This window comes from Homo sapiens, chromosome 6, assembly GCF_000001405.40.
Source record: "Homo sapiens chromosome 6, GRCh38.p14 Primary Assembly".
NCBI lineage: Eukaryota > Metazoa > Chordata > Mammalia > Primates > Hominidae > Homo > Homo sapiens.
The window spans coordinates 169,867,000-169,931,019 of record NC_000006.12 but is presented as its reverse complement, the minus strand read 5'-3'; the positions used below and the strand labels follow the sequence as shown (position 1 = coordinate 169,931,019).

At 48.3% G+C, this 64,020-nt stretch overlaps 1 non-coding gene across 2 annotated transcripts; it reads right to left on the bottom strand.

Annotated features, from left to right (window-relative positions):
* Nucleotides 1–26,284: 26,284 nt before the first annotated feature.
* LOC105378149 (zinc finger protein 227-like) lies at nt 26,285–62,280 on the bottom strand. 2 transcript variants are annotated; one of them, XR_007059895.1, is made up of 4 exons: nt 62,147–62,280; nt 49,431–49,598; nt 40,712–40,919; nt 26,285–26,992 (listed from the first exon to the last, which is right to left on the bottom strand). It is a non-coding gene; the product is annotated as a zinc finger protein 227-like (transcript). The 2 variants fall into 2 exon arrangements; XR_001744480.1 differs by lacking the exon at nt 26,285–26,992 and having other exon boundaries at nt 39,674–40,919.
* Nucleotides 62,281–64,020: the final 1,740 nt, after the last annotated feature.

The window sequence follows — 64,020 nt, the reverse complement described above, 5'->3', positions numbered from 1 at the left end:
CTTTGGCCAGACACCAGGAGGCACTAGAGGGTTTAAGAATTTGCAAGACAGTTGACTCCCTTGGTCACACTGGGGTTCAGCCAGGCCTAGAATCCTGTGGGGGATCTCCCCCAGCAAGGCCTTTTACTTTCAGCACTGACTCTGATGGTTGTAGATAATTAAATCTTGCTACTTCAGGGAGGTAACTGGTGCCAGAATATTCCCTTGCTATAACGCAGTTCACCTGCAATGCTGAACCCAACATCTTTCAAAATTTCAATTCACATTTGCAGAATTAAAATCTTCAAAAGAAATATAAAATGTGAAGATACATAAAGTATTATCCAAAAAGAGAGAGAGAGTCATTGCTGCTATTCAGATATCAAGGTGTAATAAGCCTTTCAGCATTTCACAAAAGATAGGAACAGATGCCATTGTAATTCTTGTTCAGGAGGGCACAAGGACCAGCGCCCAGCTCTGTGACCAGAAGTGGGTTAAATTTCCACCCACTCTACAATAAGCACACAATAAGTATTTATTATATGTCTAATACATGTAATGGATATTAGGGATTTTTAGTAAATCCCTAATTAAGTTAAGTATTTATGAAGGGTAATGATTTCAGAGCAACAGTGATAGAAGAGTGTTTCCCAATCATTATCTCCCTGAAGAAAGGAAAACTCTTTATGGTCCTTGTAATGGACACCAGGGGTGAGAAAAGTGAAGAGGGGATCAGAAGAGAGAGGAGAATCCATCATAGTTAATGTTAATGAGGACCAGGACAGAGGGGGCCACAGACCTGGAAAGGAGGTGGCTTCCATGTGTTACTGCTTCCCTATCAGCCGTGATTTCTCACCCATATTAGTCTAGACTTCACCTCCAGAACAATCCTCCAACCCCCATTTCACCAAAACATGCTGGAAAAAGTAACTCCATATTCAAAGAATTGATACAGACTTTTAAGTCCTTAGCTTTTTTTGCTTGTCTGCTATATTAGCCACAGTTGACAACTCCATCCTCACTGTTGACCTCCACATCCTCACTGTTGACCTCCCACCCTCACTGTTGACTCCCCACCCTCCCTGTGGGCTTCATCATCCTCACTGTTGACCTCCATCTTCTCACTGTTGACCACCCTGTCCTCCCTGTTGACATTCCCATCCTCACTGTTGACCTCCCCATCCTCACTGTTGACCTCCCCATCCTCACTGTTGACTCCTCATCCTCCCTGTTGGCTTCATCATCCTCATTGTTGACCTCCCCATCCTCACTGTTGACTCCCCATCCTCACTGTTGACTCCTCATCCTCCCTGTTGGCTTCATCATCCTCACTGTTGACCTCCCCATCCTCACTGTTGACTCCCCATTCTCACTGTTGACCTCCCCATCCACACTGTTAACCTCCCCATCCTCACTGTTGACTCCCCATCCTCCCTGTTGGCTTCATCATCCTCACTGTTGACCTCCACATTCTCACTGTTGGCCAACCTGTCCTCCCTGTTGACCTCACTATCCTCACCTCCTCACCGTCGACCTCACCATTCTCACTGTTGTCCTCCCCATCCTCACTGTTGACTCCCCATCCTCCCTTTTAACCTCACCATTCTCACTGGACCTCTCATCCTCACCGTTGACCTCCCCATCCTCACTGTTGGACTTCCCCATCCTCACTGTTGACCTCCCCATCCTCACTATTGACCTCCTATCCTCTCTGTTGACCTCCTCATCCTCACTGTTGATTCCCCATCCTCCCTGTTGGCCTTGTCGTCCTCACTGCTGAACATCTCTTTCTCACTATTGACCTCCCATCTTCACTGCTGACCACCCCATCCTCACTGTTGACCATTTGCTTCTCACTGCTGACTGGCCCAGTCTCCTGGAACCACTCATTATCACTGAGGCCCAGTGAGGATGGGTTCTGCTTCTGAGCCTTTTCATTCCTTTCATCTTCACGTCCTTCACATCCACCCCTTTGCTTTACCCATGCTTGACACTTCCCACCTCAATGGCCACCGCTGCAAAAATGAACTAACCACCTTTCACTCTAAATTTGCTCTCATTCTGATTTCATTCTGTCAATCAGTGGCAATAACCACCAGGTACCCCATCTCCAGGTAGGAACCTGGGAATTATCCTCAACCCATGCTTCTCATTTGATCTCATACCCTGTTCATTTGACACAGCTGATGGGAGCAGATGGAGCTGAAGCAATGAATTGTATTGAGAAGAGTAGGGTTTGAGGGATGCGATGCAGTGTCACTAGCCGTAAAGAACAAGTGGGCAGAAAGAATATAGTGATATGTTTGAGCCTTTGTAAGACCCACCTCACCTTCCTGAAATACAGGAAGTACACCGTAAATAAAGCTGAACATTTTTTTCTGTTTTATAGTGTTGCTGTGGCCCCTCCATTGTCATGTATATATAAATTATTGTTCTTATCAGTGCTAAATGTAGAATGGACCCATCAAGTTACATTTGCCCCTTTTGGATCTAAGACTGACAGCTCATTAGGCTGGACACAAATGAGTGTGTCCCTTCACTCTAGGAACAATACCAACACCTTAGGAGAAAAGGCAATGCATGGACTTAGATAAAATATTATGTAAGCCTTTTACTTACTCTAGGGTTGAAAATCACTTCTCTCTACCTCCATATTCCTCAAGTTAAAAAACCTACGTGCAATGTCCAGTTAACCTCTGAACAGTTAATTATTTCAATTCCTATACTACTGAAACAATATTAACTAATACACATATATGATGATCAGTATCTGTGCATAAAGTTGTCAATCTGGGAAAGCTTTCTCTAAGAAAAGGGGAAAAAGTTAAGCCTGGAAATTCACCTCTGAGAGACGTTGTCTGTTGTTTCTCTCTTCCCTTCCCTTGGGCTCCTCCACCATGTTTCTGTCGACCAACAGGACGTGCTGAACACGGACTTTACAAGGAACACCCACTGTGCATTTCACTTCTTCCTCCTGTTAAACTACAGTGGATCCACTCTTGACCAGGGGCCACTTGGCTGGTAAATGAGATATCGCAGCTCACTCATAAGTGATGTTATGTATTAACACTCTGGTTTTCCAGGAAAACATTTAGGATATATGTGGAACCTTAGAAGGAAGAAGCCTGGGAGTTTCCAGTCTATGTTGTTGCTATTAACCATCATTAACAAGCATTTGTTAATCATCAACAAAAGGTTGATGGCGGTAACAAAAGGAGACTAGGTGGTAATGTAACTACTTCATGAGTTTTTGAGGGAGGTTTTGATAAATTGAGTCCCAAGAGAATGAGCCCAAATCATGAGTCAGAACATGGCGTTTCTGTACGTTGTGGGTACAGCCAGTGATCCCACCTCCTGATGGCACAAAGCCTGGTAGGAGACAAGGGCTGTGCTACCTGCAGCTTTTCCCTTCTGCCTTCCTTTGCAGTTGATGGAAATCTCTGATTTTTCTTCCAACACCCAGAAGAATCACCCATTGTGGGGTGAGTGGAAAGCTCGTCATTGCCACATGTTTGGCACAGCACCCAAGTTCACACCACCTGCCTCTGTCACCCACCAGCTTCCTGGGCCACCCACACTCACTCCATGCCCCATCCTATTGCTTCCTAGGATGCCCTGGCATCTGTGATCTTTCATACACAACAATCATCTTTGAATGTGGCATTCACCTGTGACTTGCTTCCAACTAATAGAACATGTCAAAAGGGATGGGATGTCCTTTGTATGACTTAAGTTATGTAAAATTGCAACATCGGTCTTGCTACAACATTCTCTGCCTTGATGGTTTTAATGAAAACAGCCAAGAAAGAGGCCCACATGGGAAAGAACTGGAAGCAGCCTTCAGACAACCAGCCAGAAACCCAGGTCCTCAGCCCGGCCCCTGCCAGGGCCGGAACACTGCCAAGGCAATGAGCTCGGAAGCAAGACCCCTTCCAGTTGAGCTGCCAGATGGGAGCACATTCCTGGAAGGCACCTTGATGGCAGCCCTGCAGAGGATCCAGTGAGCTGTGCCCAGATTCCTGTCCCACAGAGCCTATGCAATAACAAATGTGCATTTTAAGGCCCTAGATTTGTGACAACATTGTTACATAGCGATGGATAACCAGTACCATGTGTAATAATCACGCCCTGCACAGAGCTTGCCTTGGAGGCTGCACACCAGTTTCAGACACGTCGCCAGCTCCTCCTCTGACACTGGCTCTGGGTGCACAGCATGCCTCTCTCACATCATCCTCTGTCCTTTTGGCACATGTTTTGTTTTCCTAAACATCCTTTCATCACTGAGAACCAAATATCATGAACAAGAGTCATGGGCTCTGTGAAGGGACAAGACCCCATGGACCACACTGAGCTGCTCGTCTCAGAAGGTGATGGGGCAGAGTCATGCTGCCCCGTGAGTGAGACAGGATTCCTATCTCCGACATGACCTCCAAGCATCCTAGCAACTTGGAGACTTGGGATTCTAAAGCCAAATTTGACCTTGACCTAGGCAAGATGTGACAATAAAATGAAGAAGAAGGTTTTGTCTTTAACTTCATACTTTGGTCCTAAAGAACATGAGGTCCTGGGACAGGCAGAGTCATACTGACCATCTGTGAACACCTGGCACTTAATTCAATTCCTTGAGCATAGCAGATGCCCCAAATTGCCATCTTATTGAATAATTGAACTTCAAAAGTTTGTTGGCCATCATTCGATCAAACATAAGACTTTCCAAAAACAGCATTTTGAAAGACAATACTCATTTGAACACTTGCCTTTATCTTTATTTGAAATAAATAACCTCATTACTTAGTCACTTCAGCTAAACAATGATGTATTTGGGCACCTTCCATATGCCTGGAACTGGGCCTGTCACTGGGGGCAGAAGAGGAACAAGTTATGTTGTTCTCTTCAGGAGGGCATGGGCTACAGGGAAAGTGTGAGTGTGTGAGTGTAAGTGTGTGAATGTGTGTGCATGTATTGTATGGTGTAATTGTGTGTACATGTGGAAATGAGTGTGTGTGGTTGTGAATGAATGTGTGACTGTTTATCCTGTGAGAATGTGTACGTGTGTTAATGTATGTGAGTATATGAGTGTAATGTATGTGAGGAGATGCATGTGAGCTATTGTGTGTGACTATGTGTGTGCATGCACACATATATGTGTGTGAAAGCACAAAGAAGCCAGTACCGGGTGGGGTAGGGTGCTGAGGAGTGTGAGCGGAGTGCCCCATGTGGCTAGGTCAGGTGTGGTCCCAGCAGGCTGCTGGGGAAGTTCTGTGTAGCTGATGGGTAGGCAGTCGGAGAAGTGATTAGTGGCGAGTGCTTGGTGTGTGAGGCAGTGACACAAAGTCTATTGCTCTGTTGTCTCTTTACCAAATGCCAGACAGCAGCAGCTGAAGGGTAAGAGAAGCAGGACCCAGCTTCGAGGGGAATGGGTAGGGCGTCAGTTTCCAGCAAGCATCTTAGAGCCCAGGGTGGGCTCAGGCTTCACACTCAGATCTCAGATTCTGGGTTGGACAAATGAGATACAAAATGTTCTGTGCCAACTGAGCTAACATGGTGGGTATGAGAAATGCCCTGATGCCTGGGGAAGAAGTGATACCTTCACACTGGGAGATCAGCATCACGATTCAAACCCTCTCCCTCCCTTCCATGAGGGTCTTCCCATGCAGGAGACCTGGACCTCTTGGAGGAACCAATGGTGGCTCCTGCTCTGGAGTTAGAAAGGCAGAACCATCAGCTGAGACCACAGGCATTGGAATCAGATAGGTCTGGGTTTGCATCCCAACTCTGCTATGGGATGGATTTTCTTTCCACTTTCTCACTTGTGAAATTAAAATCAACCTCAAGGGAATGGAAGTTTGGGGAATGATATATGTAAACATCTTGATAAAGAGCCAGGGTCATAGTTAGCTCTAACAATAGTTGTCACCAACATCATCACCACGATTCCTTTCATAGAGCCCTTGTGTCACCCAAAGCACTTCTGCTGCCTGGGCTGTGATCCTCTTCGGTCTGAAGCAAAGCAAATGAAGGGTTGAGTTTATGAGGGCCTCTAAGATGCAAGACAGAGTCTTTGGGGCAATGGGAACTCAGAGCCTAGGAATTTTTCCAATGAGGGACAGCTGCATGAGAAAGGAAGACTGAGCAGAAAGACTGTGGGCAGGGGTCAGATAAAACTGCCCTCCAGTTCCAGCTCCCACACCTTAGAGCTGTGTGGTCTAGGCTAGCAAGGTGCCTGACTTTCTTATGATTCTGTTCCTCAAACTAGACAACTGTGGCAGTAACACTTTGGGAGGAAGACTATCACATGGTAGAACAGCTTGGCTTCAATCCTGCTTCTCACCTGGTGATGACAGTGATGACAAAGATATTGATGACAGTGAATGTGATGAGAATGATGATGATGGTGATGATAATGGTGGTGATGACAACTATGGAAAAGTCACTTGGCTTCTCTAGATTTTGGCTTCATCATCTATGAAATGGAAACAATAAACAAGATCTTTGGCATCTTCTAGAGTTTCAGAAGAATTAAAATACTCCATGTAATGTGTTTAACACAGAACCTAATGTAAATGCTCAAAACTGTTATTAGCATTGGTAATGTTGATGATGGTAGTGGTGATGGTGGTAATGGTGGTGGTGATGATGACAAAGATAGTGATGACAGTGAATGTGGTGATGATGGTGATGGTGATGACAAAGACAGTGATGAATGTGATGATGGTGACAGTGATGACAAAGATACTGATGACAGTGAATGTGATGATGATGATGACGGTGATGGTGAAGGTGATGATGGTGATGGTGATGCCAAAGACAGTGATGAATGTGGTGATGATGGTGATGGTGGTGGTGATGGTAATGACAGTGAATGTGATGATGGTGATGGTGATAATGATAGTGTTAATGGTGGTGACAAAGATAGTGATGACAGTGAATGTGGTGATGACGATGATGGTGATGGTGATGACAAAGACAGTGATGAATGGGATGATGATGGTGATGACAGTGAATGTGATGATGGTGATGGTGATAATGATAGTGATGACAGTGAATGTGATGAGGATGATGGTGATGGTGATGATGGTGATGACAAAGACAGTGATGAATGGGATGATGATGGTGATGGTGATGACAAAGATACTGATGACAGTAAATGTGGTGATCATGATGACGGTGATGGTGATGGTGATGATGGTGATGGTGATGACAAAGATAGTGATGACAGTGAATGTGGTGATGATGGTGATGGTGGTGGTGATGGCGATAACAGCAAATGTGATGATGATGATGAGTGATGGTGATAATGATGGTGATGGCAATGGTGATGACAAAGATAGTGATGACAGTGAATGTGGTGATGATGGTGATGGCGGTGGTGATGGTGATGACAGTGAATGTGATGATGATGATGGTGATGGTGATAATGATGGTGATGGTGATAATGATGGGGATGGCAATGGTGATGACAAAGATAGTGATGACAGTGAATGTGATGATGACGATGGTGATGGTGGTGACATGTAAAGCTCTCTTACTTGGCCTCTCCTTACCCAGTTTTCTTCATTACATGTTCTCTTTGGTTCCTCTGTGATCCAAGGACCTGGTGTCAATGGTATTCTGGAATCTTCACCACTTAGGGGCGTTCCTCTAGTGTCCATGTACCCCTGCTCCCCTCAGTAAGGCTGTGTGCTGACCAAGACTCATGTCCCAGACGGTCTATGCCTGTTGCAATTATGTAAATCAATCATTACCAGTTAGACCCATAGAAAGCACCAAGTACTTTCTTTGTGTAAAACATTGCTATATGAGTACGTGAAGGAAAAGTAGTTGTTTCTATGACAGCTAATATCATTGTCCTGGAATGACTCTTTTAAAGTGAGTGCATAAAAAACGTTGTGTGATGAGGTGTTGGGGAGGCACCCGCAAGCCCCTGGGCCTGCACACTGAGGACACGGAAGGCTCCGCACTCAGGCTGTTCTGTGAGCACCCCGTGTTGAGTCCACTTCACAGGGAAACTGGAGAACCCAGTCATGCACCATTGCAGCGGTTTGTGCAGAGAGAATGGTGCGAAACATCAATAACAACAGAGTCAGTACTGGCTCTCTCTTAAAACATTTGAAAGCAAGTGTCCATGTTTTCAGAGAAATTAAGATATCGTAAAACTTGTGTCAGAGTTGTCTTAAAACTTAAACTGACTCTGAGCAATCAGAGGCCTCTAGTTGTTAGACGAATGACTTCCTGCCTCCGGGTTAACTGAGCAGGATCAAATCCCGGCCAACAAAGGGGCTGTGCCGTGTCTGGGACCCCCCTCTCTCTGGAGGAGCCAGGCCCGTGATGCGGCTTCCTGAGCAGAGGACTGCCCTGGGATGAGACTAATTTCCGGACCTCCGGAGCAGCGCTGCGGGTGAGCGCCCGTGTCCTGGGAGCGGACCCGGCCACGCTCCTGCACCCGAGGGCTCCTGTCCATGGCACTCCTCTCTCTGAGTCCCTGGAGGCTGCCTTCCTCCTCCTCCCAGGCAGCCCGTCGCTGGGAACATGGACTCCGAGAGCAGCCTGACCAATGACCCTGGGTGACAGATTAAACAAATGTGTAAAAGTTAGCCACAAAACAAACTTCCTGGGCCCTGATCCGAGCCTTTCCCTCCCCCCACAGCCCCTGTGGCATCAGTATCACTCTCCCTGAGGGACCCACTCGTGCCTCTGCCAGGCCAGGACTCAGAGTGGATCAGAGGACCCCGCCTGGGCCCGTCCTGCTTCCAGGGGGGCATGGGGAAGCCTCTGTGGGGCTCTTCTCTTGGGGCCCATCCACCTCCCTGAAGGCTGCCACTCCCACCTCCTAAGCCGGACACCAGCCCACAGGGCGTGAGCTCCTCAACCTCAGTCTCCCCACCAGCAGCCTGGCACTGTGGGCCTTCCTCCTTCACAGGGCTCTCCTGAGACGGTGCCCGGGAGGTGCTCAGAGCGTGCCTGGGGCCCAGCAGCATGTGTGCCAGCCTCGCTCTGCCACCAAGAATGGCTTGGAAAGCCACAAAGGCCTCCGGGGTTCCGGGGCTTGCAAGAGCCCCTCCTCTCAGGGCTGCTCCTGCAGTGGTGGTTTCAGCGGAGAAAGCCACCGCCAGCCCCTCCTCCACCCTGTCTGTCACTCACCAGATGCTTGGCCACACACTTCATATTCATTTCCCGGTTTGACTCTCTTACCAAGCCTCGGAGGGAAACTCTAAAATCCTTATTTTATCATAGCTCAACCAAAATCACACAGCCAGAACGTGGTGGCTTCTTCAGAGCCGTCAGGACTGAAATAATGAACTAATAAGACCCGCCTGTGAGCTGCAGATGAATTCACCATCAATTGCCCATCGGCAAATGGCAGCGTCCTCGCTGGCTTTCCCCACACTTTCATGGGATGCTTAATTTCGTAGGAAGTGCCGGCTGCACAGGGCCTAACCCTGGGGTCAAGGGAGCCCACGCGAGAAGCCTCTCAGCAAACAGCCATGTCATCACTGCCGCTCACAGCCACGTCATCACTGCTGCTCACAGCCACATCATCACTGCTGCTGACGGCCACGTCATCACTGCCACTCACAGCCGTGTCATCACTGCCACTCACAGCCATGTTATTGCTGCCGCTGACGGCCACGTTGTCACTGCCGCTCACAGCCATGTTCTCACTGCCACTAATGGCCACGTTATCACTGACACTTATGGCCACATTATCACTGTTGCTGACGGCCACGTTGTCACTGCCGCTGACGGCCACGTTGTCACTGCCACTGACGGCCATGTTGTCACTGCCACTCACGGCCAGCAGCATCCCTGCGCTTCCAGGTGCTTTCTGGGCACAAACGGTTTACTCGTTCCCTTTTCTCTCAGATTGAGGAAGTTCCCAGGAGAAGGGGTCTTTAGCAGGGCTATAAATTTGACATTGCAATAGAAAGTCCTAGCTAGGGGACCTGTGACTCATGAAATTAGATGCTCTTATCTGTGAGTCTGTCCAGGGTCAGGAGGAAAGGTAAGCCCCACACACCAGACACTACCACCCGATGCCTCCCTGCTTGGGACAGTTGTAAATGCTGAAGCCACACCCCATGTCTGCATTTCTAAAGTACGTGTATGGCGGGGGCAGGGGGCAGGTAGTGCAGGCCTGGAGCGGGTCTACATGCACACACATGCTCTGAACACATGTTCATCAAATCCCCAAAGCCACAGGAGCTGTAAGTGTTCGTATGATGCAAACAGTTCCCCTCCCCACATTACGTGGCCCTCCCAAAGCGCACACACATTTATCTGTCACCTGCCATGTGCAGAGTATGCAGAGATGAGAAAGACGTGGCCTTGTCTGGCATTGCTGACAATCTGAAGACCACTCAGGCTGACAGGCTCCAGCCACACAACCTCTATTCATGTGCAAAGGACAATTTACAACGTGGAATTGATCTCCTCTTTGACCAGGTTTGACAGACCTTGGTACAGGTTCATGTCCTTCTGAAAATACTGGACAGAGCTACCTGCCAACAAATTCCTGCAAAAGTCCATCGATTCAAAGGCAGGACACGTGATCACAAACCTTTGCATATAGCATTTGCCTTCATGGGTTATGTGGATAGAACCTCCCAGGGCTTGGTAGAGTTTTCAATGTTCATCCACATGCACATCCTGGTGTCAACCAGGATGAAGGTTTTGATGACAGCCACCAACTCTGGTAGCAAAAGCTGGGAAAAGAGTAGCTGATAGAAAAAAAAATAAGAGTTTCATTCAATCCACACTGGATTAAGTTATCTTAAGAGGGATCTAGCTTCAGGTTGGTCCACATATTGTGACATTCTAGCTTGACTTTATGTCAAAATAGTTCCATCCTAAATCTTGTGTAAAAATAAAAAGTCAACGATTTTTAAAGCTACTTTGTTGGCACCATTCTCATCTTGGTCATCGAGGAATTCCGATAGTAACAACAAAATGCTTCCCTGTGTTCAGTGTTTAATGACCAAAGCCAAACTTAGAGATTTAAAATACGAAATTCATTCTCTTCTTACACCAGGAAATGATGCAGTTCAGTTCAAAACAAATACAGAATGCTGGCATTGCCCTCTCTTCCAGGCACTGCTGCCTTGGGCGGAAGGAGATTCAGAGAGGTAAGAAACCATTTCTTTTTTTTTTCTTGTTTTTTTGAGACAGAATCCTGCTCTGTCCCCCAGGCTGGAGTGCAGTGGCACGATCTCGGCTCGCTGCAAGCTCCGCCTCCCGGGTTCACGCCATTCTCCTGCCTCAGCCCCCCGAGTAGCTGGGACTACAGGCACCTGCCACCACGCGCGGTTAATTTTTTGTATTTTTTGGTAGAGACGGAGTTTCACCGTGTTAGCCAGGATGGTCTCGATCTCCTGACCTCATGATCAGCTGGCCTCGGCCTCCCAAAGTGCTGGGATTACAGCCGTGAGCCATGGTGCCCGGCCGAAACGATTTCTTAAGATGAAGAGCCCACGATTAGAAAGGAGGACAAAAATAGAGCCCATCTATTCAATATGGCATCACACGCGGCACGTGTGACAGACGCATGAGAAAGGAGCTGAGCAGCCCAAGTGAGAGAGGCCCCATCAGCACACCCTGGTCCCGCGGCCCTCTGGGCTGTTCCAAAGGCGAGTCCATGAAACGGTGGGTGCGGAGGGAAGTGGTGCCTTAGAATCGTCTGCTCAGGGAGGACTCCCGGCTGCTGTGGAATGCATACGCACTGTGTGTACGCACAAACACATGTCGGACAGCCACAATGTGATGAGCACCAGAGGCAGCAGACACAGAAAGAGCCCTTGTCTTACAGCCGTTTACTCCCTAGGCCTGGTCAATATTTCTACTTGCGCAAGATATCTACTCATGGACTACAGATTGCTATACACACACACTTACACACACGCCTGCACACACGTATACACATACATGCCTGCACACATGCACACACATGCACACATGCACACGTACACACACGTGCCTGCACACACGCACACACACACACGTGCCTGCACACATATATACACATACACATGCCTGCACACATATATACACATACACGTGCCTGCACACACGCAAACACACGCACACGTGCCTGCACACATGTATACACACATGTGACTGCACACACACACACACACCTGCCTGCACACACGTACACACACGCACACACACGTGCCTGCACACATGTATACACATGTGACTGCACACACACGTACACACACCTGCCTGCACACATGTACACACATGCACACACACGTGCCTGCACACACCTACACACACGCACACACACATGCCTGCACACACGCTTCGTCATTGGCTGCCACGTGGCTTCCCTAACAGGCTATGACCTCATACTCTCACGCCACACACCCCATTGTGAGTCTAGAAGCCCTCCAACCCACCTAGACCTCAACATTTCTCTGGCTGTTAACTCCACTTTTTCCTAAAATCTCGGAACGAGAATGCTCTCCTCTGGGATTCCAGCCCTGACCTCCTCACTTTGACTGACTCAGACCCTCCTGTGTCTTGGGCTAGCAGGCACAGCTGTGTGTTTCAATGACACACGCTATGATCTGCATCAGCGTTCCTGTCTCTGCCTCCTGGCCACCGTCCAGGACACAGACTGCGCTTTCTCCCCTCTGTGCCCCTGGCCTGTCCCGGTCTATGTTTCCATTAAACATCCAAGAGCACGCATGGGTGTCTGCACCATCGCTCCGTCACCTGCCAGCCGGAACAGGGAGCTGCAGTCTTCAAGGTCAGGGTTCTTCTGGAACCCTCTGGACAGCCTGGTCAGGCAGATGACACCCCACAGACCACAGGGCTCAGAGAGCCTGGTCAGGCAGATGTTACCCCATAGACCACAGGGCTCGGGTCACTGGTCACACAGAGGTCACACCAGGTCAGCTTCCTGCAGGAGGACAGGTTGTTTCCTTGGGGTCCTTGGTCTCTCTCGAGTGATTTGAGCCTCCTGCTTCATGGAGCTCTACTCCCAGTCTGATTGGGACAACAGAGGAGACCTGTGAAATTACCTTGTAAATGGCAAACTGGAATCAAATGTCAGATAAATTGCTCACCGTTACCAGGCACAGAACATTTATTTTGTAATTTCTGACGATTTAGGTTATTTAAGTGCTGCTTGCCTATAATACCAACCTGCAACTGAACACAGATTGGCATCATGAGCTCTGGGTTTAATCTGTTCTGGCCCTGGCAGGGGAGGGGCAGCTTGTGGTCATCAAAGCTGTTTGACTTGCCCTGGCCCAGAAGCCAGGATAACCTCTACTGGCCTATGTAAGAGCAGCTTGAATATAGTCCACTTTCAGGGACACATGTGCATGCACATACATGTACATATGCACCCACCATGCACACATGCAAATACACTTGCACACATGAACATGCAAATACATAACACACAGATGCACATGGGCACAGGCAAACCTGTGCACACATGTACACACAAATATATGCACATATGTGCACACAGGCATGCACATATGTGCACATGCAAACACTCGTGCCCATAGGCACATAGTCATGTGCACAATGCACATATGCCCACACATGCACACAAAACACATGTGCACCTAAATACAAACATGCACATATGTGCACACAGGCATGCAAAACACATGCACATAAAACACACGTTGTCACACCTGCACAGGCAAACACATGTCCCCATAAGCACAGTCACATGCACACAGGCACTCATACAGGCACACATGTGTGCAGGCATGTGTATGCATGCCCTTATGCATGTGTGTGCATGCATGCAAACATACATACACATGCACACCAAATGCCCATGCAAACACACATGTACCCATGCACACACACAGGCACACACGTATGCAGGCACATGCACACAAATACCCATGCAAACACACATGTACCCATGCACACACACAGGCACACAAGTGTGCAGCCACATGCACACAAATACCCATGGAAACACACATGTACACATGCATACACACAGGCGCACACACGAGCAAACACATGCATACATGTGTATATGCAAAGGCACACACACATGCCTATACACAGGCACATGTACGGCTCCTGATCCACATTGGGTTTTGCCTCTTTTGCTGTAACCTCAGGGACTTCTCTAAATGTCCTCACCAGTGATTGTGATTTGGAATCTAAAATACCACACTATGAATTCCTAAGCACAGAGAGTATGTCAGGTTGTCAGGCTAAGTAGGATCCCCACCATATCACCAGCAATGAAATGTGGGCTACCCATGGAGGGTGGGCACCTTTCACTTCTTCCTTTGCTGTTTCTGTCTCAGAAGAGGTAGTTTAAAACCTGAGTTTTGTGCTTATCATTTGTTTTTATAAAATTTTTCTTTCCTCTATTTTGAAGAGTAAGTAAAAGGAGGTGATTTTTGGTGAGTTAAGAGTTGATTAATTTAACTTCAGGTAGTCTGCACTCTGAGCTTTGAAGTGTGGTGATGAACGAGTGATGTTGCCAATTCCTGGACTTGCTCCAGTCCTTGGATCTTGTTATGATTCACAGGCCCAGTGTCAGGCAAACCCATTATCTTTCCGAGGGCTGTTTGTCTCCAGCCCTCCATGCGCCAGGCAAACGGCTTTATCTGGGCCTCCCAGAGATTGACCTGGCTGACTCCTGCTGGAACAAATGGCAGCTCCTTTCCAAACTCAGCATAAATGCGCACATGTAAGGCAAGGAAGGAGCATGTGATAGCGCCAGGATTTCATGACAGACGGTGCAAGGTGAGCGTGCGTGTTACACAGCGCCAGCGTGACCAGCAAGCCCGTTGCAGGACGACACCTATAAATGCTGCCGCTGACCGCTGGCGATGTGCCATCTTGGCCTTGCTTTTAAGACAAGGCTGTTCATGGCCGGCACTTGGAGAACAAAATTTAGTTGCAATTAACAGAATTCGGCCACAGCAGGAGGGGCCAGGAAGGAAGGTGGGGCTAACTGAATTCCACAACATCCATTTTCCATACAGTTCACAGCCATTAAGATGGGCTCAAACCAAGGCCATTTGGTTGATTAAGTGAAAAGCCACCCATTCCTGTGGGGAAAGCACCGGATATTTACTTAAAACAGTTAACCCTGATTTCAGCTCAGTTCTTTGTTGACTGTTCATCTTTAGAGGTGTCATTTAATCTCTCTGAACTTCAACTCTTTAACCAACAGGGTTGCTGAGGGCACCAGATGGAACCACGCGCACGACTGATGGGGTGTTTCACAAACGTGTTCATTTTGGAAAACTGATCAAGATGTAGCACTGCACACTATTGAGAACACAGCAGTGGCACTCGTTGTGGCTTGGAAATAAATACTAACACCTCAGAAAGATTCACATTTCTCCTTATTCCACTGAGCTCAGTGGTGATCAAAGTGGGCATTTTTTAATCATCTGCATTAAATAATCATCAATTTTATTATGTGCACAGTGGTTGTTTTCATTACTCATAAGTTAATCTATGGAAATGGGATTTTAAAAACCTGGACCACCTGGAAAGCCCTAATAAAGCACGGTAGCAGCTTCCCTTTCTTTTTGCACAAGAAGCATTAATACAAGAATTACGTGACGGTAAAGGAAGGCAGTAATTTAAAAGTTCCCCAGCACGCCGCCAAATAAAGCCTAGGAAAACACTTCCCACTGAAGAGTAGTTTTTCTCAAAGGCCGAGAAGACAGGAAAACCTGACAATGCTCTGCCCTCTTCCTAAGCCAGGCAGGCGAGATGCCAGAGGAACAGGGATCTGGGTCCTCCCTGGGAAGGGCAAAGAATGTCCAGACACCAGCAAGAGCGGGCATTGTCCCAGGCTGGTCCTGGCACACAGTTGCTCTTATATAACTTGAGACACCGTTTCTGAAACATTTTGGCCTGAGCCCTGCTAACCAAGCCGCACCAATGCCTGAAGCTCTCCATCGTGACCCCCCACAGAGCAGAGCTGGGGCCACAGTACCTCATGTCACTGCCTACCTGCCCCTGATTCCCTGCTACGAGGCGTGTCCAGGACAGGCCGGCCGAGCAGCCCGCAGACCTCATCTCATTGCAGGTCTTGTTTTTCCCCACAGTAAAATAGCCGTATTGCTCTTTTCCTAATAAGTAATTTTTAAAGCACATTTTTGGTATAAAAATTCCAACCGCCCAGCCAGGCACAGTGGCTCATGCCTGTAATCCCAGCACTTTGGGAGGCTGAGGCGGGTGGATCACGAAGGAGTTCAAGACCAGCCTGGCCAAGATAGTGAAACTCCATCTCTACGAAAAATACAAAAAAATCAGCAGGGCATGGTGGTGAGTGCCTGTAATCCCAGTTACTCAGGAGGCTAAGGCAGAGAATTGCTTGAACCTGGGAGGTGGAGGTTGCAGTGAGCAGAGATCACACCACAGCACTCCAGCCTGCGCGACAGAGCAAGACTCCATCTCAAAAAAAAAAAAATTCCAACCTTCCTTTAAAGAAAGAAAAATCACTAAAAACCCAGAACCCTGCAGTGCCCACAGTTAAAATGTTGGTGACTGTCATTTTATACATCTGCACACACCAATTATTACATCAATGGGATGGGATCACATGTGAAGTTTTTCTCAGGGCCAGTCTTTTCTAAAAGCCTTTTTGAGTGGGCAAAGGACATGAACAGACTCTTCTTTAAAAAATATACATGCAGCCAACAAACATATGAAGAAAAGCTCAACATCATTGATCATTACAGAAATGCAAATCAGAACCACAATGAGATAACATCTCATGCCAGTCAGAATGGCTATTACTAAAAAGTCAAAACATAACATACTGGCAAGGTTGGGGAGAAAAAGGAACACTTTTACACTGTTGGTGGGAGTGTACACTAGTTCAACCATTGTGGAAGACAGTGCGGCAATTCCTCAAAAACCTAAAGACAGAAATGCCATTCGACCCAGCAACCTCATTACTGGGTATATATCCAAAGGAATATAAATCATTCTATTATAGAGATACATGCGTGCTATGTTCATTGCAGCACTATTTACAATAGCAAAGACACGGAATCAACCTAAATGCCCTTCAATGATAGACTAGATAAAGAAAACATGCTACACGTACACCATGGAATACTATGCAGCCATAAAAAGGAAGGAGATCCTGTCCTTTGCAGGGACATGGATGGAGCTGGAAGTCATCATCCTCAGCAAACTAACACAGGAACAGAAAACCAAATACTGCATGTTCTCACTTATAAGGGGGAGCTGAATGATGAGAACACAGGGTCACATGGCAGGGAACAACACACACTGGAGACTGTGGGGGGTGGGGGAGGGGAAAGGAGAGCATCAGGAAGAATCGCTAATGGATGCTGGGCTTGATACCTAGGTGATGAGATGATCTATGCAGCAACCCATCATGGCACATGTTTACCTATGTAACAAGCCTGCACATCCTGCACATGTACCCCCAAACTTAAAATTTTTAAAAAAGAAAATGCCTGTTAACCCACAAAAAAAAACAAAAAATAAAAAATAATACAATATAAAAGGCTTTTTTGGCCAGCTGCTTCCTGCCCCTCCCTTCCCCTCCTCTCCCCCACCCCAGATATAAACCACAAGGCATGTGTCCTTCCGAGCGTCTCCCACTCCAGTGAATCCTGTGCAATTATCTGTGCTCATACATGAGGCAATCATGTCACTGTTTCAGATACAGGATCTCACCACCACATAATTTTTACTGCCTCTTTTCCTTTCCTCACTCAAGAAAATGGTTCCAAGGAGCTGGTACAGATGCATGGTGTCTGAAACAGCCACAGAACCATCCACAGATGAGCCACAACCAGTCAGCCACCACTTGGCTTAGTCTCTGAGGGGAGGGCAGATAGTGCGGTAAACACCCATCTGTCTGCCAGGCCACGTGCATCTTTCCTCATGCACCCATGTTCTCCCCTGCAGAATGCAGTGCAGTGCAGACTCCTGGAGAGAAGCTGCTGAAGTGACGAGTGTGTTTTCAATTTCAGTCGATTCTACCGGATTCCTTCCCCAAAAGCCTGCATCGACTCACACAACCACACAGCGACAAACTCAAGTGACTTCAGAACATAGAAATTACCCAGTGGAACATGCATAGCATAAGATCAAGAAGAGGTGAAAAACCCTTAACCTGCTGTGGGAATCACATTGTTGGTTCTGGTGTTTTATTCTAGGACGATTGCACACATAAGGGAAGAGAGAGCATGAGTAATTATGTTGCGTCATGGGGAAGCAGCATTTTGGGCACGGAAAGAAGAAACAGAAGATACAGTATGTTAAGTCTTGAATTTGAAAATGCATTTCTCAGGTCTATCTGTTGAAAGAAGCTAGAAATAAGGCCACCCTATTAAGAACACACATTCCTAGAGCCTGCGTTGGAACCTAAACTTCCTTTCCACGAAAAGAAGCCAGGACTCCAGAAAGTGGCTAATTCCAGGTCCAGGGTAGAAAATGCTCCACATGAGCCTGGAACATCCTGTCAGGTCAAAGATTCCCAATGAAACGGGAAAGGTTCCCTCGTCCCCTTCACAGATGTGCGATGGGGGAGTGGCTCGCTTCTTCAGTGTCCCACTGCGCAAACCTCAAGGGGAGCAGACAGATGGGCAGGCTTGGGGCTCCGACTCCACGGCAGTGTCCAGGGGGGAATGTTCACAGGGGTAGCCCCAGTGGGCGTGTGTTCCAGGGTGCTCTGTTAGCTTTCTGTCTATGGGCGGCTTGTGTTAACGACCTCAATTAGACCCTGGCCTTATCACAAGGACAGAGGGCTTTCCGTATCCTGGAGTTTCTTGCCCTGGTGTACCAGAAGAATCGGATCACACGTGGGCTTGGAGAATGAGTGTAGGGTTTTATTGAGTAGACGTAGCTCTCAGCAGATGGGGGAGCCAGAAGGGAGGTGGTTTTCCCTGGAGTCCGGCCGCTGACGCTCCTCCGACCTCTCAGGCCGAACTCCGCGTCATTCCACAGTCGATGGCCTGCTGGTGCCTGGCAGCGTGCTCTTCTGCCCGCGTGCTCTCGACGACCCACCGCTTGTGTCTTCTTCCACCGACGGGTTCCTCACGACGTCCAGCTGCTTCTCTGTGTCTGCCCACTAGGGTCTTGGTTTTCACAGGCTCAGGATGGGGGTGTAGGGGGCCAGGGTGGTCTTGGAAAGTGCAACATTTGAGCAGGAAGGCCAGAGTGCCTGTCCTCACCTAGGTCCGTGGGGGTGGCCAGGGGCCACTCCCTCCTCTGCCCAGCACTCCCATATCACCAAGACGGTTGCAGGAATAGCAAACCTGCAGAGCCCCCCGCCCAGGCCTACAAATGTGTTCAAATCTGTGAGTCTGCAGTGAGTTCTCACGGGAAGAAACCTGACGGCACTGTGGCCACAGCAAGCCCCGCTGAGACCGGCCCATCTCCAGATGCCAGCACCCTGCTCGTGCCACCTGGCCTGGGCTGCACCTCAGCAGCCGTGTGCTGCCCACATCAGCAGCGTCGGGAACTTAGGACCCCCAGGCCAGTGTCCCTGCGGCCAGTGTTTGGGTGGACAAGAGCGTGGAGATCTCCCTCCCCTAGCGAGCCTGACCAGCTGACTCTGGGGCCAGGCTGAGGGGGGCTGTGCCTGAAACTTTCCTGCCGCCAAGAGCCTCTTGTCCCACCCTGCTTCTCCACAGCCTTGCCGGCCTCTTGGGAGCCCTTTCCAAGCTCCTCACTTGTCCACAAACTTCTCGGCATCAACTAAGGAAGTGACCAACTACGGAATGTTCCAGAGAAGCAGTGCCTACGATTTTCTCCCGCCCTTCTGTTTCTTTTGCCCTAAAATGGAGGAAATTTCTGAAATTGATCAGGAAACCAACTCAAGTGAGAGCATGGGACCTCCTTCTCCCTGCCCAGCAAAAGGCAGGCCCGGAACGAACCAACCTGAGTGACCTCCCCTTAATTCCGTCTCCCCTCTGCCCTTCCCCAGCATTTAGGAGATCCTAGACATCCTTCAAGCGTCTGAACACAGGAATGGATCTCAAAGTCAATCGGTGTTGTGCAGAATTTAAAAGCATCTGCTTTGGAGTCAGGAAAAAGACAAGGATTTCTACTATCACCATTTGTATTCAAAATCACCCAGCACGCACATTATGTTTAAGATACAAGCCTTAAGAATCGAAAAGGAAGAAGCAAACATTCATTGCTTGCAGACAATATGATTGCCTATGTAAAACTAAAGACCTCAGAAAAGTTATTATAAATACATAGTCTACAAGGTGCCTGCTCTAAGATCAATGTATAAAAATAAATTGCACACATACAGCAGCAACAAGACTTAGAAAACATGACTTTAAAAAAAATACAATTTATGGCTGGGTGTGGTGGCTCACGCTTGTAATCCCAGCCCTTTGGGAGGCCAAGGCGGGTGGATCACCTGAGGTCAGGAGTTCAAGACCAGGCTGGCCAACATGGTGAAAGCCCATCTATGTTGAAAATTAGCCAGGCGTGGTGGCACACACCTGTAATCCCAGCTACTCGGGAGGCTGAGGCAGGAGAATCCCTTGAACCTGAGAAGCTGAGGTTGCAGTGAGCCAAGATCACGCCATTGCACTTCAGCCTAGGCGACAGAGCAAGACTCCTTCTCAAACAAACACACAAACAAAAATTTATAACGGCAACAAAAACTATGTGACCCAGAAATAAATCCTTAGAAAGTTGCATAAGACCTAACGCAGAAAATTATAAAATTTTGTCAAAAGACATAACAGGAAACCTAAGCAAATGGAGAGAGAGCTCGTGTTTATAGCCAGAGACACAGAGAAGCTCAACCTGATGCAGGTGACTGTTTTCCTTAAATTGGCCTCTGGATTTGGTGCAGTTGTAATCATAATCCTAACAGGGGTTTTCATGAAATTAGAAAAAATAATTCTACAATCTGTATGGAAGAACAACGTGCCAGACATATCTAAGAAACTCCCAAAAAGTGTAATTCCTGTCAAAACTTATTATGAAGGTAAGGCAGCATGACATCGGCCCAGCAATGAGCAAACTGACCAGGGGAACAAGGCAGAGTCCAAAAGCAGCCCCGCGTGTGCGTGCACAGACCCTTTGCCAGTGGAAGTGTGATGCTGCCGGCTGGGGAGGGCTCATGTGAAAAGGTCCAATGAGATCACATCCTTACGCCTTACACATTAATCAACTCCACGTAAGTCACGACTTAAATGTGAAAAACCTTTTGAATTTTAGAATGAGAAAAACATCTGAGTTTAGGAAGGGAAATTATTTCTTAAACACACACAAAAAATGCTAATCATCAAAAAGATGGATAAGTGGAACGACATTAAAATTGAGAACTCCTGTGCGGCAAAAGATGAAAAGGATTAGACATGAACTAGCTGCTGTTTGCAACCACATAACAAAATATTAACATCCAGAATATATTAAAAATTCATTGGTTCAAAATAATCCCGGCAGGAGGGGTAAGTGGACAGAGGAACAGACAAAACAAGGGTCCACATGCAGGTGATTGCGCAGCCAGCTCTGGTCCAGGGATTCACTGTGATGTTTTCTTTCCTTTTGAATATGTATAAATATGCCCATCATAAAAGTATTAAAAATTTTAAAAAAAAAAACAAAATAAGAAAAAGACAGATGATCAGGCAGAAAATCAACAACAGGTGACTCCAGTGCCGTTTGCAATGGCAAAGTCCTGGGAACAACGTCAGAGTCCACTGGCAGGAGGAGGAAGTAGGGAGCTGTGATGTGGTCCATCGTGGAGTAGTACACAGTGGTGAAGATGAACAAACTACAGCCATGAGGAGTTAAATCGGTGACTCATGAAATGTGACAAGCTCTGGACGAGAACAGGTAGTGTGATACCATTTTTCAAAGCTGAAAACCAACCAAAACAACGACATGTTGTTCAGCAAATACACAAATGTGATAAACATTTTTTAAAGCAATGAGATCATGGCACCAAGTCCAGGCGTGGGTCCCTGGTGTGGGACCCAGCGGGGCTCAGGCAGGCAGGCAGGCATGGGGGTGCCAGTCCTGTCCTATCCTCAGAGGGAGGGTTTCCTGGGGCCTTCATCGCGATGTGCAAACATGTGTGTTACAGCATTCCTTTGCGTCAAATATGATATTTGCAAATAAAATAAAGACAATTATTGTAATGACACACAGAATCCCAGAGTCTTTCTTAAAGTAAAACCAGGTAAAATTTTCTTAAAAGTAGACCAATTATATTTATAAATGGGACATTTTAGTCTTAGGAAAAGATAATCATTCTACAAATGGGTCATTGTCGCTTGAGAGAAAGTGTGAGCACAGCCCATGTGGGGTCACGGGGTGGCTGGACAGACGCGCAGACACATGCTCTGCCAGCCTGCAGAGCACGGCCCCTTGCCAGGGTGGAGTTCCAGTGTTTGTGAAATGTTAGAGTATAAAATTTCCTAAATGACTGTTCCTGTGGAAGCACATCAAGATATACGCGTGAAACTAGAACCATGTGCTAAGTGTCTTCATTTTTCAAGTCAGCAACCTGGCAATGGCTGAGACCACAGTCCTTGTTGCCTCCAGGGTGCAACCTGCTCTGGGCTGTCACAGTCCCTGGGGACTTCAACTCAGAAGATCCCTCAACTTTCTGGAAGGTTCCCCTCTCAGAAGATGACTTGGTCCCATCTCCATTGCTTGCGTTCAGACCTGTTTGCTGTGTGTCCACATCTGCAATGGCCCTCCCGGCGAGAAAGCTGCGGTGGACTGGGAAGGACATGTCATGTGTGGGATTGCTGCATTCCTGCAGTCAGGCGATGCTTACAAAAATGACAGCAATTGTGAAGTTTAACTGACCAAGTGTTCGGAGCATAAAACTGAGTTTTAGCGCAATAGTCAACCAATCTCTACAGATCCCTGCTCAGCACAGACTCAGGGCCAGAGAAGATGTCCAATGTGCCCCGGTCCCCAGGGCCCCTGGCGATGGCCAGCCCTGCCCCACCCCTTGCTGCTTGGCTCAAGAGTGGCCACCACGGCTTATCCTCTGTCCTCCATCTCCCAAGGCACCTGGGGCACCCTGCACTGTGTTCCCTGAGCACCAGGTGGGGTCTCCCAAGACACTGCCCCCTGTTTCTCCTAATGTCCTGCACAAGGTCCAGTTCCCATCCCCTGCTCCCGTCTCCCCAGCCTCACTCCCTGACCCCTTCCAGTCGGGAAGCAGGTTCACATCCAAACACACTGCACCCCAGAACACTTGCCCCCAGGTGGCCAGACACCCTCCACTCTCAGTCAAGGAGGCCCCTGAGGATGGCGTTGTCTTTCATCAGGCAGACACGAGAAGGAAAAGCCCGCCAATACCCTCTGAGAGCCTGTCATGCCCCTTCCTCCACTGCTTCCTGCTGCCCTGGCCCAGCCTGGGTTCAGCTGGGATCTTGCACAGCAGATGCTCCTGACTCACATCTAAATGTCCGAGCCCATCACCCCATGCCAGATCCATGGCCCCCAGAGGCCCTCCCCTCTACCCTTGAAAGAAAGTCCACATCCCTCAACCTCCAAGAGCCCCAGGCCAGACCGGGCCATCCTTCCTGGCACACATCCCCCTGAGCCCTGTGCCCCTGGCCTGCAGCTGAGCTCATGTCTCCCCATGGGCAGATGTCTCCTTCTCACCTTTGTGCAGCAAAGCCTCCACGTGCAAGCATGTCTGTGCCACACAGAGACCACTAAGATGAAGCCAGAGAACAGTGTTTCCTTTAGTTTGTGTGTGTGCACACGTGTGCATGGACATGTTTAGGCAGATGTGCGTGTGTGCATGTGCAGGTGTGTGTGTAGATGTGTGTGCCTGTGTGTATGCATGTGTGGTGCAGGTGTGTGCACGTGTGCATGTGTGTGCAGGTGTGTGTGTGCAGGTACGCAGGTGTGTGCTCATGTGTGCAGGTGTGTGCATGTGCCTGTGTGTACAGGGGTGTGTTTGTGCAGGCGTATGTGCATGTGTACACAGGTATGCAAGTGTGTGCACATGTGCACATGGATGTGTGTGTGGGTGTGCAGGTGTGTGCGTGTGCAAGTGCGTGCTATGTGGGCTGGACGTCTTCCCTGCCTCCCCTCCCCTGGAACTTTGGGCTGCTGTGGGAAGCTCCAGGTTTCCTGTCTCTGTAGGATGGTTGGCCTGGCTTGAGCCCAGACCGGGGGACCTTCCCAAAGCCTTTCCTTCCCTGCACATCCTCTGCGGGAGGACAGCGTCTCTGACCCAGTGGAGGGGACAGCCCAGCTCACCCGCAGAGATGGTATGGTCTGCCCAGGGTGCATTTGAAGGTGCAGGCTCTAGAGCCACCTTGGAGCAGGGCTTGGAAACAACACCAAAGCCTCTCTGTGGAGGGTGGGGAATGCAGCGGGCCAGGCCCCCACATGCTGTCCCAGAGGACTTCTTCCTAATAACTCCTGACTCCCGGCTTGGGGTGTCTGCTGTGCAGCTTTTCCACCCAGAAACGCATCTGCCAACACCGAGGCCACAGCCTGGCCCTTGCCTGTCTTCTTCCTGACCCCAGGTCAATCAGCTGGACAGAGCCGCTGCAGAGCATTCAAATTCATCACTGAGGGACTAGGAGTCATTGGTGCGGAAGTCAGAGTCTGTTAGCCCTGTTGACAACATCCTCAGGATAGAAGGTGCAGGGGGCAAAACCGTGGTGTGGTGTGTGCATTGTGTGCACCCATCTGTGCCTTCCCTGCCACCGTCAGCTCCACCGTGGTGTGGTGTGTGCGTCGTGTGCGCCCATCTGTGCCTTCCCTGCCACCGTCAGCTCCACCGTGGTGTGGTGTGTGCATTGTGTGCGCCCATCTGTGCCTTCCCTGCCACCGTCAGCTCCACCGTGGTGTGGTGTGTGCATTGTGTGCGCTCATCTGTGCCTTCTCTGTGGTGTGTGCGTCGTGCGCATGTTGGCTTCTCTGGCTGGAGGTTCCTCTCCAGGATGGCGCGAGCAGTGTGTGCTCACCATGGCTTTTCCAACACCTAGGAGAGCTCCCGGAACCTGAATGGGGATGAAAAGTGAGTCTTGGAGCAAGGAAAAAAGTGTGTCCCCCATGAGAGAAACAGCGGCAAGCAGCATCAGAGCACGGCTCCCTTCCCTTCTCTCCTTCTGCTCTTTAGATTTCAAAGGAATTGGCCCCATGGGGTGTGGGAGAAAATGAACCTCTTTTACCATGGAAGTTGCCTAAAGTACTCTGCCTGATTTTCAAAGCTAACCATTCTGTCAACAACTAGAACAAGGCCAGGAGGTGGGACAGAGCCTCACATCCCCCAAATTGAAAAGAAGAAGAGCTTCAACAGAGTGACCAGCACAGACCCCCATGCCGTGGGCTTCCCGGGCAGCTGAGTGACCAGTGCAGACCCCACACCCCGGGTTTCCAGGGCAACTGAGTGACCAGCACAGACCCTCACATCCTGGGCTTCCCGGGCACATGAGTGACCAGCGCAGACACTCACACCCTGGGTTCCCAGGAAGCTGAGTGACCAGCACAGACCCCCACATCCTGGGCTTCCCGGGCACATGAGTGACCAGCACAGACCCGATGCCAGGGGCTTACCAGCCAGGCTGCCAGAACCCACCATCTGCCATCAGCTGCACACACAAACCTTTTCCACTGGCAATATTTCAAGGCCTTCTTTTTCTTTCCTCAGCACGGAAACCATCAGGAAAATGTTCTGAGTCATGGGGTGATGACCTCAAAGTGTGTTTGTCTCGGTTTGCAGCCTGTTTGGGTGAGCACCAAGATAAACTGCAAATTGGCTAAAGCTGCTAATAAGCAGGCACTCTGCCGTCATCACTGTAAGGATGAGGTGTGTTCAGAATCCGCGGCCCCCGTGCCCCACACTCCTTCAGCAGGTCACCGACTGAACTAGCTCCATACACAGGTCCTGCGGCTTCTGGTGAGCGGCACTGCCCTGGATGCTGGTTTAGGGCACGCCCGGCATGTGCCAGGCAACCTTTTGAGGCCTGTCCACTAACAACCCTGGCAGTCAGGTGTGGTCTCACGGTCCCGTTTTGCAGATGAAGACACTGAGGCCCAGAAAGCACCACTTGTCCTCAGATCAGACACTTGGCAGGTGGCAGAGCCCACGTCAGACACAAACTCACCACCAGGCTGGCCCACTATAGCCAGGTCCCAGAGGAGGCTGCCCGCCCAGCACTGAAGCCCTCCCCTCACCAATTGCATGCTGGTGCTGGCCCTGCCCCTCCTGCAGCTCCAGCCCACTCTGACCATGCAGTGCATTCTAGACCTAATTGGAGTAGGGCCCAAGGCAACCCCACCGTCTGTAGTGTAGACATCTGAGGTCCTTGTTTTAATCCCCAGGAAGAGGTGCACTGAGGAGGAGGAGGAGTAACCTTCGTCATTTTATTTCCCGCTATTGCCAAGCGCGGCCTGGAGACAGTTGCCACGGGGGACGGGGAGGGCCGCCTGCCTGGTGCCCCTGCAGGAGGAGGTGGGCGCAGGCCTGTATTTTAAGCAACGGTGTAGTGGGGCTCCTTGTTACAGCAGCCTCCCTTCACCCTGACTAATAAATGGAACTGGAATTCAAAACAGGGAACTTGTTCATTAAATTCCTGTTAAGAAATTCAGTATAACAAACTCACGATTATCCTGAACCCAAAAGGCCCCAGGGCCTGAGTCATCAGATTTCTCTCCTGTGTGGAATCAAGGCTTGCTTTGATGGACGGCCGAGCGCTCACGAGAACCATTTGTGTCTTATTCCTGGGGCTGGAACATGGCAGTGTCCATGACCATGTTTGAGGCAGCCTTTTCTATTTGCACTAATTTCCTGTTGCTGAATAACAAATTTCCATGAGCACAGGCGCTGAGAGTAGCACCAACCCTCAGCTCAGTTTCCACAGGTCAGTGGCCTGGGCATGTTGCAACTTCACTTTCGGGTCTTAGCAGGCTGAATTCATGGCACCGGCCAGGGCTGTGAGACTTCTATGGGCTGAGGGCCACTTTTCAGCTCCCAATTGCTGGGGGAATTTTCTTCTGGAAGTTGCAGGACAGAGGTCTCTATGCTCCTTCCTACTCTTAGCTCCTGGAGGCCGCCTGCCTGCAGGTGGAGAAAATCGTTTTTAGAGGGTCCGTGTGATTAGGCCGGGTCCCCCAATTATCTCCCTACCGTAAGGTCAACTGCTTTGGGATCTTAACCCCATAACAAGCCCTCCCAGCCGCCCTGGAATCCTGGTGAACAGCTGGGAGGAAGTGTGTGCACACCAGGGCGGCAGTCATGGGCCATCTCAGAATTCCTCCAGCTGCTCCACTCAAGAAACACTTCCATTCACAAGTTAACACTCCACAGTGCCCCCCAGTAATGTTCTGAAGGAATTATCAACCCCCCCAGGAAAACAGACTCAAAAGAGATGTGGTGTACGAAGGCTGCCCCGCAAAGAGAAGGGTTCAGGGCTGGCAGAACCTCCCCCTGCCCCTCACTCCATGGCCACACTGATGTGGCTTCAGCTTAGGCCATTTTCTCTCTTCATTGATTCAATTACTCATCTATTCAATGATTATTTATTGAGCCCACGACATGCCAGGCACCGCTCCAGGGACTACGGGAACTGCAGTTTAAAAGACGTAAGTCCTCACTGTCATGGGGACCTCTGCGTGGGACACGGATGCCTGGATGAATGGGAGGCACTCACAGTGAAGCTAACGGGGCCCAGGGAAGGACCAAGCCTGAGGGAGTAGAAAGGGGTCAGGAGGTGCAGCGTCGCTAACCAGACAGAGGCCACTGATGCTTCAACATCCGCCCCCACCCGACGATCACAGCATGTCCGGAATACGGTGGCGCAGTCGGAGTTCACAGCTTGCCCGCTACGTGCCGGGCCTCAGGCTAAGGGCTTATTACATTACTTCTGTTCATCCTTTGAGATGCCTCCTACCTTTGTACCACATTACAGACTGGAAGAACAACTCAGAGCCTGAGCGCCTTGGGAAACCCACGTGGGGAGAGCTGCCACGACCACACGGGTTCAGCTTCAGACCTGACATCTCCTCCTGGCTCCTACCAGAGCCTGGAGTCATCAAAGATTCAAAGGTGCTGAGTAAAACCATGCCCTTGTTTTGGAACATGTCCACCCAGGGCTTCTATATAAAATGCTTATCGAGCCAGGATATGTATGTGACTAAAACCTTCTAGTCTGTGTTTCTACAATGCCTTAAGTGGATGAAGTAAGGCCCCTAACAAAGTGGCCCCAGAGCTGGGAACTACGGGTCCTGCACGGAGCTGGCTGCGGGGACCTCTGTGGCCAAGCATTGCAATGGGGCAGCGGCACAAAGGCCCTGGGGTGGGAGTGCGTTTGTGGTGTCCCGGCCGAAGAAAAGGCCAGTGTAGCTGTAGAAGGGGATGGGCAGCAAGGGCCACACCCTGAGGGCTTTGCAGGCCTCCTACTGGGTTGAATTTTACGCTATTTATTTATTTATAGAATCCGTGCCACCCCTCTTGCCTGGGAGATGAGGAACCCTGGGAAGCAGGCAAGCCAGGCCTACTGTTTGGATGGATGGCAGCAAGTGGCCTCAGGGCGACTGGGGAAGGCCCAGAGGACCCGGTCTTGGTGCCTTGGGACCTGGGCATTTACCTCATTGTGTTGAAGCAACACTTAATACAGCCCCTGCAATATGTGAACCTCAGACCAGATGTTCCTTCCCCTGTTGGTGGGAGGCCCTACACCCTCACCTCCCCATCACCCCCATCATTACTGCCATTATCATCATCACTCCCATTATTACCACCATTCCCCATCATCACCCACCATCGCCTTCATCACTGTCACCCCCATCATCATCACCCCCATCATCATTGCCCACATCATCACTGTCACATCATCATCATCACCCCAACATCACTGTCTCCCCATCATCACCCCAACATCACTGTCACCCCATCATCATCATCACCCCAACATCACTGTCACCCCATCATCACCCCAATATCACTGTCACCCCCATCTTCATCACCTCCATCATTGCCCCATCATCGTCATCACCCCCAACATCACTGTTGCCCCCATCATCACCCCAATATCACTGTCTCCCCATCATCATCACCCCAACATCACTGTCACCCCATCATCACCCCAACATCAGTCACCCCATCATCATCATCACCCGATCATCATCATCACCCCAACATCACTGTCACCTCCATCATCATCATCACCCCAACATCACTGTCACCCCATCATCATCATCACCCCAACATCACTGTCACCCCATCATCACCCCAACATCAGTCACCCCATCATCATCATCACCCGATCATCATCATCACCCCAACATCACTGTCACCTCCATCATCATCATCACCCCAACATCACTGTCACCCCATCATCATCATCACACCAACATCACTGTCACCCCATCATCATCATCACCCCAACATCACTGTCACCCCATCATCATCATCACCCCAACATCACTGTCACCCCATCATCATCACACCAACATCACTGTCACCCCATCATCATCATCACCCCAACATCACTGTCACCCCATCATCATCATCACCCCAACATCACTGTCACCCTCATCATCACCCCAACATCAGTCACCCCATCATCATCATCGCCCGATCATCATTATCACCCCAACATCACTGTCACCCCATCATCATCATCACCCCAACATCACTGTCACCCCATCATCACCATCACCCCAACATCACTGTCACCCCATCATCACCGTCACCCCAACATCATCGTCACCCCAACATCACCGTCACCCCATCATCATCGTCACCCCAACATCACCGTCACCCCATCATCATCGTCACCCCAACATCACTGTCACCTCCATCATCATCACCCCAACATCACTGTCACCCCATCATCATCGTCACCCGATCATCATCATCACCCCAACATCACTGTCACCCCATCATCATCATCACCCCAACATCACTGTCACCTCCATCATCATCATCACCCCAACATCACTGTCACCTCCATCATCATCATCACCCCAGCATCACTGTCACCCCATCATCATCATCACACCAGCATCACTGTCACCCCATCATCATCATCACACCAGCATCACTGTCACCCCATCATCATCATCACACCAGCATCACTGTCACCCCATCATCATCATCACACCAACATCACTGTCACCCCATCATCATCATCACACCAACATCACTGTCACCCCATCATCATCATCACACCAACATCACTGTCACCCCATCATCATCATCACACCAACATCACTGTCACCCCATCATCATCATCACCCCAACATCACTGTCACCCCATCACCATCATCACCCCAACATCACTGTCACCCCATCACCATCATCACCCCAACATCACTGTCACCCCATCATCATCATCACCCCAACATCACTGTCACCTCCATCATCATCATCACCCCAACATCACTGTCACCCCATCATCATCATCACCCCAACATCACTGTCACCCCATCATCATCATCACCCCAACATCACTGTCACCCCATCATCATCATCACCCCAACATCACTGTCACCCCATCATCATCATCACCCCAACATCACTGTCACCCCATCATCATCATCACACCAACATCACTGTCACCCCATCATCATCATCACCCCAACATCACTGTCACCCCATCATCATCATCACACCAACATCACTGTCACCCCATCATCATCATCACACCAACATCACTGTCACCCCATCATCATCATCACACCAACATCACTGTCACCCCATCATCATCATCACCCCAACATCACTGTCACCCCATCATCATCACCCCAACATCACTGTCACCTCCATCATCATCATCACCCCAACATCACTGTCACCCCATCATCATCATCACCCGATCATCATCATCACCCCAACATCACTGTCACCCCATCATCATCATCACCCCAACATCACTGTCACCCCATCATCATCATCACCCCAACATCACTGTCACCCCATCATCATCATCACCCCAACATCACTGTCACCCCATCATCATCATCACCCTTAGCCCCCTTGCTTCCGCAGCCACGTTGCAGCAGGTCTTGTGTATCCTCACCGGGTGATGGGCGAGCCCTAAGGCGCCTGTGATCAGGGAGCCGGGACAGAGGCAGATGCACAGCGGGGCAGCGTCTGGGCCACCAGGGTCCCTGGGGAGGGCACTCCGACCCCAGGCGGTGCCCAGGAGGGGCGCCCAGGCCCTGGTCCTTTGATCTGTAGGATTTCACCACCCGAGGCCCAGGGAAGCGGGGAGGGGCTGCAACCGTAATTCTTCAGAGGTCTTAGAGGTTGTTTGGGTCAAGATTGTCCCAGGACCCTGCCTGGCCACCCTGGGAGCCTGAAGGAAGGGCAGGACCCAAGAGTCTGCGTTTTCGCCAAACCCCCAGACGGGGAGGGGGTTCCATCCGCAAACTGAGCATCAAGTCCCCAGGGTCCATCTGCAAGTTGAGCAAGGCTTTAGGAAGGTGTCAGGACAGGAGAGTCAAAAAACGTGATCTTCCCTGAGGTCAGAAAAGTGTTCTCATGACCGGAAATAAAACGAAAACCCCCCTCTCAATTTGAAGTGAAATCCCTCTCTCTCTCAGCCTGCAGCCCGGGCCGTGGCTCACCCTGGGGCAGAGGCCGGACCTGAGCATTTCCAGGAGAGCGGACGCCCTCATCCCCCACTCATGGAGCAGCCTTTGAGATAACCCCAGCTTCCACGGAGCCTGTTTTCTTAGTGATAACTAGGAAAGAAAGCAGGTCAATGAGGCACTTCCCCCCATTGTTAGCCCTTCTATCGCTGCCTGAAAAACCGGCGCTGCCCTCCCCACAGGGCCTCAGCAGAGCGATGTGCAGCAGGAAACTTCAGCTTCCAGAAGGTGCCTCCAGCAGGTGAGCCCCGGGCTGGGGGCCAGGCCTAACAGATAGCCGGACTCCCGGGCCTGCTCAGGAGAGGGTCAGACCCATGCACAGACAGCATCACCGCCTTCCTCAGAGGAAGGAGAGGCTGGAGCGGATCCTCACGGCGGGGCGCTCAGCAGGGGGCGGGGCGGGGCGGGGCGCTGCGTGGCGTCACCTGCCGGCGCCCCACGCTGGCCTGAGCTCCCTCGCCTGAAAATGAAAATGGCGGCCTCCTCCGCATCCGCCTGGCAGGGCAGCTTCTTCTCCCTGAAGAAGCTCATTCCGTGTCTGGAGCTTGCTGCCAGCTGGAACGTTCCTGTGGTTTCTACCTCTAGATCTTGGCTCATCGATTGGGATCGTACAGAAACTAGAGTTCCTCTCCCACATGACAGACTCTGAAACACAGCGAATCCCCAGGATGTGGGCGACTGTCACGGATAAGCATTCACTGGGTATCGGCTCTGTGGGGGAAACTAGAAGTTTCAAGAATGAGTAAGAAACCCTCTCAGGGAAGGAGAGTATGTGGCTTCACACAGACTATGGATGGGTAGACAGAGAGATGACAATAATGATGACAGACGCACGGTAGATAAACAGACAAATGATAGATACATGGAACGATGACAGACAAGTCATGGAGATATGATAGATAATGATGATAGATGACACTGATGAAGGACAAATATAAAGTTGAAAGGGCTGCGGCAGGGCCTATGTGAGGTCCTATGATGACCCCTGGGAAGAGCACTCTGCTCAGTCCAGGAGCTCAAGGAAAACCTAATGGAGAAGATGAGACCTGAGCTAAGCACCTTGGCCTGGTCTCGAAACAAAAAACAATAACAACAAAACACCCTTGTTCTTTCACGAAACAGAATTCTCAACAACCTGGCCCTCTTCCTATTCATTCATTCATTTCTGAGCTTAATACCCAGAACTCCTTACCACCTGCTGAGTGCTACGAGCCAGGTGTCTGTGCAGGGCCGAGGGCAAGACAGACCCCAATGGTGCCCACAGGTACTGCCCGTCTGCGGATGGCACAGGCAACCCAAGGCCACAGTGGGGCGCGATAACTCAGTGGTGAGGGGCAGCACAGGCCCAGGCATTCACAGGGAGCGACACACACCCAAAACCGGGGGCCAAACCGGGGTCCCTGGAGAAAGTGGTTTCTTAGCACAAACTAAATGATGAGAAGTCAGTGAGAAGGGTCATCCAGACCAAGATGAGGGGCCAGAAAAGGGCATGTGGAGTTGAGCAGATAAAGGAGGCTCAGCATGGCCAGAGTGCAGAGGCCAGGAAGCCCACCCAGGGTGAGCTGGACGGGCGGGAGGGAGACCATGGGAGCCAGTCAGGGGTCAGCTGGATGGACAGGAAGGAGAACCATGTGGGACCAGTAAGCATGGGCAGAGAGACCATGGGGACCAGTCAAAGGTGAGCTGGATGGGTGGGAGGGAGACCATGGGAACCAGTCAAGGGTCAGCTGGACGGATGGAAGGAGAACCACGGGGGACAAGTAAGCATGGACAGGGAGACCACAGGGACCAGTCAACGGTGAGCTGGACGGCTGAGAGGGAGGCCATTGCTGCAAATGGGCTGAATTTATCTTAACAACAATGGTTATCTGTGGAAGAGATCAAGTAAGGGAGTGACATGATCAGACTCTTGTTTGGGGGACTCACTGTTGCTACAGAGTAGAAAGTGCATGTCACTAGGACAGGCCTGAAGGGAGAGGAGACAGCTCCCACAATTATCCAGGCCAGAGAGGAGAGGGCCTGCAGGACGTGGAGAGGATCTGTGTCATGGAATTCGCAGGGTTCTGCTTGGATACATTGAGTCACTGTGACCTGTAGACCCTTGAACGTGTCCTGGAGTCCTGTGTCGAGAACTGGCGAAGGAAACACATCGAGAGTCATGGACATGAGATGACCACGAGGTGGAGGGAAGCCCTGGAGGGAAACCCACAGGGAGAGGCAGGGAGGCCCTGGGCTGCCCAGGTGGGTGGAAAGGCTCAAGGAAGCCCACAGACTCCCCTTGCAGTGGAATGCCCCAGTGAGGGCCCAGCTGCAACGCCGCCTGGGAGAACAAGAGGACAGGGTGACGCAGGGAAGAAGCTGCCCACCAAGACCATGGGGCTCTCCCGATGGAGGCGTCCAGCCCCCACCCCCTTTGATGGTGGCATTCGAAGTCAGTGCTGCCAACAGAGACACCACAGAAGTGGGAAAGTGGAATGCGTGGAGGCCCGTTTGTGTGGCAGCATCATGGGTGTAGCCCCGAGGATGGCTCTAGGAGACCCACAGGCCAACACAATCCCTGCAGCGGCCCCTCTCCCCAGGCCACAGGGCCTCCGCATCTGAACACCTGTGTGGCTGGTTCCCCTCTCAGGGAAGGCTCTTTGAAATATCTGAGGTGGCCTCTGCCTTCTTGATGGTTACAGGGAGGGAGGAGGTTATTTGGAAGATGGTGACCACAATCTCAAGAGCCACAGAGGTCAAAAGCCTGGAAAGCAGCCATTGGGCTGGGCAACCAGAAGGTGTGGGTAGCGTCAGCCAGGGTAGGCCGGGGTGGGTGTGGGAGCCGGGCTGCTGCGTCCAGGACACAGCGGAACTGCGGTGGCTCTATCAAGAGATTGGTTTTGTTTCTGTGGAGGGAGAGAGATGGGGCTTCTCTCAGGAGCATGTCCCGCCAGCCCTGGCCTCTCTGAGCGCCGCCTCTCTTGGGCTGCTGCCCCCTTTCAGTGCCAGGGGCAGGGCTGAGTCCAGCCCCAGGCACAAGTCATTGGCCTAGTCAGGGCAGGGCATGAGCTGTGTTGGTGCCAGCCATAGAGCCAGGATCTGTTTCCTCTGAGAAGCAGAAACCGAACCCCATGGCCTAGGCTCCTGGTGGCTCAGGTGCGGTGACCCCAGAAGCTGACATTTCAGTGGGCGAGATCTGTGCCCTGGGTCACCCAAGCTTCTGCACGTGGCCAGGACCTCCTGGGCCTCCTCTGTGCCCATCAGTTCCCACCCTCTATGGGGGCTCCTTGGTGAATTTTCAGGCAAAATCAACCCTTCGGTTCTGAGCTCCACTAGCCACTTGCCAAGGGGCCCAGGGGACAGCACCCTTCTCCATCCCCTCTCCTCCACACGCGTTTCTGTAAGAGGCCCTGGGCTGGGGCTGGTGTTGCAGGAGTGTGAGTGTCTCTGACAGGACTCAGAGTCACCTCATGTCTCCGCATGACAGAGGAGCCAGGCTGGTTTCAGAGGTGAACAATCATTGGATTAGTGCAGCCCCATTTCAAAAGTGTTCATTTAGCTGATTTCCGTAACCCGAAAAGACTTTTCAACTCATGACAACCTCGGAACATGGCCTTCGTTCGTCCCCTGGCCCTGCCAGCGAGAGGGGAAAGTGTGTGGTGAGCAAAGTTGAAATGACCAGCGGAGATGAAATGTACCATCCTGCTGATCATCCCTACCCTGGGTTTCTCCGCAATTGGTTTTTTTGTTTGTTTTTAATTTAGTCACCCGCCTCTGGGCTGTGGAGAGGCCTGTCCACCCTGCATGGCTAATGTTATGCACCCAATTGGCTGGGCCACAGTGCCAGTGTTTGGCCAGACAGGTTGCTGTGAAGGTGTTTTTAGATTAGATCAGTATTTAAATCAGTTGATTTTGAGTAAAGCAGATGACCCTCCGAAGTATGGGTGGGCCTTGTCCAATCAGGTGAAGGACTACAAGAAAAGACTGAGGTTCCTGGAGGAAGAAGGACTTCGGCCTTCAGAGGCCTTTAGACTCCAGCTGCAGTGTTGCCTCTTCCTGGGTCTCCAGCCTGCCGGGCCGCCCTGTAGAATTCAAACATGCCAGCCCTGACAATCACAGGAGACACTTCCTTAAAATGTTTCTTTCTTTCTCTCTCTCTCTCTGCCTCTCTCTCTTTCTCTTTCTCTCACACATACACACACACACACACACACACACACATACACCCTGTTGGTTCTGTTTTTCTGGAGAGCCCTAATTTGATTCTCTTCAAGCCTTTTTTTTTTCTCTAAGCCACCTGTTCTCAACCCTTCGAGCCTCCATCATGAGAAAGGGTTGCATTTCCTCATTCTGTCTTCTGAGCATGCTCCTGTGGTCCAGGCATCATCATCCTGTATCTTTTATTTATGATTGTGTCTTGGGACCTACGACATTGCCCAGCACATAGCAGATGATCAGAAACCATGGTTTGAATACCCTGAATTAATGCAGAAGTGAGTTAGCAGGCATCTCTGTGCCGGCAGTATTTTAGGTGTGGGGGACCCTTTGGTGAACGAGGACAACACAGTCCCATCCCCAAGAAACTGACGATGTCCTTGAACACAGCAGGCCCCAACCTTTTTGGCTCCAGGGACTGGTTTCTTGGAAGACGATTTTTCATGCACGGTGGGCGGGGGAAATGATTTCGGGATGAAACTGCTACCTCAGATCATCAGACTTTGATTCCCATAAGGAGCCCGCAGCCTAAATCCCTGGCATGTGCCATGCACAGTAGGGTTCACACTCCTCTGAGAATCGAATGCTGCCTCTGATCTAACAGGAGTAGGGGCTCAGGTGGGAACGCTCGCTCGCCCACCACTCACCTCCTGCTGCGCAGCCCGGACCCTAACAGGCCATGGATGGTACCGGCCTGTCCCCGGGAGCTGGGGGTCCCTGTTCTAACACATATCAGCCAAAGCTGAGCACAGCACTCCAGGTTTCGCCTGAGTGAAGTGTGGAGTGGCCGGTCACTACCTTTCTTCAGGATTCTGTGCATTTACTGATGTGACCCAAGCTTTAAGAGGGATGCAGGGTCCCGGAACCGCATGCAAGATTGGAAGGTGGACCCGGCTGCCTTTCCGAAGGCACCTCCCAGGGGCGTTCTCGTCCACTCCACACAGTTTCATTACAGGGCATAAAACGGCACCACAGCATGAATCCCCAAAGCAGTGGAGATGAAAGGAGCTCATTGAAACAACTTCTGTATCTTTTCCTACCAAAATACAGGCTTATGACACAATAAAAAAATAAAATTAGGAGCTTCAGATCCCATGAGACATTGTTCCACCCCATTTCCCACAAAGCCATAGATGCTGCCGGTGGCCACTAGACACAGAGCAGGGCCAACGCTGGCCAAGGGATGCAGGGATGTGTCTAGGGGTCCCCACACTGCCCTGCAGGGTCAGGAGACCTGAACGTCTTCCGTCCAGGATCCATATACAGAAGAGAGCATTTGCAAATGCATGTGGTGTGGAGAGAGATCCCCAAGCTGCTCAGAACCATCCTAATTCTCTTCCTCCATGGAAACTAAGTCCAGGGCATGGAGGCCTCCATGCCACAGAAGGTGGCCCTGTCAGAACCGGCAGTCTCACCTGGCCGTCAGATGGCTCGTTCCTGTAAACTCAGTGCCCTCCAGACCAAGGCCCCTTTCTGTGAGTCTGAAACTACGTGGATACAGCACTCGGCTTCCCAGACACGGTGAGGAGCCCAGCCCTGGGCCACAGATAGACAGCACCCACAACAGGAGGGGCCCAGCAGTTCAGGAAGGAGGCATTTCCGGCCAAGGATACAATCCATGCATGGCTCCAGCCTCCACGAAGCCATCTTGAGGCTTCTGAGTTGCTGTTTAAAAGGACGGGGAATGATGTTCAGAATTAAAGGGTGGAAAGAGCCCAGCAGACATGGAGGGGTAATCCCTTCCCTGAAGAAAGAGGAAATGAGCCGTAGGGAGCTGAGAGTGTGCATCCCAGGCCACACAAGCAACGTAAACAAAGAAGCCAAGTCCCTCAGAAGGACACTGAGCCACTGATTCCCCAAAAAACAAAGGCACTAAAAGAGAGTGGAAGCTGCAAGCAACCCAGGCCACAGGCAGGAGCTCAGGAAAGTTCCTAATTAAAGAAACTGCTAACTAGGAGTAAAATATGCAAGATTATACCAAAAGAATTGCACACCCTCACAAAGGAGCTCATGGTGAAAGAGACCCTCTCTGTGGGGCTCACAGTGAGGGAGACCCTGTCCACGAGGCTCACAGTGATGGAGACCCTGTCTACAAGGCTCACAGTGATGAAGACCTTCTCCACGAGGCTCACAGCGATGGAGACCCTATCCACGAGGCTCGCAGTGATGGAGACCCTGTCCACGAGGCTCACAGTGATGGAGACCCTGTCCACGAGGCTCACAGTGATGGAGACCCTCTCCAGGAGGCTCACAGTGATGGAGACCTTCTCCACAAGGCTCACAGTGATGGAGACCCTCTCCAGGAGGCTCACAGTGATGAAGACCTTCTCCACGAGGCTCACAGTGATGGAGACCCTCTCCAGGAGGCTCACAGTGATGAAGACCTTCTCCACGAGGCTCACAGTGATGGAGACCCTGTCCACAAGGCTCACAGTGATGGAGACCCTCTCCAGGAGGCTCACAGTGATGAAGACCTTCTCCACAAGGCTCACAGTGATGGAGACCCTGTCCACAAGGCTCACAGTGATGGAGATCCTCTCCAGGAGGATCACAGTGAGAGAGACCTTCTCCACAAGGCTCACAGTGATGGAGAACCTGTCTAAAAGGCTGACAGTGATGGAGACCTTCTCCACGACGCTCACAGTGATGGAGAACCTGTCTACAAGGCTGACAGTGATGGAGACCCTCTCCACCAGGCTCACAGTGATGGAGACCCTGTCTACAAGGCTCATAGTGATGGAGACCCTCTCCAGGAGGATCATAGTGAGGGAGACCTTCTCCACGAGGCTCACAGTGATGGAGAACCTGTCTACGAGGCTGACAGTGACAGTGATGGAGACCCTGTCCACGAGGCTCACAGTGATGGAGACCCTGTCCACGAGGCTCACAGTGATGGAGACCCTCTCCACGAGGTTCACAGTGATGGAGACACTCTCCAGGAGGCTCACAGTGATGGAGACCTTCTCCACGAGGCTCACAGTGATGGAGACCCTCTCCAGGAGGCTCACAGTGATGGAGACCTTCTCCACGAGGCTCAAAGTGATGGAGACCCTCTCCACGAGGCTCACAGTGATGGAGACCCTGTCCACGAGGCTCACAGTGATGGAGTCCCTGTCCACAAGGCTCACAGTGATGGAGAGCCTGTCCACAAGGCTCACAGTGATGGAGACCTTCTCCACAAGGCTCACGGTGATGGAGACCCTGTCCACAATGCTCACGGTGATGGAGACCCTCTCCACAAGGCTCACGGTGATGGAGACCCTGTCCACGAGGTTCGCAGTGATGGGAAACCTCTCCAGGAGGATCACAGTGATGAAGTCCTTCTCTATGAGGCTCGCAGTGATGGAGACCTTCTCCACAAGGCTCACGGTGATGGAGACCCTGTCCACGAGGCTCACAGTGATGGAAATCCTCTCCACGAGGCTCACAGTGATGGAGACCTTCTCCATGAGGCTCACAGTGATGGAGACCTTCTCCATGAGGCTCACAGTGATGAAAACCTTTTAAATGAGGTTCACAGTGATGGAGACCCTGTCCACGAGGCTCACAGTGATGGAGATCCTCTCCACGAGGCTCACAGTGATGGAAACCTTCTCCATGAGGCTCACAGTGATGAAGACCTTCTCCATGAGTTTCACAGTGATGGAGACCCTGTTCACGAGGCTCACGGTGATGGAGACCCTGTCCACGAGGCTCACGGTGATGGAGACCCTGTCCATGAGGCTTACGGTGATGGAGACCCTCTCCACGAGGCTCACAGTGATGGAGACCCTCTCCAGGAGATTCACAGTGATGGAGACCTTCTCCAGGGGGCTCACAGTGATGGAGACCCTCTCCATGAGGCTCACAGTGATGGAGACCCTCTCCAGGAGGCTCACAGTGATGGAGACCTTCTCCAGGGGGCTCACAGTGATCGACACCCTCTCCACGAGGCTCACAGTGATGAAGACCCTGTCCATGAGTCTCACAATGATGGTGACCCTGTCCACAAGGCTCACAGTGATGGAGACCCACACTTTGATGTTCACAGTAAGAGACCCTCTCCACGAGACTCACAGTAAGAAAAACCCTTACCATGTCCCTCCTTTCATGACATTGCTCCATTTTTGTCCTCCATGCCCACCCTCCTTGTCCTTCATCTTTATCCCTAATCCACGTCCTCATCCAGTCCCTCCTCTAGGTTCCTCCTTCACATCCTCCCTTCCTCGTCCTCCCCTGCCCATCTCCTTCCTCCACGTCCTCCCCCGCACGTCTCCCCCTTGCATGGTCATCATTGGAGGTCACCCTTTCCAGATTTGCTCCTCCGTGCCCCAGGCTCACTAAAGCTTTGCACAGGAAGAATTTCTCTTATGGACCTTTTTGGGGAAGGGACAAGAGAAAGCAAAAAGAAGGGACTCTTCAACCCTAGGCATCCCCTGCAAACTTCTCTTCTGATCCCCTTTCTTCCATCAACATTTTGGAATTCTTACTGAGCTGCAGAGCAGGAATGATGTTCTCTCCTTCTTAGTCCTAAGAGATGAGCACATTTATTTCCCATGAATCCCAGGAATGTTGTGTGTGGTGTGCACCCCAGTCTTTCAGAAGGTGAATTCTGGACGGAGGACCTGGAAGAGGAAGGGACTCTGGAGGGTCTGACACAGGGCAGGGACGCCTAGACCCGGCCAGGTGTGAGCTCTCTGTCCAGGGCCTCAGTGACAACTGGCGTCAGGAATAAAAAGGACAATGTTCAGGGAAGGCCCTAGGAATGTGAACAGGACCCCCGATGGGCTGGCAGCACACTGGACAGGCCAGCAGGACATCAATGGGCCACGGGCCACTGTAACTCTGACTCTGGAAATGAGAAGTAGCCGAGAGGCCTGGGCATCAGCACTCAGCTCCCTCCTTCCCCTCCGCCCACCCCCCAACGCCCTCCTCCACCACACACCCTGGAAGCTGTGACCAGCAGGCCCAGCTGAGGTGGCCACTGAGGGTCGCTGGCCCGGCATACCCGACAGATGCTTTAATCTTCTGTTTGAAGAATGGCTTCTGCTCAGCTCCGCTCTTCAAACATCTGTTTCTCTTTAGAAAGATGGAGGCATTTCCAGTGGCGCTGCCTGTGCCATGCTGGGGACTGTTTAAACGGCACCCACGTTGTTTACATTGTCCTTTACAGCCAGAGAGGATTTACAGCAGGCGGCTGGACATGCGTCTAAGCTCTGTAAAACAGATCACTCACTTTGAAAAATGAACAGCTTAGCTTCCTAAACACATCCTTTTTGAAAGGAGGTATTTACTTTATTAACCCATAAAAAAAATCTAAGGAGGACGAAGCTCCTGGAGCTTTCAGGTTTCAGCACCTTAAAACCACCGAAAAGGAGCAGATTTCTGGCTTTATCACTTGGCCTTGACACCTCCCTGGATGCGCTGCTGCTTGGCTGGCTGGTGGCAGCAGCCCAGGATTCCTGTGCTCTAAACAACACACAAACACTCCACAGCAGAAGGCATCTGCATCCAGTGTCCTGGAAGATGGAGTAGTGGTAAAGACCTTTGAGAATCTTAAAGCAAGATGACAATCTGAGCTGCATCTGAGAAATGAACTCGTCCAGGAAGGACTGAGGGCAAACGGCAGGTGTGGCCAGGTTGTGATGTTTCCACCTTCGGGACAAAGCGACTCCTCCCTGCACCCCACACAGCATCTGAAAATCTCTTTGTTTATTGGGTTCATACATTTACTAAAATAAATGTTTCATTTGTCTTCATCTCCCCAAAGTGTGACACCTCCTGGGTGTGTGATAAGCGTTTGTTGAAATAATTCCTCATGACTTACCACACTCAGGTGAAATGGGAAAACCAGGAGGTGCTTACAGGTTATAAATAATCAGAGGTTATCAGGAAATGGGCTCCTTTGTTCTACATCCGTAAAACTAGACATTTAACCATGGTGAAAAGAAAAAGAAGTTTTCTTCTGCTGAGCGCATTCTGCCTATCCCCATAAAGACTTGAATGGCACTGACGATGCCTTGGGCCAGCGTTGAACACATACGCTCTTACAGAATCCCCCAAATCCTCTGTGTGGTGAGGTTACCTTCATCCTACAAGGGCTCAGAGCAGTGAAGGTGATGGCGTAAGGTCCCACGGCCAATCACAGACAGAGTAGAGATTTGAGTTCCCAGCCCATGCCTTGGGCCAGCGTTGAACACACACGCTCTTACAGAATCCCCCAAATCCTCTGTGTGGTGAGGTTACCTTCATCCTACAAGGCTCAGAGCAGTGAAGGTGACGGTGTAAGGTCCCACGGCCAATCACAGGCAGAGTAGAGATTTGAGTTCCCAGCCCATGCCTTGGGCCAGCGTTGAACACACACGCTCTTACAGAATCCCCCAAATCCTCTGTGTGGTGAGGTTACCTTCATCCTACAAGGGCTCAGAGCAGTGAAGGTGACGGCCTAAGGTCCCACGGCCAATCACAGACAGAGTAGAGATTTGAGTTCCCAGCCCGTGGCTGGTACCCACTGCACCCAGGTGCCTCTCACAGAGACCCCACCTCGTCTACCCTTCATCACCCTGGGAGGAGGACAAAAGCTGAGCCTCAGAGACATGAAAGATGTTATTTCCCAAGACCATACAACTGGCAATTGGAGGACACAGGACTCTACACATTGTCTTGATAAAAAAGTCTCACTTCACTTCTAATCAAACTCACCAGACTTAAAATATGTAATACAAATTTCTTTCTTTTTTTATTCTTTGTTTTTTTTGAGACCACAGAGTTTCACTCTATCGCCCAGGCTGGAGGGCAGTGGTGTGATCTCAGCTCACTGCAACCTCCGCCCCCCAGGTTCAAATGATTCTCCTGCCTCAGCCTCCCAAGTAGCTGGGGTTATAGGCATGCACCACCATGGCTGGCTAATTTTTGTATTTTTAGTAGAGACGGGGGTTTGCCATGTTGGCCAGGCTAGTCTTGAACTCCTGACCTCAAGTGATCCACCCACCTCAGCCTCCCAAAGTGCTAGGATTACAGGTGTGAGCCACTGCACCTGGCTTAGAAATTTCTACATCTGGAAATATAGTTCGGTTAAATTTTTTTTGGTTCTGAGAAGTAGCCCTCCTTTTCTTTTAAATTAGCCTTTCCCTTAAATTAGTAGATAATGGATCTTAACCATTCTACCAAATAAGCTCCATTTTTCCACTAATCAATACAGAAGGGCACAGAGGCAGGGGCACGGAGGTCTCAGATCTTTAAGGCCTTTGGTTGGTGACAAAGTAGGAATGCAGGACTCTGGGATTCTTAGGTCATGCTCCCAGGCAGCTGCCATTGTAGACAAGGGGCCCGGAATCCAAGTGTGCATCAGAGAGCCATGTGCGGAAAGAAACGAAGTCGGGAAGCGCCTGGCTGCAAGCACAGGTGGCCTCGCCCTTGGGAACCAGGTGGAGACACTCAGATGCTAGAATATTACTATCCTTTCTTCACTCTCTCCTCTGCCCTCCTATTCAGCCGGAGGAAGGAAAACCTAAATGCAAAGATCTACCTTGGCGAAGATCTGCTCAGTGTGAGTCACAGCCCTACGTGCCCAGCTTATGCAGAACATGTTTTCTTTAATTACATACGTGGTGAACACCACTGACTCTGGTATGTTCAAACACGTCTTGTGCCCACACCGCTCTCTAAGCAGTGCCAACTGACTCCAAACAGAAAACCCGGTGTTTCCCTCATAGAGCTCTGAATTCAGGGCCACTATGCCCTGCTTTCATGGAACTAGAATTGGACACTCTTCTGTAAACACATTCTATCCAATTGTCCTGAAAACGAGAGCACCTCTTCCCCAAAAGTCAGAAATAAAAGTGCATTCCTTCTTTTCAATGAAACAAAAGTCTGTTTCACAAAAAAAGGGCTGAAAATAAAGGCTTTCTCACATTGACATATGGCCAGATGACAGGAAGAAGTTTTCCAGTAAGATTCAGCGGGGAAGGGAGGCAAGATGCCTTGGTTCACATCTTGGTTTACATCTCTCCAGTACCTAGGTGTGTGCATCTGAGCCTCCATTTGTGCTCCTGCTCTGGGCCACACTTAGAGCAGTCTTGACATTAGAATTAATTTACTCAAAGCTTCATTTTGTCTCCTCGGATCATTCAGCTAAGAGTCCAAGGAGAGACGATCTTTTAGCTGTCCCCACGTGGGTCCTTCCTGACCTCAGCCAGGGAATGCAGGCCCCTTGGTCAACAGTACCACCAAGAGGTAACGAGGGCCATGCCACTCTTTCTAAAGGAGGGGGCAGAGGCGGCTGGCAACAAATGCTCTCAGCAGTTGTGACAGAGAAGGCGCTGCCCAGAAGCAGACAGGACTCAGGCAATGCCTCCCACTGCGTTTCAAGCTTTGCAGGAAATTGCGAGTCTTGGAAGACCTGCGACTGAGTGTAGGGTGAGCCTAGCAAAACTCTCTGGGACCACCAGGAGGAAGCACTTGGTCCCTGGAACAGAGGGCAGAGACCCCCAACAGTGCAGTAGGTGCTCCTGTGCACCTCCATCATGGTGGCCCGCCGCCCACCGGTGGACATGTGCATGTACACCGTGCACACCCCCAAAGCAGGCCGCGTTTGCCTGCAGAATCATCTGTTCCAATTGGGCTTATTATTGTCATTGCCTTATGTATCTAGATAAGCCTCATTGTGAGAAAATATGCATGTGAAAACAGAGGCATTATGTCCATGTAATCTAAGCTGAATGCTTTGAAAAGATACCATAAAGGAAATTCACTAAACATGTACACTGATTTAAGTGTGGATGAGACAGCTGTAAATAAATGGAAAATTCAAAAATCATTAAAATCAAGTGAGATTCTGCTTGAGTCATTTACATGTGTCAGCAAGGTTTTGCTACATCTAATTCCTTGGTTGACCTGGTCATTTCCAAATGGATTCATCTGGCCTTAATGGCTGAGGTAAATAGATGGTGAGGTGGTGAAATGGTTGAACAGTAGGAAAGATAGATGACTGGATTCAGTAATGAGCTAGTAAATTTTCAACAACCTGCTCTTTGAAAAGAATAGAGCCCTGACTTGTAGTATTTGCCAATTTCCATGGTGAAAATGATCCCATCATGGCCAATTTCAAGCCACCAACCTGAAGCCTCTGAACTTCTCTAGAGGGACTGGAGTTGGGAAGACATGTATACAGCCTGCCTGGAGAGCAGGGGCCGTGGATGTGGCACCCACAGCCAGATGAAGGGTGGGGTATGGACATGAGTTCTGGAGCAGCGTCACTTCAGGGCTGCACTGAAGGACCTCAGGTGATGACTGAAGGGCTCCAGCCCCTGGCAGCAGGACCACATCAGGTCTCCCCTGCATGCTGCGTCGCCTGGCTGGACCACATCAGGTCTCCCTTGCATGCTGCCTCTCCTGGCTGGCCACACAGTCTTTTCCCTCCCAGCAGAACATCAATATGGCTCCTTTCCCAAAGTTCTCATGCTCAAGGAGCATGATCAGAGAGGGGCCAGCTGTCACATGGACAATGCTGAACTAGACTCATCCACATGTACGTATGTCCTCCTGCCTCTCAGTTATTGATGAAGACATTCTATCATGGTCAATCCACTTTCCTCTGTAACCCATTGTGTAACAGATGTGTCTGAGCCTTACTTTGAACATTAACAAAGACAACTTAAGGACCCTGTTTTTCAGAGTCTAAGAGCCTAAAAATGACATGTAGCATATATAAGATCACTTAGTAAGTTGGACTTGAGACTAGGAAGGTGGTGTGGTTTCAATGTGTCCCTCAAAGTTCATGTGTTTGGAAATTTAATTCCCAGTGCAACAGTGTTGGAAGGTAGGGCTCAAGGGAGGTGTTTAGGCCATGAGAGCTCTGTCTTCATGAAGGGATTAATGTCATTATTGTGGGAGTAGGTTTGTTATAAAAGCAAGTTCAACCCTCCCTGCCCTCTCTCACTGTTGCCCTCTTTTGCCCTTCTGCTTTCCACCATGGGATGACACAGCACAAAGGCCCTCACCAGATGCTGGTACCATGCTGTTGGACTTCCCAGCCTCCATAACCATGAGTCAATATAAATTACTCAGTGCAGGTATTCTGCTACTGCAGCATAAATGGACCAAGACAGAACATTTTTGGTTTTTATCCACTTGGGTGGTTGGGGGTTATTCTTATGGGGGTTATTCTTTATTCCCAGAGATAAATGACATTAAAATAAACATGTACCTCAGAAATGGACAAACATTTTCTGGGAAGAAGCACCATTTACTTTCTTTTTATTTTTGAACATACTGGAATCTGAAATAGAAATGGTACTGAGGGACACAGTGGTGGCCCAAGGTGGGAGCAGAGCAGAGAGAGGAAGGGCAAGGAACACCACATTCTCTGCCGCAATCTCCTTCCTGTGAGGAACCCTGAGATAGTTTATACTGTGTCAACTTGATTGGATTGAAGGATACAAAGTATCAATCCTGGGTGTGTCTGTGAGGGTGTTAAAAAAAGGAGATTCACATTTGAGTGAGTGGGCTGGGAAAGACAGACCTACCCTTAATCTGGGTGGGCACAATCTAATCAACTGCCAGTGAGGTTAGACTATAAAGCAGGCAGGCAGAAAAATGTGAAAAGAGAGGCTGGCCTAGCCTCCCAGCCACATCCTTCTCCCGTGCTGGATGCTTCCTGCCCTTGAACAGCGAACTCCAAGTTCTTCAGTTTTGGAACTCAGACTGGCTCTCCTTTCTCTTCAGCCTGCAGATGGCCTATGGTGGGACCTTATGATTGTGTGAGTTAATACTTAATAAACTCCCCCTTACATGTGTGCGTGTGTATACACACATGTGACATATATATATTCCATTACTACTGTTCCTCTAGAGAACCCTGACTAATACAAACCCTGAACGTCACTCACTGGCACATGGGAAGTGGCCAAGGCTGAGGACACAGCAGCTTACCCAGGTGCTTCAGGGTCTCCCGGCAACATGGCCCACCAGATGAGTGCCCTCCTGTGTGGACAGCGGGACACACCCATCACACCCACCAGGCTGAGCTAACTCCCTCTCTAGCCACACAGAGAGGCCCCAGGTTCCCAAAGTCCATGCATCTTCAGCCTCTGAGATTAACAGTGCCACGGGTTGATCTCCTAGCTTATCGCAGTAGCCATTTGCAACAGCACAGTGTATACAGAAGTGTTGATCTTGAGATTTTTGCCTTCAGATTTTACTGTACTGTAATCAATAACTTGTTGTGTATAATTAAGACAAATACATAATGGCCTTGTGTTTATGAAGTCAATATATAGCTTGTAGGAAATTCCTTGGTATTGTTTGTATGCTGTATAAATATTTTAAGATTCTGCCAGTAACAGGAGTTTCTGTGTATATTATACAGAGTTCTCTTTTATCCGGTTTGAAGAAGTAGTATGAAGGAGCGGATGCAAATTGTCCAAACAAACATTTGTTTCTCCCTCCAGCTGGGCAGATTGTTATGACTGCCTTCTGGGGGACCCTGGTGGTCCCAGCATTCATTCACAGGTAACGTACTACTGGGTTGAAATTGAGTTGGAGTGGGTGGGTGAGTGTGAAGTGGTGCTGTGTGGTATTGTGTGTTGCTGTGGTGCTATGTGGTGTGGCGTGGTGTGGTGTGGTATTGTGAGGTGAGGTGTGGTGTGGTGAGATGTGGCATTGTGAGATGAGGTGTGTGTTATGTGGTAAGGTTTGGTGTTGTGCAGAGTGACTGTGGAGCAGCTGCGTGAAAGTAAAAGGCCAGGCTGGCACCATGGAAAGATCCGAAGTCCGGGTGGACACACGGCACACTGAACAGGGACGCCAGGGGTCGCAGGGACCAAAGGGCTGCTACTGGTGACCAAACCCCCCGAACCTGCCTGAGAGCCAGCCTTTGCCTGCAGGGAGGCCAGTCACAACTTCAGTTCTCTGAGAGATCTCGTCCTTATCCCCTCATAACCCAGAGGACACTGAAGTCTCACCTCACCAACTCACAGTCTTCGACTTATCTGGAAAAAGAAGGTGGGCAGAGGTGATGACTGGCCTGGGTGTGAGCCTCTCATGCCAGGGGGACTTCAGCAAGACCCAAGACAGGAAAATCCTCCTCTCTCCTGGATGTGGCCAGATGCACAGTGGAAGCCAAGCCTCCCCCTGCCTTCCTCCATCTGCAAAGATTTATAGAGCACCTGCTGGGTGCCAGGCGCTGGGCTCAGGCTGGACACAGGCAACCTCAATACAGCTGAAAGCCTTAGATGCTTTCCTAGGACTGGCCACACACATCAGAGAGAACCAGGGTGGGGAAGGTGCCTTTGTGGAAAGGTGGGATTTGACTGCACAGATGAAATGGTTGGAGGGAGACCTCACTGCTTCTGCCCAGAATGGAGAGTGTATGAAAGTCCACAGAAAATCAACTCTGATCCAAATGGAATCACAGCAGTGGAAACATTCACTAAGGAGGAGGGAGAGGAGTTTCCACCCTCTGCTTTCTTGCCAGCAGCTACCATAAAATAAAAGGCTTCATTAGAAGACACAGTGTGGGCAACACTGTACACAGCTCCTCCTGGCTCAGGAGCCCGGGAAGCACGGTGGATCAGATGAATGCTTCCAATGTTGTCTGCCCGCAAGGTGTCCACAGGCATGGAGGATGGAAGGGCAGCTACTGGTAAACCTGATTATGTGGACAGTTAATTGGCCTTTATGCTACTGTGGTAATTAACCTCTTTTTCTCTAAACAAATGTGAAAAGAAACAAGTTATCAAACACATTATTTGTTTCTAGGTCTTTCAGGGTCCATACCTCAAACGTGCACCACTCCCAGGTGGGACCAGCAGCCGGATGAATAAAGGGCCCTTGAGGCCTTGGTGGGATAAGTGACCTCCAAAGCCTGATAGCTCTACTCAGACCTTGTAGCACGAGCCTTTGAGGGACCTTAGAGGGGATGTGGCCATGGCTGGGAAGAAATCCCAGCCATTTTTAAAGTCCTCCCTGAACCCTGACACTTACCCAAAGTCTGAGGTCCGGACCGGAACGGACTGTTCTCCCTTTAGTCCTAACCTCTGTGAGTGCAGGAACTCCAGCACTCTCACGGGCCACCGCCCTCCCGTTGTCCAGCATGGTGCCCAGCCATCACAGGTGACCAGGAAGATGTGTCAGGCACTGTTCTGCGCCCATATAGCAGGAACAGGCAGAACTCCTGCCCCCGTGAGCTTAAATTCTAGTAGAACACAGCGACAGGTGGACTGCCCTCATCTGAGCTTGGTCTCTGCATCAGACTTCAGCACCTCCCCGAGCCCTGTGTTCTAAAACGCCGTTTCATTAAGTCTGCTTCCTTTCATTGTCATTTCTCAAGCTCTGAACGTCAAGACCATTTCAAAAGTTTCTCTCTCACCACTAAATAATTGTTTGTGTTCTACCAGAAAAGCCCATATATGTTATCTTCTGGAATGGATTCCTTCATTAAGGGCTTCTAAATACACAGCGTGAGAGCCCTGCATATGTGAAACAATGACCATTTCCAACTGCAGAAAGAAGACAGAAACGGGGTTGGGACCCTGGAGAAGCTGAGAGGAAGCTGTGGAGGAGAGATCGAGGCATGTGCAGGCAGCAGCGGGGGATGCAGGGCTCACCAGAGCTCAATGGCATGGGGGTCGGGGCATGGACTCTGGCCCCAGACAGGCTGGAAAGGTGACAGCTGGTCTGTGCCTCAGTTTTTCCACCTGTAAAATAGGGATGCTAAAGCTGCTTACCTCATGGGACTCTCCTGAGGATTAAATGAGTACGTTTGAGGAAAGTACACGGGCAAGTGCCTGGATGCAGGACTCGTGCACGGAACACTCCGCAAGGGCCAGCTGCTGCTTTGAGATACTCCAGGCAAAGCGGCTTCTGAATAGCAGCCATGGCTTGGTTGTGTATGTCTGTGTGACAAACAGGAGCAGAAAGAGAACAGAAGAACATCTATGAATGAAATTTCAGTTAACGATAAAAATCACTTACAAATTTCCTTTAAAATCCAGCTCTCCCCTACTCAGATGCTGAAGAAGTTGTATGAACTTCCGTTTCTTGCAAGGTGTACCACATCATTAGCTAAAAGGGGAACATGAGATTAAAGTTAAGCCTTCCAAATACAAAGAAAGGGATTTTTCTTTCCAGGGGAGAAAATTAAAAGGAAAATTGAGCCTGACCTCGGTAATAACATATTGCAGTGTTCTGTGTCCTGCCCCGGGGCACACCTCAGGGGGTGCCACCACCAGGCCCTTTGCTCCTCCAGGACTAAAGGCCAGGTGAGGTCTTGCTGGTGGTCTGGTTGTTCAGGGAAGGTTTCCACAGCTGGGGCTCCTTCCAAAAGTGCCTGGAGAAATTCCTTTCACCCCTTTTCAGGAATCAGAATCAGCTCAAGAAAAGCCAGGGGCCCTGGCATATGGAACAGCCCAGGAAGAAAATCAGCCATGAGATCGCTTAGGTCTTTTCCATGGGCTGAGATGTTAGTGGTTTGAACAAATAGTCATTCACGATTTGCAGCCCAGGCCACTGGAAACAGCTGCAGGGTCTCTTCTGGTGGGGCTGGGCCTAAGGGGAAGCAGGCATCTAACCTGGGACCGCTGCCTGAGCACAGATGACTCCCAGGGCTGGAGCTCAGGAACAAGAGGTGTGGAGTCTGGCCTCAGGTAGAATGAGGAGCAGCCAGTTACTGACAAAGACCCCAGGCTCACAGGCACAATGTCCAGAAGCAGGGGAGGCTGTGCCAGTGCATCCACCTGGCTCCTGCAGAGCACTAAGGAGACAAAATCAACGTACGTGAAAATGAGTTTAGCAAAATCCGGTGGTCAGCAAGAGGACCACCAGGTGTGGGTGATGTATGGCTCTTTAGAGGTGGCCCAGGCACAGATTGAGAGTAACAGAACTGGCTTCCAACCAACGCCCATGGTTCAGCAGCAGATGAGTCTCCTCCTTACCAGTACTACTTGGGAAGGCACTCACCCTTCTAATGATGCTCCCTGTATTTAGAGGTTGGGAATTTCCTTTTCCGTATGGCCTTCAGAGCCTGCAAGCTGTTCTTGGCACTTTCAGAGGAGACACATCTTCATTTTATTAGGACAGATCTCATTCGGGATACAACCAAGAGTTAAATGGGATCAAGCCCAGAGAACAGCAAATGATAAGACAGGGTAATGGCATTTGAAGCCAAAAGTGAGATGAGACCATAAATGATTGAAAATTATATGTTTTATGGTCCATTATTAACCAGCAATTCTAAAACAGCACTCCAAAAATGTACAAGCAAAGCTAGCCTCACTGGCATAAGTGCAATGCCTTCCAAAGCAGCCTGTGTAAAGGAACTGTACTAATTTAATTCCCCCCAAAGTTCAGGCATGTTTTTTGAAATTCAGCCTCATTATCTCAGTCTTGTCTCATAAGGCCCGTTCTTCTTGGACTTGAAAGGTATTTGATTAGGTTGACAGGATCAGACTCATAGATCTGAAGCAGTTGATCCCAGATGGCAAATCCTCAGCACACATACCACTGCCTGGCCCACTCACACCCATGGCAGACATTGCTAATCGATTGTGACATCTCTTCTCACCAGAGGATCCCAGATGGCACTGCCAACTTATGGAAGCTGGGACAATAGAGTGCATTTGCTATCCCTGGAGGAAAAGCTTAAATAACCTGTGTAAAAGGACTTCCAGTTCCAAGATGGCAGCATAGAAACAAGCTGGATTCACTCATCCCCAAACACGCAAAGCCTAAAACAAATATACAGTGCTGAGATTATCACCAGAAATATCCCAGAAATCAAATACAAAGATAAAACCATTCCTGGGGCCACCAAGAAGTGAAAAAACTGAGCAGATGGTAAGAGAATTGGACTTCACATCCATGACACCCCTCTTCCTATTCTGCCCAGTACCAAGCACATGAAAAAGTTCCCCCATCTCACTGTTTCTGCATTGGAAAAGGTGAAATTGATGTAGACAAATAGCTTCCCCACCATCTTGGGTTCCCTGGCAGGAGATCTGTCCCTCTCTTAACCCACAGGAAGCATCATGAGTGCCTGAAGGGAGAAATATCCCTAAGGACAGAGACAAAGGAGACAAGCAGGATTCCCACACCCAGCCCTAGAAACTCTGCTCTGTAACTCAGCCCCGGAAACTCTGTTCTGTAATTCAGCCACAGGAGACGCCAAACGAGAGTGGCTGTTCAGCAGCACGAGGCTATAGGAAGTTTGTCCCACAAGTCTCCTGGGCACAAACTCCTAAGCCAGCCTTCCCACACTGCTGGGATATGCCAATCAGGACCTCCCCCATCTGGGAACAGCAATGTTCTGATCCTTTGCTAGAGCTGAGGCAAAACTGGGTTTAAGGCACCTCTTGAAGCCATAAGGGAGGCAGTAGTTTAGTGGTAAGGAACCTCTAAGCAAATATATTCAATTAAAACAAAATAAAGCTGGGCAGAGAAGACTGGAATAAATAACCAGTCCTTCAATGCAAAGACATAGATGTTCACCCACAAGAAACAACAGTAAACGAGGAGCCATGATCTCCCCAAATGGACAAAACAAAGACAAAACAAAAGAAAAGAAACAAAAACTGACCCTAATGAGAGATCCATATGCCAGCTTTCTGACCAAAAATTCAAAAGAGTAGTTTTAAGGAAATTCAGTCATCTCCAAGATAATACCGAAAAGAAATTAAAAATTTTATGAGTAATTTAACAAAGAGATTCAAATTTTAAAAAAAACAGAAATCTTGGAACTGAGAAACACATTTGCTGAACTAAAAAAAATTAGTCTCTTAATAGCAGAATGAACTAAGCAGAGGAAAGAATCAGTAAGCTGGAAGACTATTTGAAAATACATGAAGGAGAAAACAAGATAAAAATAAATAAAGATCTCCTACAAGATATAGCAAATTACCTCAAAAGACCAAATCTAATAATTATTGGTGTTCAAGAGGGGGTTGAGCAAAAGCAAGGGGTAGAAACTTAGTTGAATAAATAATAACAGAAAATTTTCCACAACTCGAGAAAGACATAAGTATTCAGGTACAGGAAGGTCAGAGAACACCAAACAGATTTAACCCAAATAAGATTTCCCTAAGGCATACAATAATCAAACTCTCAAAGTTCAAGGACAAAGGGAATTCTAATACCAGCAAGAGAAAAGAAGCAAATAATATATAAAGGAGTTCCAATTCATTTGTCAATAACATTCTCAACAGAAACCATTCAGAACTAGATGGAGTGCAATGACATTTTCAAAGTGCTGAAAGAGAAAACACTTCCATACAAGAATACTCTATATAGCAAAGTTATCCTTCAGGTACGAAGGAGAGATAAAGACTTTCCCAAACAAAAGCTGAGAGAATTCACTAGCACCAGGCCAGACTTACAAGAAATGCTAAAGAGAGTTTTTCAATTTGAATGAAAAAAAAAAACACTAATAGGAAAAGAACTGAAGATAGAAAACCCACTGGTAAGATTAAGTACATGGACAAACCCAGAACTCTAATACAGTAACTGTTGTGTGAAATCCACTCATAACCCTAGTATGAAGCTCAAAAGACAAATCTATCAAAAACAACAATAGCTACAGCAAACTGTGAAGAGACAAGCAGTATAAAAATATGTAAGTTGAGACAACTAAAAGCCAGATGGGGAGGGGGTAGACCTAAAATGTAGACCTTTTCATTTTTTGTTTGTTTCTATTATTTTCCTTGTGATTTAAGATAAGTTGTCATCTCTTTAAAATAACTTGTCATCTCTTTAAAATAACTGTAAGATGTTTTGTGTAAGCCTCATGAAAACCATAATGCAAAAACCTATAATAGATTCACTAAAAATAAATAACAAATTAAAACATCCTACCAGTGAAAACCATTTAACTAAAAAGGAAGACGGAAGAAGGGAAGAGAGGAGCTACAAAATAACCAGAAAACAAGCAACAAAATGGCAGTAGTAAGTCCTTACTTATCAACAATGACACTGAATGTAAATGGACTGAATACTCCAGTTACAAGGCACAGAGTGGCTGAATGGATAAAGAAATAAGACCCAACTATATGTTTGGGCATTTTGTTTGTTTGGTTGGTTCTGAGACAGGGTCTCTATCACCCAGTCTGGAGTACAATGGTGTGACCACAGCTCACTGCAGCCTCAACCTCCCAGGCTCAGGTGATCGTCCCATCTCAGTCTGCCACATAGCTGGGACTATGGGTGCACATCACCATGCCCAGATAATTTTTGTATTTTTTGTAGATACAGCGTTTCATCATGTTGCCCAGGCTGGTCTCAAACCAACTATATATTGCTTATAAGAAACCCATTTCATCTATAAAGGCACACACAGACTGAAAGTGAAGGTATGGAAAAAGATACTCCATGCAACTAGAAACCAAAAACAAGAAAAGCAAGATAGCTACATTTATATCAGATAAAACAGACTACAAATCAAAACCTATAAAAAGAGACAGAGAAGGTAAATATGTAATGATAAAGAAGTCAATTCAGCAAGAGGACATAATGATTATAAATATCTATGCATCTAACACCAGAACTCCCAAGTATGTAAAGCAAACAGTAATAGATCTAAAGGGAGAGATAGATGACATTACAATAATGGTAGGGTACTTCAATGCCCCACTCTCAGTAATGCACAGATCATCCAAACAGAAAATCAAAAAGGAACCATCAGAGTTAAACTACACTCTAGACCTAATAGGCTTCACTGACATTTACAGAACATTTCAGCCAACTGTTACAGAATACACATTCTTTTCATCAGAACATAAAACATTCTCCAGGATAAACCATAACTTAGATCACAAAAGAAGTCTGAACAGAGTAGAAATCATATCAAGTATTTTTTTCTGATCACAATGGAATAAAACTAGAAATCAATAGCAAGAAGAACCTCAGCAATGTCACAAACTCATGGAAATTAAGCAACAAGCTTCTGAACAACAAATGGATCAATGAGGAAATTAAGAAGAAAGCTTAAAAATTCCTTGAAACAAGTGCCAATGGAAATATAACATATCTAAATCTATGGGATGCAACACAAGCAGTGCTAAGGGGGACATTTATAGCAATAAACACCTACATCACAAAAGTAGAAAGACTTCAAGTAAACAGCCTGACAATGGGCCTTAAGGAACGAGAAAAGCAAGAACAAAGCCAACCCAAAGTTAGTAGAAGGAAAGAAAAAAATAAAGATTACAGCAGAAGTAAATTGAGACTAAAAAAAAAATAGAGAAGATCAATGAAACAAAAAGATGGTTATTTGAAAAGATAAACAAAATCAACAAAATTTTGTCTAGGCTAAGAAAAAGAGAGAAAATCCAAATAAATAACATCAGAAATGAAAAAGGAGACATAAAAACTGAGACCACAGAAATAAAAGCTATCATTAGACACTACCGTGAACAATTATATGTCAAGTAATTAGAAGACCTAGAAGTGGATAACTTTATGGACACATACAACCTACCAAGATTGAACCATGTAAAAGGTATAAAATCTCAATAAACCCATAATGAGTAACAAGATTGAAGCCATAATAAAAAGTCTCCTATGAAAGAAAAGCTCAGGACCTGATGGCTTCACTGCTGAGTTTTACCAAACACTTAAAGGAGAAAGAAATTGAAGAGGACATCAAAAAATAGAAAGATATCCAATGTTCATGGATTGGAAGAATTGATATTATTAAAATGTCCATACTACCCAAAGCAATCTACAAATTCAATGTAATTTCTATCAAAGTACCGATGACATTCCTCAGAAATAGAAAAAACAATCCTAAAATTTATATGGAACCACAAAAGACCCAGAAGAGCCAAACCTATCTGAAGCAAAAGAACACAACTGCAGGAATCATAATACTTGACTTCAAATTATACTACAGAGCTATGGTTACCAAAGCAGTGTGCTACTGGCATAAAAACAGACACATAGACCAATGGAGCAGAATAGAGAACCCAAAAACAAATCCAACACCTAGAGTGAACTAATTTTCAACAAAGGTGGCAAGAACATACATTGGGGAAAAAACAGTCTCTTCAATAAATAGTGCTGGGAAAACAGGCTATCCATACGTTAAAAAGTGAAACTCGACCCCTATCTCTTGCCATATACAAAAATCAAATCAAAATGGATCAAAGGCTTAAATCCAAGACCTGAAACTAGGAAACTACTAAAATAAAACATTGTGAAAATGGTATAGGACATTGGTCTGGGCAAAGATTTTTTGGGTAAGGTCTAAAAAGCATAGGCAGCCAAAGCAAAAATAGACAAGTGGTATCACATCAAGCTAAAAAGCTTCCGCACAGCAAAGGAAATAATCAACAAAGTGAAGAGACACCTATAGAATGGGAGAAAACATTTGAAAATTACCCATCTGACAAGGGATTAATAACCAGCATATATAAGGAGCTCAAACAACTCTACAGGGAAAAAAATCTAACAATCCAATCAAAAAATGGGCAAAAGATTTGAATAGATATTTCTCAAAAGAAGACATACAAATGCCAGGCTGGGCGTGGTGGCTCACGCCTGTAATGCCAGCACTTTAGGAGGCCAAGGTGGGTGGATCACAAGGTCAGGAGATCGAGACCATCCTGGCTAACATGGCAAAACCCCGTCTCTACTAAAAATACAAAAAATTAGCTGGGCGTGGTGGCAGGCGCCTGTAGTCCCAGCTACTCAGGAGGCTGAGGCAGGAGAATGGCATGAACCTGGGAGGCAGAGTTTGCAGTGAGCCAAGATTGCGCCACTGCACTCCAGCCTAGGCAACAGAGCAAGACTCCGTCTCAAAAAAAAAAGACATACAAATGCCAAACAGGCACACGAAAAGATGATCAACATCATTGATATCAGAGAAATGCAAATCAAAACTGCAATGAGATACTGTCTCACCCCAGTTAAAATGGCTATGTCCAAAAGACAGGCAATAACAAATGCTGGCAAGGATGTGGAGAAAAGGGAACCCTCGTATACTGTTGGTGGTAATGTAAATTAGTACAACCACTATGGAGAACAGTTTGTAGGTTCCTCAAAATAACTGAAAATAGAGCTATAACATGACCCAGCAATCCCACTGTTGTGTGTGTACCTAAAAGAAAGGAAATCAGTACATTGAAGAGATATCTGCACTCTCATATTTGCTGAAGCACTGTTCACAATAGCCAAGATTTGGAAGCCACCTAAGTGTCCGTCAACAGATGAATGGATAAAGAAAATATGGTACATATACACAAAGGAATACTCTTCAGCCATAAAAAAAGAATGAGAGCCTGTCATTTGCAACAACATGGTCACAACTGGAAATCATTATCTTATGTTAAATAAACCAGGCACAGAAAGACAAACGTCTCATGTTCTCATTTATTTCTTGGATCTAAAAGTCAAAACAATTGAACTCATGGAGATAGAGAGTAGAAAAATGGTTACCAGTGGCTGAGAAGGGTAGTGGGGAGGTGTGTGGGGGTGGGAGGTAGATGGGGATGGTTAATGGGTACAAAAAATAGCTAGAAAGAATGAGTAAGACCTACTATTTGATAGCACCACACTCTGACTATAGTGAATAATAATTTAATTGTACATTTTAAAATAACTAAAAGAATATAATTGGATAGTTTGTAACATAAAGGATAAATGCTTCAGGAGGTAGATACCCCATTTTCCCTGATGTGATTATTACACATTGCATGCCTGTATCAAAACATCTCATGTACCCCATAAATATATACATCTACTATGTGCCCACAAATTTTTTTTTGAAAAAGGACTAATGTCAATTTCACCCCAACTCTTCAATAAGACTGAAGAGAAGGGCACACTTCCAAACTCATTCTGCAAGGGCGGCATTACCCTGATACTAAAACCAGACAAGGAAACAATAAGACAAAATTATAGGCAAATATCACTGATGAATATAGATGCAAAAGTTCCCAACAAAACACTAGCTAACTGAATTTAACAATACATTAAAAAGATCATTCACCATAAACAATTGTGATTCATCCTAGGGATGCAATAATGGTTCAACGTATGCAAGTCAATAAACATGATACATCACATTAGCAGAACCAAGACCAAAACCATATAATCATTTCAATAAATGTCAAAAAACATCTAATAAAATTCAACATCCCTCTATGATGAAAACCCTAATCAAATTGGATATAGAAGGAACGTACCTCAAAATCTTAAAGTCCATAAATGAAAACCCACAGCTAACATCATGACGAACAGGGAAAAGTTGAAAGCCTTTTCCCTAAGATCTGGAACAATGCAAGGATTCCCATTTTTACTACTCTTATTCAACATAGTACTGGAAATCCTGGCCAGAGCAATCAGGCAAGAGAAAGAAAGGGAATCCAGTTTGGAAAGGAAAACAGTCAAATTACCCTTGTTTGCAGACGACATGATTTTATACCTAGAGAAACCTAGGCTCCACCAAAAAAAAACTGTTATAACTGATAAGTGAATTCAGTAAAGTTGTGGGTTACAAAATCAACATACAAAAGTCAGTAGTATTTATTTACATCAATAGTGAAAAATCAGAAAAGGAAACCAAGAAAGTAATGCTGTTTACAATAGCTACAAAGAATATAAAATACCTAGGAATCAATTTAACCAAAGAAGTGAAAGACCTATAAAAAGAAAGCTGTAAAACACTGATGAGAGAAATTGAAGAGGACATCAAAAAGTGGAAAGATAGTCCATGCTCATGGATTATCTGAAATTATCCAGGACTATGGAAGAATTAATATTCTTAAGATGACAACACTGCCCAAGGCAATTTACAGATTCAATGCAATTCCTATCAGAATACCAATGACATTCTTCACGGAAATGGAAAATAGACCCTAAAACGTATATGGAACCACAAAAGATTCTGAATCGCCAAAGCAATCCTGAGCACAAAGAACAAAGCTGGAGGCATCACACTGCCTGACTTCAAAATTTACTGCAAAGCTATTGTAACTGAGTCAGCGTGGTACCAGCATGAAAACAGACACATTGACCAATAGAACAGAATAGAGAACCCAGATATAAATTCGTGCATTTGCAGCCAACTGATTTTCAGCAAGGGCACCAAGAACACACAATGGGGGAAGGATTGTCTCTTCAGTAAGTGGTGCTGGGAAAACTGGATAATTATATGCAAAAGAAACTAGGCCTCTGTCTCTCACCACACACACAAGTCAAATCAAAATGGACTGAAGACTTAAATCTAAGACCTGAAACTATGAAATGACTACAAGAAAACATGGGGGACATGCTATATAACATTGGTCTGGGCAAAGATTTTTGGGGTAAGATTTCAAAAGCACAAAGAACCAAAGCAAAAATGGACAAATGTTGGGAGGCCAAGGTGGGCGGATCACCTGAGGTTAGGAGTTCGAGACCAGCCTGGCCAATATGGCGAAACCCTGTGTCTACTAAAAATACAAAAATTAGCCGGGTGTGGTGCAGGGCACCTGTAATTCCACCTACTCGGGAGGCTGAGGCAGGAGAATCGCTTGAGCCCAGGAGTCAGTGGTTGCAGTAAGCTGAGATCACACCATTGCACTCCAGCCTGGGCAACTGAGCGAAACTCCATCTCAAAAAAAAAAAAAAAAAAAAAAAGAAAAAAAAGACAAATGGGATCACATCAAGCTTCTGCACAGCAAAGGAAACAATCAACAAAGTGAAGACAAAGGGTGACCACAGAGTGGGAGAAAATATTTGGAAACTGCTCACCTGGCAAGGGATTAACAACCCCAATATATAAGGAGCTCAAACAACTCTATAGGAAAAAAAATCCAATAATTTGATTTTTAAAAATGGGCCAAAGATCTGAATAGATATTTCTCAAGAAATGTCTATTTCTTGACATTTGACATGACAAACAAATGGCCAGCAGGTATATGAAATAATGCTCAACATCACTAATTATCATGGGAATGCAAATCAAAACTGGAATGAGGTACCATCTCACCCCAGTTAAAATTGATTTTATTAAAAACAGTATCAAATACTGGCAAGAGAAAAGGGAACCTCAGACACTGTGGGCGGGCATGTAGGTTAGTGCAGCCCCCATGGAGAACAGTGTGGAGGTTCCCAAAAAACCAGAAATAGAACTACCATACAACCCATCTACTCCACTACTGAGTGTACGCCCGAAAGAAAGGACATCAGGATGTTGAGGAGATCTCTGCACTCCCATGTTTACTGCAGCACTATCCATAGTAGCCAAAATAGAGAATCAACCTAAGTGCTCACCAGCAGATGAATGGAAGAGGAAAACGGGGCACATATACACAGTGGAATATGGTTCAGTCAGAGAAGGGAATGAGATCCTGTTGTTTTTAGCAACAAGGATGGAACTGGAGGCCACTACGTTAAGTGAAACAAGCCAGGCTCAGAAAGACAGATCTCACCTCAGGAGCTATAACAGTGGACCTCATGAAGATAGAAAGTAGATTGGTGGCTACCAGAGACCAGGAAGGGCAAGGGGTGTAGGAATGAAGAGAAGCTGATTAGTGGATACAAATGTACAGTTTGAAAGAAGAAATAAGACCTAGTTTTTTCATAGATTTACTATAGATTACAATAATCTATTGTATATTTCAAAATAGCTTGAAGAGAAGAATTTTAATGGTTCTAGCAATAACGAAAAGACAAATGTTTAAGGTGGTGGATGTCCCAAGTGCACTGGTTTGATCTTTACAAAATATGTGAATGCATTAAATTATCACATTTAGCCTGAAACCATGTACATCTATAGTACATCAAATACATAAATAAAGTGATGAAACACCTGAATAAATGATGAAACACTGGGATCTTATGTAGAACAAAATAACATTGTTAGTATGGCAACTTTACATGCAATAAGTTTTAAATTTAATTTAATTCTAAGGCCAGGCACAGTGGCCATGCCTGTAATCCCAGCATTTTGGGAGGCTGAGGCAGGAGAATCACTTGAGGCCAGGAGCTTGAGACCAGCCTGGGCAATGTAGGGAGACCCTGTCTCTACAAAAAATAAAAATAAAAAAATTAGCTGGGTGTGGTGGCATGTGCCCATAGTCTCAGCTACTTGGGAGGCTGAGGCAGAAGGATTACTTGAGCCCAGGAGGTTGAGGGTGAAGTGAGCTCTGATCACACCATTGCACTCCAGCCTTGGTGACAGAATGAGAACCTGTCTCTTAAAAAAATGTTTATAAAAGTATAGATAAAACAATTTAGAAAAATACAAAGATTTGCATTATCAAATATAAAATACATATTACAGAGCCATAAAAATAAAAAGAGTGGTATTTTTACAGAAATCAACAATAAACAAAAACCAATGCAATAAAGTAGAACCTCCAGAAGCAGATCTGTGGCCATTACACAGACAGCCCCACGAACACAGCAGAAAGGATGAATGCGGCAAACATAGCTGGGAAAGCACTATTTTGGATCATAGAGACTTGAAATCTCTTTTTTTTTTTTGAGATGGAGTCTCACTCTGTTGCCCAGTCTAGAGTGCAATGGCGCATTCTCGGTTGACTGCAAGCTCTGCCTCCGGGGTTCGAGCCATTCTCCTGCCTCAGCCTCCCGAGTAACTGGGACTACAGGCGCCCGCCACCATGCCTGGCTAATTTTTGTATTTTTAGTAGAGACAGGGTTTCACCATACTGGCCAGGCTGGTCTCAAACTCCTGACTTTGTGATCCACCCGCCTTGGCATCCCACAGTGCTGGAATTATAGGCATGAGCCACCACACCCATCCGAGACTTGAAATCTTTTAAAGCCCCATGTCTGCGGCGTCTCTGTTGAAAAATCCTTTTCCACTGCCTGGGTAGACAGCTGAGCCTCACACGGGGCCTGTGTTAATATCTTGGGTCACACCACAGCCTGGAAGTGACTGCCTCCCGCCAGCCGTGCCTCTCCAGGGCCCCAGGAAGATGTCCATGGAGCTTCCCGGGCAGCCCCCCTCCGTTTCCCGTGGGGAAGAGCGAGGAGACATGGGCTTCACCTTCCCTCTGGTCTGAATAAATTTAATAATAAATTTATCCCACAGCCATAACATTTTCCACCATCCAGAACCAATGTTTATATCACTGAATATGGCAACCTTGGAGTTGGAGATAAATGCTTATAAATGCTTATAGGCCGGGCGCATAGCTCACACCTGTAATCCCAACACTTTGGGAAGCCAAGGGGGGGATCACAAGGTCAAGATATCGAGACCATCCTGGCCAACATGGTGAAACCCCATCTCTACTAAAAATACAAAAATTAGCTGGGCGTGGTGGCACACACCTGTAGTCCCAGCTGCTCGGGAGGCTGAAGCAGGAGAATTGCTTGAACCCGGGAGGTGGAGGTTGCAGCGAGCCAAGATCCCACCACTGCACTCCAGTCTGGCGACAGAGGGAGACTCTGTCTCAAAAATAAATAAATTAATTAATTAATTAATTAATTAATTAATACTTACAATAAAGTTATTCTTTCCTTGCTTAAAAAAAAAATAGCCTGCATGAAGGAGAGGCAGGTAAGACAGACCAGGCCACAAGAAGCCCTCGTGATTCACCCTCACCATGGAAATCCCTCGCAGGCCGTGCAGCGGGACGGAACACACTGCTCCTTCTGTGGGACGCACCCTGCCGTGGGGCGGTTCGCACGTGGTTTCCTGCCCAGAGCCACCCCTTACGCGCGGCAGCTGCAGCTGCTTTCAGGCTACAGCTGCAGAGCTGCATGGCGGGGGTGGAGGCCGTAGGGCCCCGAAGCCGGAAATCTGTAGTCCCTGGTCCTTCACGGGAAACTGTTTTCTAGACCAGGGCGGAAAGAGCCAGACTCCTTCATGAGGACACTTTTTAACCTCAAGCACTAAAGTTTCATCTTCACATAGGGGTGAGAAGGTGCAAACACACACATGATTTATTCCTATAATGCACGATTCCAGAGAAAACGTGCCCCCTGCTCACACCCTCTCATGCTGGCACACCACACTCCAGCGCTGCCTGTAGCTTGTCACATAAAACCTCTGAGCAAGTTTGTTTGCCAATGGGAATAAAAGCAGAATGTTTCCAAAAGAGGCTGAAATGGTCATAACCAGGTGTCCAAGTGGTCAACTGACCCTACAACACACTGACCACGATGCCCCATGGCGGGGAAGACGCCTGATATTTCACAGAGCTCCATGCTGTTCCCACACACACACCAGCTCACCTGGTTGCCAGAACCCTCCGAGGTCACAGGAGGGGCTGTCCCAACTTTAAACATCAGACCAAGATTAAAGAACTTCAGGATGAGGCATGGGGGAGAGTCAAATGGGACCAAAACCCAGCCCTCCACAGCTCCAGCTCCATGTCCTAAAGGCCCCTCAGCATGGCCCAGTAGCCACTGAGTATTTTCCAGTGCAGGTACTGCCCTGGGCGTCTCCCACAAAACGCCTCTCACACCATGCGGCAGGTGCATTCCAGGTTGCAGCGCGGATGTGGGGTCTGAGGCACGGCCCTGTGAGAGGGGAGCACCAGGCCTAAACCCACAAGGGCAGCAGGTCTGCAGCGAGGGGCCGTGCTGTGTGGGCGGTGCAGGCTTGGTGGGCTTCGTGTGCTGTGTGGTCTACCCTTGGGAAGACGCTACTGGAGTGCCTCATTCCAGCTCAGAATTCCCAGAACCTGATGGACAACCACAGGACAGCAAAACCTGTGTATAAAGCATGAGGGTTTCACACAAAACCTCACAGGCCTGATAGAAGAGGAATCTGTACCAACTTCACCACTTGAAGTTGGTCTCATCGTCCTTGCATATAAAATGGAAATACTTGTATTCTTCCATGGTTGCTAAAAAGATGAAAACGGAATATTTGAATACAATTGGCCCAGGGCTGAAAACATAAAAGGTACCATTCATTTCCCCAGCACGTGGAAGGCAGTGTCATTTCCTCAGCACGTGGAAGGGGCCTTCATTTACTAAGCAAACCACCTCGCGAGTGGGAGACACTTTCAAGTGCCCAGCACAGGACCGAGCACGTGGAAGGCACCTTCACTTACGCAGCGCAGCACCTACCACATGGAAGCTACCTTCATTTACCCAGCACAAGACCTGGCACAGGGAAGCTATTTACCGAGCACAGGACCTAGCTATTGGAGGCTGCCTTCATTCACCCAGCCCAGGACCTGGTGCATGCAAGCTATCACCATTTACCAAGCACAGGTCCGAGCTATTGGAGGCTGCCTTCATTTACCCAGCACAGGACCTGGCACGGGGAAGCTATCACCGTTTACCCAGCACAGGTCTGAGCTATTAGAGGCTGCCTTCATTTACCCAGCTCAGGACCTAACACATGGTAGACGCCTTCATTTA